This window comes from Geotrypetes seraphini, chromosome 3, assembly GCF_902459505.1.
Source record: "Geotrypetes seraphini chromosome 3, aGeoSer1.1, whole genome shotgun sequence".
Classification (NCBI taxonomy): Eukaryota; Metazoa; Chordata; class Amphibia; order Gymnophiona; family Dermophiidae; genus Geotrypetes; species Geotrypetes seraphini.
The window spans coordinates 62,466,672-62,538,760 of NC_047086.1; positions in this window are offsets into that span (position 1 = coordinate 62,466,672).

Below are 72,089 nucleotides of genomic sequence, written 5' to 3' on the forward strand. Positions count from 1 at the left end.
TCTCACTTCTCTCTTGCGCATAAAAGTTCTTCACCCCCTAAACAGTACCATTCCCTCCGATTTGTACAGCCTGAATGCATAACCTTGCATTTCTTTGCATTAAATCTTCGCTACCAAATTTTAGCTTTGCCAGGTCCTTCTCTCGTATTAGCCATACCTTCAGGAGTAAGAGGCAAATCTTACCTGACAGCCCTTCAGCAATATCACAAAGATGATTTTAAAAAATAGGACCAAGAACCAAACCTTGAGGCATACCACTGTAAGATGTCACTCCTTGTCCAATGCAGTTTCCTTTTGTTATTTCCTCTATAACACTTCTGAGTAGTTAAACTTCTGAGTAGTTAAACTGCAAAATACCTTTTCTGTTTCCAGCTTGCACATCTCCCCTCCCAAGTCAAATCATAAAGTTCTCCAATAATTCAAACTGCCAACATAGTTATAAATGATTTTTTAAATGGGAACAATGAGTGAGTTGATCAAATTTGCAGATGGCACCATATTATTAAATCAAATGCAGATTGTGAAAAATTGCAGGATTCAATGGAAGATCAGGTTTCCAAAAGGCAGATGAAATTTAATGTGGATGCATGCTACATGATATACATAAGAATTAGCCAAATGTAAAACCTACTTGTTTAGATGAGTATTGGGCAGGCTACTTTTAAGTAAATGTTTAACATTTGTGATTGGGTCAGGATGAGAACCAGTATTGAACTGGGAATCCAATTGGCATAGTACATAAGAACATAAGAGTGTCATACTGGGACAAACTGAAGGTTCGTTAATCGCAGTATCCTTTTTCCAAAAATCCAGGTCACAAGTAACTACCAAGATCCCTAAAAAATAAAACCAATTTTATGCTACATATCCTAGAAATAAGCAATGGATTTTCTCAGGTCCATCTTAGTAAAGGCTTATGGACTTTTAGGAAAATATCCAAACCTTTTTTAAACTCTACTAAGCTAACTGCTTTTACCACATTCTCTGACAAAAAAAAAATCCTAGAGTTCAATTACACGTTGAATGAAGAATATCGCCTCACCACCTAGTCATCGCATATAGTTGAATTGTATTTGAATGAATATGAAAATATTTTTTTATGGCTGCAAAACACAGTCTAGCATATTCAGGTGCTACTAGAACCCGTGATTCAAGATAAGTTTTCTTTGAATCTCTAGTAGCACCAGAATAAGCCAGACTGTGTTTTGCAGCCAAAGAAAAATATTTTCATATTCATTCAAATACAATTCAACTACAGTATATGCTATGACTGGGTGGTGAGGTGATATTCTTGGGGTTTGCCCCTTGTTTTTACCTCCGCATCTCTGAGCATATGTTTCATCTCAAGCTATCATCTTTGCAAAATAAGTTTGTTTAATGCACTAGAGGAGTGATTTTATATTATCTTTGCCTTAACAGATCAAGGGAGAGGGAGCAGATCCAGGACCAAAAAAAGGCAAGGGAGGGGATGCTGGATGGTCCCAGGATACACAAAGGGGTAAGGATAGGGTTACCATATGACTCCAGAAAAAAAGGGGATGGACTAAGACATCTGGGTTTTTACTTCCATTGCTTTCAATAGAAGTAAAGCCCAGATGTCTCTATCTGTCCTCCTTACTTCCAGTGCTTTCAGTAGAAGTAAAACCCGGATGTCTCAATCCGTCCTCCTTTTTTTGGAGCCATATGGTAACCCTAGGTAAGGAGGAAGCACAGGTTAGACCAGGGATAATGCTGCTGGAAGAGGGTAGGAAACACAGAAGGGGATGACAGATAAAAGTGGGAAGAAGGAGTGCAGGAGGAGCCCAGGATGCATGAACTGATAAAGAGACATAGGGAGGGGTCACAAGACAAACCAAGGAGGAGGGATGAAGCCCAGAGTGGAGGGGGGGGGAGAGTTAGTTCAGAATGGGCCCAAGACAGAAAGGAGGAAAAAATGAAACATGTATGAAGTGCTCAGGACAGATAATGGAGGTAAGGAAGGAAGTGCAGAAAAGGACCTGGACACAGAAAGAGGTAGGGAGAGACATAGGGAGGGATCACAAGAAGACTAAGGTGGAGGGAAGAAGGGGGCATAGGGTGGGGTCAAAGGATCTACATCCACTGCTTCCTTTGTGGTCAGTGGCTGTAGCATCTGCTGTCTAGTAGCCAGGTCCTGTAATATAGCAATGAGGCAAATATTAGGAGGGAGATAGAGAAGGTACTTATCCAAGGCCAGGGATGGAGCAGTATAAGTAGAGTGGTAGCTTACATGAACACAGGAGGGCCCAGCAGGCTCATTGCATCCCTAGCATCAGGCATCTACCTTGTGGAAATAGAATAGAGAGCCATATAGTTCATGTTCCTGGTCTTCAGGTAGCAATGTTATAGATATCCTAGAAAACAAAATGAAAATGATGTTTCCTAGGATGGCTACAGGGCAGGATATCTCATAGATGTCCTAGCAAATGTTCAAATATGACGACAAAGGGGTGGGATATTCCTTAGATGTCTCTCTGATTTGACCTTAATCAAAACTATGGACGTCCATCTCCAGGATGTTCAATGAGGCATACCCAAGACATATAGAGACTGTTAAATTAATGCCCAGAACACCGTTTTAAATCTATTTCTGTTCTCAGTGGACACCACTCCCCCCAAAAATAGAAACAGAACCATCCACTCAGCTGCAAGGCCAATTTCACACAGGCTAAGATAGAGATGCTGGTGAGAGAGGTGCAGGTACAGCATCAATGCTTGTTTTTCTCCCCCAAGGGAGAATGTCTTGGTGTCTACTCCAAGGGCAAGGAGTGGGATGCCATTTTTTACTCACATAAATGCAGTTAATCACCACAACAGAGACCCACAGAGGCCCAGAAAAATGCAGCAACTATAGAGATTCCACCCAAGTTTTATGAGCCCATTTGTGGTCCTAACCTACAGTTCGGGAAGCTCAGATCTAGAAAGCCAGTTAAGAAGGAACAATCTAATGCTGGCTTTTACAAAGCATAGGTAGAAGTTTCTACTGTGGGCTGGTGAGGTAAATGTTCCAACATTTATAGAATTCCTATGAGCATTGGAGCATTTACCTTGCTGGCCTGTGGTAGAAACTGCTACCATGGCTTTGTAAAAGGAGCCCATTTTAATTTTCCAAAGTCCTGTCTAATTCCACCAATGGAGATGGTACATAAATATCTTCAAAAGGTGTTGTAGGTCCATCAGAGGCTCTGCCCACTATAACTCAGGGTCATTATTTGGTATTAATTTAGATGGCTTGACAGTTCTACGCCAGAAAGCCTTGAAAGAGCGTCTTCCAATAGATTGAATGTGACTCATTCTTGGAAAGTTTTCTTAATGTAATTACTGAAAGAACAACTTTCCTAATTATTGTGTCTTGGAGCCAGATCATGAAGCTCTGGAATGTGTTATCATAGCTGGGTTTAAAACAGTTTGAACACATTCCTGAAGGACAAGCCCATAAATTGTTATTAAAATAGACTTAGGAAAAGCTATTACTTATTTCTAGAGGAGAGCAGCATAGAATATTGCTAATTTTTTAGAATCCAGTCAGGTACTTATAATCTAGCTTAGCTATTGTTGGAGAAAAGGACACTGAGTTTGATGGAATTTTGCTCTGATCCATTCTTATCCTCCCAATATTCACCTGGCAATGGTCAGTGGTTTGTTTGTTTTTTTGGGGGGGGGGATTTAAATGCTGACTGTCACTAGCTAGATTAGCCTTGGATAATCAGTGCCAGGCTAAGTTCAGGCACCAGCACAAAATATCCAGGACTAATTTGAGTAAACCTGGCCTCCAGAGTCCAGACCCTATGCAGGTCCCAGCCAATATTCAGACAAGACCTGCATAAGAAAGCTATAAATATATATATTTTTAATTTAAAACCCTTCTGACCTCCAAAATAGCCTCCCTCCCTCCTACCCCTTCCATCCCAGGCTGTGATACTCCAAGCCCCTCCCATCCACCCAAACAAGCCTTTACCCCTGATATCTAGGTAGCCTTGGCCTACCTGTCTCCCTAGTGGTCCAGTGGAAGATTCTTGGGGGCAGGACTGCAGCCCTGTCACTCATACCCCTTGAGGATCAACTTCAAAATGGTAGCCATGACCTCTTACAACAGCTCATGGTCTGACCGCATAAATAGCAATCCTATATTTAACTGCTAACAACTTAAGCAGCCTGTACTGATAATCGGCTTAATCAGCCAATATCTGGTTGTCAGTTGTGGACAGCAAAAGCACTGCCCACAGCCAGTGGCATAGTCTTGGGCCCTCCTCTCCACTCCCTACTTATTCTGTGCCTCCCCGCTCCTTTCTCCCCCCCCCCCCCCCCCCCACAACATCACACTCACGCCCTCCCTCCTCCTCCTCCATACCTCTTTAAATCTTCACCGGCACGCGCAGCTTCTCTGGCCTGCTTCTTGCGCCAGCATTGGCTTTCCTGCTGATGTCACTTCCTGGCCCCTTGTCCCAGAAGCGATTTCAGAGGGGAGTCAGACTGGTGCGAGCAGCAGGTCGGAGAATTTGCTTGCGCTGGCAAAGATTTAAATAAGGACAGGGAGGCGGGGGGAAGGGAGGGTGTAAGCATGACACAGGGGTGGAGGGTAAGGCAGAGAGGTGCTGGTGTCCTCATCAAGACAGCACCTGGGGCAGTCTGCCCCGCCTTACTACACCACTATTTGCAGCCAGCTGAATATCAGGCCCCTAGAATTTTAACCTTCCAAACAAGTCCAGTTCTCTGAGCACTTGCATTTCTGCTATGACTTTCACTTCTAGCCTACCACACAAAAAAGCCAATAAAATTCATTCATTACTAATTATATATATAGATCATAGGTCATCTTTATTTGATATACTGCAAATTAAGAGTACCTCTAAGTGTTGTACAAATTCAATAAGACATAAATCAGGGGCAATAGGGATAGAAACAAAAGGCAGCCTACTGTAGGTTACAAAGTAGCATCTATTAAAATATGATCATAAAATAAATAATAAATATGTATAAAACAAACATTACCATATACTAAGACACAGCAAGGGAGGAGATAGAAGCGGTCAAAGTTAACAACCGAGTTTAGAGCAAGTAAATATGGGGAGAACTGCTGACCAGCAACTGTACAAGGACCAAGGAATGGAGGCATCTCTATTTCCAAGATGAATACATTGGGGGGAAAGGGGGGGGGGGGAAGAGTTTTCAGTGCCTTTTGAAGGCCCCCTTTTATCAAGCTACGTTAGGGTTTATTTGTTTTTATCACCAGTCACTGTGATAAAAGCTCTGACACTCAGAGGAATTCCATGAGCATCGGAGCTTTTGCCAGCAATTAAAAAAAATCCTTACGCAGATTGATAAAAGGAGATCTAAATTTGGAGATATTAAGATGTAGGCTATTCGGGTGTGGTTGCAACAAAACTGAAAGAGGAGCTGTGGGTATGATCCAACCAAACAGCAAAGTGGGAAGTAATAACTGGAAGACTTAGGGCTCCTTTTACTAAGCTGCGATAGTGGTTTTAGTGCGCGCTTAGCGTGCGCAAAATTGCCACGTGCACTAGATGCTAATGCCAGCATTGAGCTGGCGTTAGTTCTAGCCACGTAGCGTGGGTTTAAAGCACGCTAAAATTATGTGTGTGCTAAAAATGCTATCGCAGCTTAGTAAAAGGAGCCCTTAGTTGTAAAGAATACAAAGTGCAGATAGTCATATATATAATCAGCAATTTAAAATGAAATAATGGAATTCATGTTTATTAAGCCTAAAGTGCAAATATCAGTATTTAAAATGGAATTCTGAAGGACAAAGACATCCAATATTCCTTGATAAGGGAAGCAACATGATCAAATGTGTGTTTCCCAATTTGGGGGGGGGGGCCTAAAAGAAAGAGGGAGGCCAGATTCCAAGGCGGGAAGAGGAGGGGCAAGATGCTGGGCCGGGGAGGATGGAAAAATGCAAAATACATATGGGGAAGAAAGATGGAATGACAGAGAGGGAAGGGAAGTCAAAGAGACAAAACTAGGGTGAAGAAAAGGAGAGAGTGTTGGACCTGAGGGAGGAAACAGAGAGAGAGAGACAGAAAGACCCAGGCCAAACAAGCAGCACAGCTCACAAGACTTGTCTAGTGAACTGTGCTGCTTGTTTGCAACCTCTTAACTACTTGGATTTTTTTATGAGACTTTTATGTTTTTGTATTTAAGACAGCCAAAGACCCCTGAGAAAGGTATTTTTTATTTTGCTGAAACACGGCCCGTGATAGGTCATTTTTATTGTATACATTTTTTGGTTTCTATCCTGTGGGTCACTTGTGACTGTATATACTTTGTGGATTGCTTTTATGATTATTGTTTTTAAGTAGATCTTCTGTTCCACAATGTTTTTGTTGCTTTGCTCCTTCTTATCCCAATGCCACACATGTGCCTTCCCTTCCCCTTCCCCGTAGGGTGCCCCCTTGCTCTACTGGAATGTCTGTATGGCCAGTCTGCTATAAATACTGACCCCTCCTATCCCAATGGTTATTTTTTTTGTGCATTTTTCATTTGGATTTTTTTTATGGTTCTAAAAGATAGACACAGTGAGGGCAAACATCTAGAACAGGGGTGCCCACACTTTATTAACTCGCAAGCTACTTTTAAAATGACCAAGTCAAAATGATCTACCAACAATAAAATTTTTAAAAAACACAACGCACACTGTACGCATAGAATTGTTAATTATCATTCCTATTCCGAGGTTTTTTTCAAAGAGGTCAAAGCAGATGACTCTATGCACTGTCACCTCAGTAACAACCATACAAAAATAGACAAATACCCACCCCCCTCCCTTTTTACTAAATCACAATAGCAGTTTTTAGCGCAGGGAGCTGCACTGAATGCCCAGTGCTGCTCTTGACGCTCATAGGCTCCCTGCGCTAAAAACCACTATTGCAGTTTAGTAAAAGGGGACCATATTGTAAAATATAGACAGTAGATATAAATTTAGACACATTTATATCACTAAATTTAAAATAAAATCATTTTTCCTACCTTGTCTGGTGATTTCATGAGTCTCTGGTTGCACTTTCTTCTTCTGACTGTGCATCCAATCTTTCAGCCCTTCTTTCAGCCTGTATGCTTCCTCTCCTCCACACTTCATTCCCTCCCCCAACTTTTTCTTCCTCTCTCCCTGACTTTTCTTTCTTTCTTTCTCTCTTCATGCCCCCTTTCTTTTTTTCTGTTTCTCTTCTTTCCTTCTGTCTCCCTGCCTGCCCCCTTTCTTTCTTTCTCCCTGCCCTTCCCCAAGCCACTGCCACTGCCGCTGCCATCGGGGAACAGGACCCAAACCGCTACCAATGGATAACAGGCCCCAAAGCCGACGCTGACGCCGCCCCATGCTCTCCCTGCTTCGGGCCGACCAGCATTCCTCTCCCCGACGTCAATTCTGCCGTCGGAGAGGAAGTTCCGCCCAGCCAGGCAACGATTGGCTGGCCCAAACTTCCTCTCCGACGGCAGAATTGACGTCGGGGAGAGGAAGACTGATCGGCCCGATAGATCGCCAAGGCAAAGTGAGTCCTGGGTGATCGACTCACTTTGCCTTGGCGAGCTACCGGTCGATTGCAATCGACCTATTGGGCACCCCTGATCTAGAAGGAAAAAAAACCCTAGAATTTTCTTCTAGTTTGAAAATGGTTATTTTCTTTACTGGATTTTTGGATGTTTTTCCCCAAACATCCAAAATGCCACTCTATATCAAGTAGTCAAGATTGAAATGAATGCATTTACAGGATTTAAAGAACTTGACGGCCCCAATGGAGGACTTTGGGGGCTGCATGTGGCCCTGGGGCCATGCACTGGAGACCACTGATCTAGGATTTGGGTCCTGTTGCAAAAGTTTGAAAGATAATCTTACTACATGTTCAATTGTGAAGAAAAAATATCTTGAGAAAGATGCACTTATTTAGGACTTTTGACATCAGCCACTCATTTTTTCTTCATCAAAGGCCTAAAACTTCTTTAAAGTCTTTTTGTCTATTTCTATTAATATGATTTTACCCTACAATGAAAATGTATATTTGTCAAAGTTGACAGCGAAATGTGAAACAGGTCCTTATTCGACCCAGCAATCTCAAAGTTCTTTTCTTCTGCCAAATAATGCATCCAGATGGCACTCCTACCAATTGGACTGGCCAGTATTTTGTTGCATTCTGTTTCAGAGATTTTCATCATCTGTCAACAGCTTCCTGGTTCATTTGTTGTGTGGCTACGCTTACTTCATCAACAACATAGCACAAGATGAGTAAATTTGGCCTGTTTATCTCACTTTAGTTGCAGCTTCACACTGTTTTGCTTCTACACTGAGGTGTTTTCTCTCTCTCCTCCCCCCCCCAGTACAAAAAAAAAGACTATGGGACACTCAATGAAATTACAGGGAAATACTTTGAAAACCAATAGGAGGAATTTTTTTTTCACTCAGAAAATAGTGAAGCTATAGAACGCAATGCCAGAGGTTGTGGTAAGAGCGGATAGCGTAGCTGGTTTTAAGAAAGGTTTGGACAAGTTCCGGAGGAAAAGTCCATAGTCTGTTATTGAGAAAGACATGGGGGAAGCCACTGCTTGCCCTGTATCGGTAGCATGGTATATTGCTACACCTTGGGTTTTGGCCAGGTACTAGTGACCTGGATTGGCCACCGTGAGAACGGGTTCCTGGGCTTGATCGACCATTGGTCTGACCCAATAAGGCTATTCTTATGTTCTTAAAAAAGAAAAAAAAAGGCATTTTCCTTTTCTAGATTTAGCATCTTAAGTTACTCATTATCCGAGTACTATTTGTTGTGTTCTGCTCCATTTTTTTTCTTTGATCTGTTCATGCCTCTCTAGCTACAGCTGTCTGACGTGATCAGTTGTTTTAACATAACATAGTAACATAGTAACATAGTAGATGACGGCAGATAAAGACCCGAATGGTCCATCCAGTCTGCCCAACCTGATTCAATTTAAATTTTTTTTTTTTTTTTTTTCTTCTTAGCTATTTCTGGGCGAGAATCCAAAGCTTTACCCGGTACTGTGCTTGGGTTCCAACTGCCAAAATCTCTGTTAAGACTTACTCCAGCCCATCTACACCCTCCCAGCCATTGAAGCCCTCCCCTGCCCATCCTCCTCCAAACGGACATACATAGACGCAGACCGTACAAGTCTGCCCAGTAACTGGCCTAGTTCAATCTTTAATATTATTTTCTGATTCTAAATCTTCTGTGTTCATCCCATGCTTCTTTGAACTCAGTCACAGTTTTACTCTCCACCACTTCTCTCGGGAGCGCATTCCAGGCATCCACCACCCTCTTCGTAAAGTAGAATTTCCTAACATTGCCCCTGAATCTACCACCCCTCAACCTCAAATTATGTCCTCTGGTTTTACCATTTTCCTTTCTCTGGAAAAGATTTTGTTCTACGTTAATACCCTTTAAGTATTTGAACGTCTGAATCATATCTCCCCTGTCTCTCCTTTCCTCTAGGGTATACATATTCAGGGCTTCCAGTCTCTCCTCATACGTCTTCTGGCGCAAGCCTCCTATCATTTTCATCGCCCTCCTCTGGACCGCCTCAAGTCTTCTTACGTCTTTCGCCAGATACGGTCTCCAAAACTGAACACAATACTCCAAGTGGGGCCTCACCAATGACCTGTACAGGGGCATCAACACCTTCTTCCTTCTACTGACTACGCCTCTCTTTATACAGCCCAGAATCCTTCTGGCAGCAGCCACTGCCTTGTCACACTGTTTTTTTGCCTTTAGATCTTCGGACACTATCACCCCAAGGTCCCTCTCCCCGTCCGTGCATATCAGCTTCTCTCCTCCCAGCATATACGGTTCCTTCCTATTATTAATCCCCAAATGCATTACTCTGCATTTCTTTGCATTGAATTTTAGTTGCCAGGCATTAGACCATTCCTCTAACTTTTGCAGATCCTTTTTCATATTTTCCACTCCCTCTTCGGTGTCTACTCTGTTACAAATCTTGGTATCATCTGCAAAAAGGCACACTTTTCCTTCTAACCCTTCAGCAATGTCACTTACATACATATTGAACAGGATTGGCCCCAGCACCGAACCCTGAGGGACTCCACTAGTCACCTTTCCTTCCTTTGAGCGACTTCCATTAACCACCACCCTCTGGTGTCTGTCCGACAGCCAGTTTCTGACCCAGTTCACCACTTTGGGTCCTAACTTCAGCCCTTCAAGTTTGTTCAACAGCCTCCTATGAGGAACTGTATCAAAGGCTTTGCTGAAATCCAAGTAAATTACATCTAGCATATGTCCTCGATCCAGCTCTCTGGTCACCCAATCAAAAAATTCAATCAGGTTCGTTTGGCACGATTTACCTTTTGTAAAGCCATGTTGCCTCGGATCCTGTAACCCATTAGATTCAAGGAAATACACTATCCTTTCTTTCAGCAACACTTCCATTATTTTTCCAACAACTGAAGTGAGGCTGCTTCATCCCTGTGACCACTTTTATGAATAGGGACCACATCCGCTCTCCTCCAATCCCCAGGAATCACTCCCGTCTCCAGAGATTTGTTGAACAAGTCTTTAATAGGACTCGCCAGAACCTCTCTGAGCTCCCTTAGTGTCCTGGGATGGATCCCGTCTGGTCCCATCGCTTTGTCCACCTTCAGTTTTTCAAGTTGCTCATAAACACCCTCCTCCGTGAACGGCGCAGAATCTACTCCATTTTCTCGTGTAACTTTGCCAGACAATCTCGGTCCTTCTCCATGATTTTCTTCTGTGAACACAGAACAGAAGTATTTGTTTAGCACATTTGCTTTCTCCTCATCACTCTCCACATATTTGTTCCCAGCATCTTTTAGCCTAGCAATTCCATTTTTTATCTTCCTCCTTTCACTAATATATCTGAAAAAATTTTTATCTCCCTTTTTTACATTTTTAGCCATTTGTTCTTCCGCCTGTGCCTTCGCCAAACGTATCTCTCTCTTGGCTTCTTTCAGTTTCACCCTGTAGTCCTTTCTGCTCTCCTCTTCTTGGGTTTTTTTATATTTCATGAACGCCAACTCTTTCGCCTTTATTTTCTCAGCCACTATGTTGTCTTGCTTCTACTAGGTGTTTTGTTATGGAAGGCATGCTGTTGGACTGTCAGTGAAGATCTTACTCTATAATGTTGTCTCTGAGGCAATGAGTGATATGCCCAAAATTACAAGTAACAGCATTGAAATTTGAACCTAGATTCCCTGGTTCTCAACCTGCTGCTCGAACCATTGGACTCTTTCTCCATTTACTGATGGAATTTAGAATGTTGATATCCCTACTATACTTCTCCCTCCGTATTCACGGTTTCAGCAATCGTGGTTTCGATTATTCACGGTTTATAGCTTGCTGGCTCCTCCCCCCCAAATTACATCAGCTTGCATAGAGAAATCGCTGAATCCAAGCGTTTAAAGAGAAAATTGCTGATTCCTAGCACTTTCTTCACCGTGTTATGCCTCTCCTTCAGGAACAGGCCAAGTCTCCCACATGTTATTCGTGGTTTCACCATATTCACGATGGTTTTTAATAAAAAACAGTGAATAACATATGAAAAAGTTATGGAAATTAAGAACCATTAAAAAGTTTTTTGATAGCGAATCTTTTCGGTTACTAGTTCAATCTATTGTATTATCAACTTTAGATTATTGTAATATAATTTATTTGGGGTTACCTAAAAAGATTATATTAAGACTTCAGTTGGTGCAAAATGCTGCAGTTCGCCTGATTTTTAATCTTAAAAAGTATGATGATGTTAGCCCTTTTTATACCAAGTTGCATTGGTTGCCTTTTGGGCCAAGAGTGCTTTTTAAGTTTGGATGCATTTGTTATAAGGTGCTTTTGGATTATCTCCCTCATATTTGTCCCCCTATCTGAAACTTTCTTATTCAACAAAAGGAACTGGAAATTCTGGAAAGTTCATCTTCCCTACTCCAAAGGCCTGTCATTTTAAGACCTTTTTAGACAGGACTTTGGAGTATCAAGCTGGGAAAATGAACTCCTGGCTAAGTCCGATGACTGTTCAATCTAATTCTTTCTTCACATTTAGGAAATCATTAAAGACCTATTTATTTGACAAATAAGAATATTAATTTTGATATATTTAAATGAGGTCTTTTATTTCTATTCTTATTGTCATAGTATGTTTTAATTTTTTAATAATTTTTAACATTGTACTTGAATGTTTTTAACAATTGTATTACTTTTATTATACAATTTTAGATTGTATGTAGATAGTGTGTTCTATGAAACTGTACCATGTGCTGAAATGTTTCAGTATTCTCCTGTTCTGAACCGCCCAGAACTATTGGTTGGGCGGTATAAAAGAAAATAAATTATTATTATTATTTGCGGTTTTTCTGTATTTGCAGTTCTGTTAATCCCCTATCACAGTGAATATGGAGGGAGAAGTGTAAATCCCAATAGCTAAATCAGGGATGCAGTGCCACAAATAGGTGAAGTTTTCATAGGGTGTCCATACAGCTCCAGTAAAAGGAGGATGGATTGAGACACTTCCATTGGAAGTAAAACCTGGATATCTCCATCCATCCTCCTTTTTCTGGACATTGTCAAAAGATATTTTATGGGGTAAAATTTAATTTTTCCCTATTTAATGTGATGGCTTGATGCAATATACTACATATCATCTTGTATGCAACTTTTACTTGTACTACCAAAACTGATGCCAACATTTTTTAAATATATACTGTATACAACAGGGTTGTTTCAGGAAATTTCAAGATATTTGGGAGCCATTAACAAAGTATTGTAATGATTAGAAAAATCTTGTTTCCCTTAAATTTACAAGTTCAATTATGGGGTGGTAGGGAGGATATTTTTATTGTTACATGTTGTATAAGTATTGATTATATGATAGATAAGGGTGGGGAGGGGGGAGATAAGATAATATTATATTTATCATTGTTGATTATTAAGTGATATATTTATGGTTATTTGTATGGATATGTTATCACACTTATTATAAGTTTAAAAATGAATAAAGATTTTTTTAAAAAAAAAATATATATATACTGTATATATATATATATATATATATATATATATATATATATTCATAATGGTACTGTATATATGCGCAGAGATCCTGAGACCACATGAAGATAAGATCCCCATAATAAGTCTCACCTCCCAGTCATTGCATGTATTTTACTTTTAGAAAAATTGCTAGAGGAAGACTTCAAAAACTCACATACACTCAAAACAGATGTTAAACAAAACTTAGCTTAATTTGAGAGTACCGACATGGACCATGTTTTGTTTCTGCCTCTGGGAATCCGATTGAGAAGAGCAGTGCTTGCACCAGATATGAGTCTTTAAAAATCAAAAAAACTCAAATGTATATATACGAGTATACTAATAACATTATTAGTACACTTAAAAGCATGAATTTACAAGAAACTTAAGGCTAAACTGAGGGGAACCTGTTAGTCTTTCAGCATTCTTTCTCTTTGTGTAATTCCAGTCAGTAACCACTAAAAATGCTCTGGTATTCAGATGTTAAGCAGACACGTCAGCACGTGAAAAATGTGATGACATTAAACAGCAATAGCCAATGAGAAAAATCAAAGAAAAAATCCATTCACTAAAACAGATGAATAGATAATTAAACTAAGAATGCCCTCTATTCAAGCTCAATATTAAGGCTGCAGGGTGAATCATGCCTAACTTATATATCCATTGTTCCTTCTTCCACAGTAATTCTACCAGAAAGGGATGTTTAAGAGGTTCTATGGAATAATATTAAATGAGTTATATATTTATGTATTGATGACTAGCTGAAAAATTTAGGAATTAAGTGCTTTCTCTGTTTAATTTATAGGAAATAGTAGCCTTGAAAAAACTCTTTAAAGTTTTACGGGTGAAACATGTTGGTGACTCTACCCCTGCATGAAGCATGATTATACAGCTAAGTACTTTTAGTACATATTTATTTAAATTATTATAAGCTTAAACAAAACATAAAATATAAAATGAATTGATCCGATGACGATAAAGTCATGCACTATGAAAAGTAATTGAGTGCATGGTGGCCCCACTGAGGATCGGGAAGATTGATATATATGATATTGATGTTAATGAGGTGCAGTACGAATGCGGGATTATATCTAGAATTCTCAGATTTAGCATTGTATAATATATATCACTAGTATTTTAGCCCGTTACATTAATGGGTGCTAGAATATATGTCTGTCTGTCTTTCTTTATTTCTGTCTCTCTCTCCCTCCCGCTGTCTTTCTTTCTGTTTGTCTCTCTCCCTGCCCCTCTTTGTCTGTCTGTCTTTCTGTCTCTCCCTGCCCCTGTGTCTTTCTTCTTTTCTTTCTGTCTCCCTTCCTCCCGCTCTCTGTTTTTCTTTCTATCTGTCTGTCTCTCTCCCTGCCTCCTATGCAGAAGCATTTCTCTCCCCCCCCACTTCCCTGTGCAGCAGCCACAGCAGCATTCCCTCCCCCTCCATTTCCCTCCCCCCATACCACTTCCCTGTGCAGCAGCAACGTTTCCCCTACTCCCCTCTTTCCCTTCTAGCGGTCTAGACAGCTTCTTTAATCCGTTGCCGCCGCCGCCCCCCTTCACTTCCCGCGGTCCCGACAAACCTGCTGACTCCAGCAATGTCTGCAGCACTGTACGCACGCTGCTTCAGGGACTTCTACTGCCCTGATTTGCTCTGCTGCGTCTCTGATGATGTCATCAGGGACGTGCCAGAGTAAATCAGGGCAGTAGAAGGCCCTGAAGCAGCGTGTGCAGAGTGCTGCAGGCTGCTGGAGTCGGCAGGTTTGGAGTCGGGACCGTGGGAAGGGGGGGAGCAACAAGACGTCGGGAGAACTGACTTACCGATCCTGTGGAGAGCAGGGAGTCCAGTGCTGGCGGCCAGTCCTGCGAGTGTAGGTAGGGGCTGGGGACTCACGCATGCGCACTCCTGCGGCCATGGACCTACAGAACATGGAACAGGGAACACGCAAGTAGGAGTGTGCATGCGCGGCTAGGGTTTTATTATATAGGATGGTCAGACAAAACAGAAAGATCTCCAAAATCCAAGAAGAAGCAAACAAACCACAGTGGAGATATGAAGTAATGTTGGTGTGCAATTTATTAAACAGTCTGCGCGATGGCTCGACACGCATGTGTTTTGGCCAATGTGGCCTGCCTCAGGAACCTTATTCAAAGTGTTCAGTTACTTGAGTGGTGTAGCCTTCAATGAAGGAAACACTTCATCCAAGTGTTATGATTGCTAACTAATGAAGATACCGTACTGGTCTCTACACACACATAATAATAATAAATAATAATAACTTTATTCTTGTATACCACACACACATATTCACATGAATCACATATACATAATTTCATAAAAACATAAATACCAATAAAAATATTTATAACAAATGATGCTTAGAGAAGGCATGAGAAGTAAAAAATTGATAAACTCATAACATTAATGGACATCGTTACCAGAGGTGAACAAAGTGATGGTGAAATACTTAAGTGGTGAGTTATGGAGGATTAGAGCTTAATGCAACAAGTGTTGATAAATGATGTGAAAAATAAAATATATGGTATGACACTCAAATGTCAGTGAGAAATAAAGTGAATGTGAGAGATGATCCAAATCAATTGTCGGAACCTTACCGGTCAATGAGCAAAATACAATTACCAAACTTCAGGGATTAGAATCAGTCCTAAAGCTGCCAGCCAAAAAGATGTATTTTCACCATATTTGGCTCAAGCTAAAAATGCATGGTTACTAAAGAAAGCAGCCTCATCAAACAGAAACAATCCTTAAGCTGCCCAGTAAGTCACAATCACACCTTGAAGCACTGTGTTTCAAAGAAGTGTGAAACCCAATTGGAAGGTACTTCTCAAATATGTTCACGTTATAAAGCAGAGATTCAAAACAGTTTACCTAGCAGGGTGGCGGGGGTTACACTACTTAAATAAGGGGTCTCAAAATCCCTCCTTGAGGGCCACAATCCAGTTAGGTTTTCAGGATGTCCTCAATGAATATGCATGAGATCTATGAGCATGCACTGCTTTCAATGCATATTCATTGGGGAAATCCTGAAAACCCGACTGGATTGCGGCCCTCAAGGAGGGACTTTGAGATCCCTGATTTAAACCATGATAGTAATTAGGACATAAAATGGTCTTCAAAATTCAACGAAAGAGTAATCTTGTAGGGTAAAGAGGGCTAACCCAGGAACACAGAAAGCAATCTCAAAGTCCTGTGTAGAGAACGACACAGTGACAGAATTCATCACCATTCCTGTCCCCGTAGATAACCATGGGAAACCATCCTGTGTCATTTTTTAGTGTCTATCTCAAACTCGGTCCTTCTACACCAGCATTCTTCAATGCAGGGTTTGAGGATCAGTGGCAGTGCCCATTCATGCTCTGATTCTTCCCTCTCTCCTTAAAGAATGACATGGGGATGGTTTCCTGCGGGACGGGAATGGTGACGAATTCTGACACTGTGTCATTCTCTAGTTCTGTTATTTTAGCAGGAAAGTGAAAGTTAAAAGCTGGGAATCTGTGCTCGTGGATATTTAAAACTCAAAAAAGTGGATGCAATAAAAAGATGTTTCACAAGGACAATGACTGAAAGCCAGCAACAGGGATTTGATTACTGTATAATACAATTCAAACTAAAAATTACCATCAAAAAAGATATATAGTTCCTGCAAAACAAGATAGTCGAAAACAATCAGAAACAATCCGTAAGCGGCCCAGTGAATCAAAGTCACAGCTTGAAGCAACATATAAACAATTGAATGTTGTTTCAAGAAGGTGTAAAAACCTTGTTGAGAGCTTTAACTCCAACTTGTCCACATTGCAAAGCAGGGCAAGCAAACTAACCTTATTGGTGCTTATATTAAAGCACTATAGAATTAATCCTCCCCCCCAACTCACACACACACACACACTCATTAGTGTTCCATAAAAAAGACTATTAATCAACAAAGGCTTGAATCAACAAGTCATGTTTTGGTTGTAGGGCCTGATTCAGGAATTTAGGAATTCTTACTGTTAGAGCTCTAGAAAATAGATGCACCTGGAACAAGCAGAAGCATTAGGGGGAGGGGGAGGAGCAGGCACCAAACAAAACCCAGGGAGCCATTTGCTGGGTACCCAATCTTTTGCACTGAGTGTCACATGTTTGATTATCTCCCAGTTGGTGAAAGGTCATATATGCTCGAAAGAGCTTACAATCTAACTTGGACAGACAAGACAAGTCATAGAGTGTAGGGGATGCAGAACCCAAGGTGAGAGGAGTAAGTTAGGGGTGAAAAGCACTTTCAAATAATGTGTGTTTAGACAGACTGTGTAAAACAAAAGAGTTGAGATCAGTAAAAATGGGTGGTTAGACAGAAGAATTGTAATATACATTCTAATAAGTTATGTGCAGTTGCCTTAGCCATTAACCCCTGAATTCGATATGTTGCACCAAAAGTTGTGAGCTGAAATTTTGGGCATGTGCCAAGATGTGCACACAATTGATTAACAAGCTTTTAACTAGCAATAATTCAGTGCTAACAATTACTGCAGTTATTTGTCTTTGATTTGCAGTTGCATGGTGCGTTTTCTTGTGTGTTATTCTATAAAGATCTACATGCAACTTTTATAGCATGTATCTGATTAGGGGTCATGACCAGGGGCCTGTCGTAGGCGGCAGCTATGTTGATCCGTGTCTTGTTAGGTGTGGTATAAGTCCCACACCCAACAGCACAAATCCATGTCTAAGTGTAATTCTATAAAATGTGCATGCCCTTTATAGAATCATGAGTAGTGCCAGTTTTGGGGGGGGTGAAATTTTGAGCACCATTTACTAAATTCCATCCAAAAGAGCCGGGGGTTCAGTTACTTCTTAAAGTAGTTAAAGTAAGTCAATGTGTGCTGGACACAGTGGTGTGGTGAGTGATAGAGAATGGATGTTGAAATTGTTTTTTAAATATAAAGATGTTCCATTTTTGACTAATATTATCAGAATGTTTCCTGATGTATCTCGTTTAACCCAGAAAAGATGAAAACAGTTCCTTATTTTGAGACCACAGGTCACTCAGTTAGGGGCTACTTTTGTTCTACGTTTCCCCTGTAAATGTGTAATGGTCTATAAAGAGGACAGGTATGTCTTCTATGATCCACAGCAATTATCTAAATTTCTCTCCTCTAAGAATTATTCTTGAGAATATGAGTTTGTCTGATTCTTATTCAGCTCAGAAAGAATAGTTTAAGAGCCATCAGACTACATCTTTATTTTTCGCTTATCTTATTTATTTGCTAAAGATTTCAGTTTATTATCAGCTCCTTCTCCAGTTAATAGTGGACTAACTATATTCTGCAATTTTTTTTTTCTAAGGTTTTTAATATGTTACTTCTAAGCTTGCTTGTACTTACATTGTATTTTTCCTTGATTTGGAATCTGAAATTGTCAAATATTAAAATCAATAAAATATACAAATTGAAAAAGATTAAGAACTGGTTGAAAGATAGAAAGCAGAGTATAAGGTTAAATGGTTATAGTAACATAACATAGTAACATAGTAGATGACGGCAGATAAAGACCCGAATGGTCCATCCAGTCTGCCCAACCTGATTCAATTTAAATTTTTTAATTTTTTCTTCTTAGCTATTTCTGAACATGAATCCAAAGCTTTACCCTGTACTGTGCTTGGGTTCCAACTGCCGAAATCTCTGGTCAATATTCTCAAAGGAGAGGTGTAAATAGTGGTGTTCCCCAGGGGTTTGTACCATTGCTTTTTAACATATTTAACAGTGATCTAGAGATGGGAATAACTAGTGACATAATTAAATTTGCTGATGACACAAAGTTGTTCGCAAAAGGATTGTGAAAAATTGCAAGAGGATCTTGTGAGACTGGGAGACCGGGCATAAAAATGGCAGATGACATTTAATGTGAACAAGTGCAATGTGATGCATGTTGGAAAGAGGAACCTGAACTATAGCTACATGACACAGGGTTCCACATTAGGAGAAATAGCCCAGGAAAAGATCTAGATGTCTTCATTGAGGATGCGTTGAAGCCCTCTGCTCAGTGTGCAGCAGAGGCAAAGAAAGCAAACAGAATGTTAGGAATTATCAGGAAAGGAATGGAAAACAAAGTTGTAATGTTATAATTAATTTGTGTCACTCTATAAAATTGTAGATATGAAATGGAGGGTCATAGATCAGGTTTCTAGTGGGTGGGAGGGTGGAAATATTAAAGACAAATTAAATTTTAAAGAACAGAAATGGATCTATAGATTAAATACAGTTATACCCTTAGGACTTAACGCTGAAATTGAGTGGTTTTCTTTAATCTGAATGAGGTTGTGCTATTGTAATAAAATATAGTGGGGAAATCGGATGGGAGGTGTGTCTGACGCTAGAGATACGTCATTACGCTAGAGTATAGCTATTTATAGCTTTAAACGCCGCGGCCATGTTTTCCTGATATAAAACTCTACAGCGGGAAGCATGAGTCGCTGTATTTAAGGTACTGTGGAATGCTTTTTCTATTATTATATTGCTTTAAAATCATTATAAAGCTAAATCACTTTATCAAAATGTTATTACTGCAGGGGGATTCCTTGATACAGCCCGTATGGGCGAAACATAGTCTATGTCGGAGTGCCTACCCCCACCCGCGTAGATGAAAACAAAGCAAAAGATGAGTACTGTTTTGATACTTTAAATATTTATATAAACTATTGAATAAATAAAAATAACTAAGAATATAGTGACCTATGACGACTATGGGTGCCGCTTTTGGTCCGTATGTTCTTTGAAGATTTATGAACATACCCCTAGGCATTTCTGAGGTCAGTGGGTTAAGAGACTTTAGAGCCTCTCTAACCATTACTTTATTACTTGAACTCTTGGAGGGGTGCCAAATATAAGAGCCTGATATAACTGACTCTATAGTGCAGCCACATTTCAAATACTGTGTGTAGTTCTGGTGGCTGCAACTCACAAAAGATATAGCTAAATTAGAAAATGTACAGAAGAAGGGCGACAAAAATGATAAAATGGATGGGATGACTTCCCTATGAGTAAAGACTAAAGCAGCTATGTCTCTTAACCTACCCTGTTTTCTATCCATTAATCAATTTCTAATTCACAACAGAACATTGCCTATTCCATGGCTTTTTAATTTTCTCAGGAGTCTCCTATGAGGGACTTTGTTAAAACTTTCCAAAAATCTAGATACACTACATCAACTGGCTCACATTTATCCACATGTTTATTCATTCCTTCGAAGAAATGAAGCAAAACTTACTTTGGCTGAATCTGTGCTAACTCTGGCCCATTTAACCATGTTTGTCTATACAATGGTCTCAAACTCGCAGTCCAGGGGTCACATGCAGCCCGCCAAGTACTGTTTTGAGGCCCTCGCTATGTTTATCATAATCACAAAAGTAAAATAAAACAGTTTCTTGATCATATGTCTCTTTAGCTATAAATTACAATATTATTATTAAAACTTAGCCAAACTATAAAGAGTTTTACCTCATCAAAATTGTCATTTTTTAAATAAGACATTAACTATTTTTTTCCGAGGCCCTCCAAGTACCTACAAATCCAAAATGTGGCCCTACAAAGGGTTTGAGTTTGAGACCACTGATCTATATATTCAGTAATATTACTCTTTATAATAGTTTCCACTATTTTGCCCTGCATTTAAGTCAGGCTTACTGGTCTGTATTATCCCAGATCAGCAAGCATCGTTATATTGGCCACCTTCCTATGTTCACATATTTCAATAATTTTCAACTGTCATCAGTAAGGGGTGGAGTCCTGTCAGCTGCTTCTGGGACCCAAGAGATGCTGGAGAACCATTTTTCTGTCCTCCTAAATCATCACACAGGATGGTCTTAGGATAAAATCTCTGAGCATTAGTGGATAGTTCTCCCAGCCCCTTTAGCAGGCAATAAAGATGTTTTTTATACATTTTGGTTTGTACCTCCCCTTGAGTAGAATTTTTGTTCCACAATTGATAGCATGAACAAATAATTAAGGTCCCCTTTTATCAAGCTGCGATAGAGCATTTTAGTGCTGGCCTGCGAAGTAAATGCTCTATCGCTCAGTCAATTCCTATGACTGTCAGAGCATGTACCTCGCCAGCCCATGCTAAAACGCTCTACCGCAGCTTGATAAAAGGGGGCCTAAAAAATTAAATAAGCCTAACATATACTATTTTCTTTTCCTCTATAAATCTCTATTTGTAGATATGAAAAAAACTTGCAAGCATCTGCTCAGTTTGTTCTCTAATTGTTATGGCGGTAGAAGGTTGTCAAAGATCTGGTATTCTCGGGGGAACATAGCCAAAGAAGTGGATTTTAAGACAGCCTTTTCTATACCAGTACAAGAAAATAAACATAGGAGCTGCTCAGGCTCCTGGCCTCAGAAAAAGGAATACGACGTTCTGACTTGTTGCTACCTAGAGATTTTAACTATAACTGAATTCCCAATTTCACTTTTAGGGCTCCTTTTACAAAACTGTGTTAGGCTTTTTTATCACCGGCCGCAGCGGTATCAACTGCGATGCTCATAGAATTTGGATAAAAAAGCTCATAGTTCATAACGTCGGATAAAAAAGCTTAATGCGGCTTCGTAAAAGGGGGGATTAGTGCAGCTGTCTGAAATTATAGTCTCTGCCGTCTGTGGACTACAATCTAAAGCCATTGCCAAAGCGGTATAGACTTTCTAAGGTGGCTGAGCTTTAAAGTTATCCACGGTGATAATAATTTGAGTAGAGTCCCCAAGCTCCTTATTTTAGAAGCTCTATTTCTGCTCTGGTTCATAGAGCATGAACATCCAAATCCTGATTTAATAAAGTTACATAAGAACATAAGAAGTTGCCTCCACTGGGTCAGACCAGAGGTCCATCCTGCCCAGCGGTCCGCTCCCGCGGCGGCCCATCAGGTCCGCGACCTGTGAAGTGGTTACTGACCATTTCTATAACCTACCTCAAGTTCTATCTGTACCCCTCAATCCCCTTATCCTCCAGGAACCTATCCAAACCTTTCTTGAACCCCTGTACAGTGTTCTGGCCTATCACATTCTCCGGAAGCGCGTTCCATGTGTCCACCACCCTCTGGGTAAAAAAGAACTTCCTAGCATTTGTTCTAAACCTGTCCCCTTTCAATTTCTCCGAGTGACCCCTAGTGCTTGTGGCTCCCCACAGTTTGAAGAATCTGTTCTTATTCACTTTCTCTATGCCCTTTAGGATTTTGAAGGTTTTTATCATGTTCTTAAAGGTTTTGCCTGAGATTTGGTTTGATTAATCAGGTAATTGGCACTGAACATATATGATACAGAATAGGTGTTGCACAAACACTAATGCCAACTACTTTAAATAAAACCTCATCAATTTTTGATTGCATCAAATGATTTGGTGATGTCATAGTTTTTTTTCTTTCATCCACATGTCTATAGTTTATATCTGTAATGACAGTTCTTACCTACTAAAAGGTGATTAAATCCTAACATATGTCCAAGACATTTATTTGTCTAATGTGAGTCATAATCAGAGTTTCCGGCTCTGAATTTTAATCAGCAGGCTAGTTCAAAAGATGAAAAAGACTCTGTATTCATGAATCCTAGTTCATAGATCTTGAAAGACAGTTCAACCCATCTCCAGGGTTTGTTATTGGCCTCTATAGAATCCTAAGAAGTTTTCTCAAAGAGCTGAGTGATAAAGCATGTACTAAACTAAGAAAAAAAAAAAACCCTACAGTATTATGAAAGTGTTTCCAGCAATAAAGGTTAAATGAATCATGTCCGCAGCAAATGTTCTCTCCTTCATTCTCACAGTTCTGCAGCTGTGCCTGTAGAAATGAAAGAAAATTGAATAAATCTGCCTTGAAGTGAGAATGTGAAGGCCTTCAGCAGTAATATTTCACTGTTTTATTTCCATACGTTACTAACTCCCTTGGGTTACTAATCCATTTCCGGGTTGTTTTTTTTCTTTTGTCCATGAGGGACCTGATAAACAAACCACTTGTTAAACTTATGTAGAAAAGAAAGTTGAACATGAATTCACAGCTCTACTTTAAAAAGTAACTCCCGGGAATGTGGAAATTGGAGGGGAATGTGGAAGAATGTAATGAAAACAAGAGGCTTAAGGAGTAAACAAAATGCTTTGACTTGACATGAAGGGTAGATTGAATGTGAACAGAATTTCAGAATTCGGTTTACAAAGCTTTTCACACAGGCAAACAGCACTTTATTTGCAAAATAAACCTGGGCTCCTTTTACAAAGCCGCGGTAGTGATTCCCGGCGGAGCACATGCGATAAAGTCCATAAGGATTGAATTGCTTCATCGCATTTGCCACATAGAAATGGCTACTGCGGCTCTGTAAAAAGAGGCCCTAGTTGAAAATCGATCAACTGGAAAGGCTGTGTTCTCAACACATTTGTAGTTTCATTCCCTTCTAGGGTTACCAGACGTCCGGATTTAGCTGGACATGTCCTCTTTTAAGAAGACATATACGGGCGTCCGGACGGCTTTTCAAAACTCGGCACTTGTCCGGGTTTGAAAAGCAGGTCGCATCTGGAGGGGCAACCGCGTATGCGCGGATAAAATGCATTGACGTCATGTGCACGTGCGCATGCCCTCCCGACCAAGACAAGCAGGCTGCGGGGAGGGGGGTGGAGGCTAGGGCAAGGCTGGGGCGTGGGCGTAACAGGGCGGGGATGGGATGGGTGGAACTGGGTGGGCCTGGGGGGCGGGTCTATGGGTCAAGATTTTACATATGTAAAATCTGGTAACCCTATTTCCTTCCCACACACCCCAAAAAAAGAAAAGGTGTAGAAATGGGATGAAAAGAGAAAGGTTGTTGTAGCAAATTTCATGAAGGCCTTTGTCAATCACGAATCAGGCTGATTATAGAATTTCACTTTTTTTTTTACACCGACGCCTTAAATGTAGCCCAACATTTTAGAAGCCTACATTTATGGCACCAGTGTCATGCTTACGGAAATGCCTAGGGGTGCCTAAGGACGCCTGGCCACATCCGGTGGAAGCCATGCCCATGCCAGCTTTAGGCGTCCTTACATGCCCCTAAGCACTTCTGTAAGCGTGACACTCATTTTCTTTTTTAGAAAACATGTTTCTAGATTGGTTGGTTAGCCGGTCATAGGACACCCTACCACTGCCTAACTTTTGGCGCATCTTTGAGAATTTCCCCTTTTATGTTTAATGCCCCTTACATACTATTCATGGGTTCATTTGCACCTGCTCCAAAGCAAGTTCAAACATGCAGGGATAAATTGTGAGGATTTGTCCATTAATAATCATTGGTTTCCAATTAACCACAATTTATCCATAGGAAAATTTTTCTCCTAAATACAGGGCTATCAAAGTTCATATGCTACCTTCAAAGTAGTTGGCAGTTAACACAATAGTTTCATAGTTAAATGGCAATTCTATAAACTAGGTGCCTCTATGTAAACATCCCTTGCACACATTAAAATGCAGAATACAAGCAGTTTTGTGTGTGTGTGTGCCTTTCTTTGTGAAAGGGCTAGCAGGATGCCTAAACACTATTCTGTATTAGCACACATGGCACAGTGAATAAGTGTAAGGGTGGATGTGCATAGCAGAATATGAGTAGAAATAGCAGGGCCTAAAGTTACACAAACAGTTTAAGAATATTATATTACACACACCCATTGTGATAAAGCCATAGTCATCAGATCTTCTGAACTTAGACTGGAGTATTTCCCTATGCTGGCTTTTAGGACAAGCACTATTAACCAACTCTTCAGGCTAAGATATTAAAAACTTGTCTCTAGTAAATAATAATTTTTTAAAAAGAGCAAAGAAAAGCCACTCATAGGGCCTCTTCTATGAAACTGCACTAGCAATTTCTAGTGCGGGGAGCCACGCTGAATGTCCTGTGCTGCTCCCGACGCTCAAAGGAACTCATAGGAACTCTATGAACGTTGGGAGCAGCGCAAGCCATTAAACGCAGCTCTCTGAACTAAAAAACGCTAGTGCGGTTTCATAAAAGAGGGGGATAGTTCAGAAACATTACTCTATGTTGTCAGTCACTAACACACTCAGGGTTAGTTCCCAAAATCCACTTAAATTTTAGTTTCATCAGCTTGAAGACCACTTCTTGTAAGCAACAATAAAGCACTTAATACTTAAAACCTTTTGGCTCTTATGCTTTCAGAAGAGGAACGAGAAGACAAACACATGGTTAGAATTTTCAGGATATGCAAATCAGTTTCCAGTCTCTTACAGACTCCAGCCTTTCCCTTCTAGCAAGGTCTGGAAGGGATGTCTTCTCAGTATTCCTTTTAAAATAATTGAAAAAGATTAGCTCATTCATAGTAAGAACTAGGGGCTCTAGTTTAACAGCTAAATATATAAGCAAATGTGCTAAACAAACACTTCTCTTTGGCATTCATGGAAGAAAATCCTGGAAGACCACAATGAGCTGCCTAGGATATATCTAGGAATTTAGTGAATATTGAATTGTTCACAGAAGAAAAGGTTTATAAACAACTTGAAAATCTGAAAGTGGACAAAGCTATGGGGCTGGATGGGATACATTCCAGGAAACTCAGAAAGATCCTGGCTGGACTTCTTAAGAATTTATTTAATAGATATTTAGAGATGGAAGAAGTTCAATGGAAATGGACATGAGTGGATATGGTTCCTGTTTACAAAAGCAGGGCGAGGGAAAAAACCTCATGTAAGTGATAAGAAAAATAATGGTGTCACTGAAGGAAAAGATAGTTAACTTTCTAGAATCTAAAGAGATTGCAATATGAGTGGCACATTGACTGCAGTATGAATCATCATGGAAGCACAAACACATATGTAAGGAAGGGCTGATTTCCAGGGCAGGATTAACCAATAGGCCAAGTAGGCATGTGCCTAGGGCCCGAAATAGTCAGGGTGCCCAATGAAGGAGGGCATCAACATTGTTTTTTCCAAACAGTGAGGGGCCCCTCCAGCATCGATCGGCAATGCGGGCCCCCCCCGATCGGCAACGCGGGCCCCACCCCAATCAGCAATGCAGCCCCCCACCATCGACGGAAAGTAAGACAAGCAAGCAACGCGGGTAAGAAAGGTAACGGGAACTGTAATTGTGCAAGCGGTGCTGCTTGCCCAAAGCTTCCCTCTGACACAGCTTCCTGTTTCCGCCTGGGTGCATGGTGGGGTGGGGCGGGGCGAGGCAGGGGCCCTCGACGAATTAATTCTGCCCTGCTGATTTCCCCTCAGTCCAGAAGAGGTGCTATGAGAGGACTTCCAGAGAGGAAGAGATCTTCACTGGTACGACTTTGCTGGGATATTGATTTTAAACTTGGGGGAAAAGTAGACAGTTAAATATGCAAGTTCATGAACCTTATTTTAAATACTCTCCTCACTTAACAAAGAAGTTTAAGGGATAGCTTTTCTTACCATATAAAGTCTCTGTTAGGCTAGCATTTAAGGGGACTATTTTAAAGTTATTATAATCAATAATAATAAAACCCTTAGCCGCGCATGTGTGATTGAAACTCTGTGCCTGTATGCCTCCATGCCTCCACATGTGCAGTACACCACCGAGCAGGGAAGCATCTCAGTGTAGTGGCAGCAGTCCTGACCCGCCAACTCCCCATTCCTTACCCAAAGCAGCAGTGGCAGCGCTGTAAAGAGGATGCTCACAGTAAACCCTGGCAGGGCTTTTCCTCTGCCGCATCACTTCGGATGCGGTAGAGGAAAGGCCCTGCAGGGCTGGCCACGAAAACCCTGTTTACAGCGCTGCCACTGCTGGAGCTGGAGGGAATGGTCTGAGGATACCATTGGGGGGGTGGGATTTGAATTTGTACAGGTTCTGGTGTTGGGGTGCAGTTGGGGTTAAAGTGGCAGATTTTGGAATGGGGCGGTGACAGTCGCAGTAGGGCAGGGGAGAGACGACAGAGACGACAGGTCCTGGGGTGGGGTACAAGAGAAAGAGTAGAAAACGAAGAGAAGCTGGGTTGGGGTGGAATATAGGGACAGGAAGAATGGTCTTGGAGGCAATGGAAGGAAAGATACATAGGAATGGAACTGGGACTGAAAGAGTAATAAATGCAGTGGAGGATCGATGAGGGCCAAAAGGATAAAGAGGACTAAGGAGAAGCTTGGGAGAAGTACATAGGATCTATAAAGGAGAGGAAGGGGATTAGTAGATGGCATGGATGAGCATACTGGATAGGCCATATAATATTTATGTACCTACATTTTTCTCTGTTTCTGTATTTCTACATGCATACACAGTATGGTGAATATGCAGCTTCTGTTTGCAATGAAAATATATTTAATAAGGGAAAACACTTCATTTTGATTTTGACTCTAAAACAATGTTGATTTTCAGCTGCTAGGCTGGAGCTGAGAATAGAACTTTCTAGCATACCAATCACTCTTTTTCCCAGCAAATGTAAGAAAACACCTCAGGACACTTAGATTTCCTTTTCACATTTAGTTCATTTCCAAGAATAGCTTTGATTTGCCAAAGGCTTTCACATTTTGTTAAATTTTTCATAAATCAGGTCTGTTGACTGCTAGCTTTCAGTACAAAACTAGTCTGATTCCCCTTCCAATGAGTATACTTTTAATCAGTTCAGAACAACTCATGTAACTTGCCAGTTTATTCACAGAAAACATGAAACTGAATTAATCCTTAGGGTTCCACATAGCACATCACTTCATTTCAATTACTAACCATGGCACTCCATAGCTATAGAGCACTGTTTTCATTAACCAGTCACAATTCATTCTTTTTTCTTTCTTATTTTTTTTAGTTATTTTATAAGAAAGAATTTGAGTTTGTCATGCCAGGATCTCAACCCGTGAGACTCAGTTTTAAATTATATATATATTTTTTTATTTTTTTTTCAAGGGGTATATATATATATATATATATATATATATTAAATGGAACTTACCTAGATAAAGATTATATTACATGACATTTATTGACTTCTATTCCACCTTAACCTTTCAGTTCTAGGCGAATTACAATAAAAGGTATTTGGACATTGGCAGGGAATTACATTTCAAAGCTTATCATTAGCCATACATTGGATTAGCATTGTAAGACATATTCCAAAATACAGTATCAATATTTTTATTTCTTTCTGGAATATTCTATAATCTGATATGGCACCTAAGATTCTGACAACATCTTTATCTAGTTTTGCTGCTTGGAATGGCAGTAGGTCTTCTAACTTTTTTAGCCTTTTGGGGTTTTTTTGGTTGAGGTGTAAGAAAAGGGATTCATATTTCTCCGAGGCCTTTTTGCTTCTTTCAGTGCAAGTCTAACGTTCAGATAAATTGGGACATAGCCCTGTAGTACTTTAAACAACAGGCAATAGAATTTGAATAAGATTTGGCCTTTCATTAGGAGCCAGTATGTTTTTGGGTAGGCTGATGTTATGTGATCATATTTGTTCATGGAAAAGATTAATCTTAATGCTGTATTTTGTATAGTTTGCAACTGTTTTATCATTGATGCAGGACATGGTAGGCACAAGATCTTATTGTATTAACAAATGTGCTGAGAACAACAACAATATCTTCACAAAAACACACATAAAATGTTGTTTAATCATGGCCCATGAGGAGCACCCAACTTCAAACCCAGCATGCACCCAACATACGAGGAAGAAAAAAGCCTCAGACTAAAGTAGCAGGTGCATTTACCAGTAGGCACAATTTTAACTGTTATGATTGCTATCACAGGCAAAAAAAAAACCCCTCCCTCACATACAGCTTAGGTTTAAAAATGGGAACTTAGAAGCACCCTCAAGGACTTAACTGAATAGGGATGACTTTAGCTCCAACGCTGCTACGTCTCCTCAGACCTCCCAACAAGTGACCTTGTTTTGCCAACCCAGCCCCCTTGCATTTCAATCACTAGGACATTGTTCTTCACATAGAGAGTTACTCCTGCTGCTTGTGGTCAACTCTCTTTTGTCAGTTTCTTTTTCAGAGCCTTTGCTTCTAGAAATTGTAGTATGATTGTTTGGTCACTTTTCATTTTTGGGGATGCAGATGAGAGCTCAACAATCCCATTGGGGGTCCACATTAAGCTCTGTCTCATGTTGGAGTGCAAAATCCTCTGGTTTTGTATTCAGAGACATGCTTTGGGAGCAGTTCACACCTTCTCTACTACAAGCAGATCAGTTTTCTGTGCCAGCACTCCTTCTAGTTAAATTAGATAGAAAAAGACAACTGCAACATGAAGGGGATTGAATATACAGTGGTGCCTCGCATAACGAACGCCTCGCACAGCGAACGCTGCGCACAACGAACTTCATGTCTTGCTTCCTACAACGAACTTCGTTTCACACAACGAAGTCGCCCGAGCTGCATCCTTCCGCACAGGCACTGCGCTTAACTGCCCTCTCTCCGCCTGGCTCCCTGTGCAGTGGCGGACCGTCGGCTCGCAGGGGCCCGGCGCCTACTGCTGATGCGTTGGGGGGGGCGGAGCTACTCTCGCCGCTTCCCCGATGCTAGAAAAAAAAAATGAACAGTTAAGTCCCAGTTTTTGCCGCTGAGACTCTGCCCTCTCTCACTGTAAAATTAGACTCTACTTAGTCTGTCTTTAAATTTAAAAAATGTGTGTTGTTTTAAAAAACAATTATGTTTTTAGATGTATCTAAATAAAAATAATAACAAAAAATTTATCTTTTTTTATGTCATCTTAGCATCTTTTATGCTACAGAACGAATTATTTTTTTTAACATGTATTGTTATGGGAAAACGCGTTTCACATAACGAACTTTTCGCCTAACAAACTTGCTCCTGGAACCAATTAAGTTCGTTGTGTGAGGCACCACTGTATTCCTAAAATGAAGAAAGCTCTGTTGATTACTCATTGCTATTTCCCTTATACACTTTTGACTTGGTCACATATTATTCCCAGATTAGCTTGGAGAGATGCAAAGGTTGGGGGTGGGGATTTGAGAAGCTACATTGTAACTGCAAGTGGTTTAGTTTCAGGGACCATTCCCCATTGGACGGTATCATTAAGGGTTTGTTTGGGGTTTTTTGCAAGGGAAGATTTCATTGGGAAATTAAGGGGGGGGGGAGAGTAAGAGAAGAGGAGTGGCCTAGTGGTTAGAGCTGCAGCCCCAGCACCCCAAGGTTGCAAGCTCAATCCCAGCCTACTGCTCATGACTTTGGGCAAAGCACCCAACCCTCCACTGCCCCAGGTACCAAGGAATTGTATACCACCTTGGGTAAATCACTTCATGAAAAGGCAGTTAATAAATCCTGATCAATAAACAATAGGGGTGGTTTATAGGGTTTTCCTGAATTCATGATGGTATCTTGAATCCGGGAAAACACAAGCTTTGGCATTACCATGGACTATGATTAGTAGGCTTTGCTCAAGTGTTTCAGTTGTTTGCAGTTAGTTTGATACAGGCTGACAATTATTGCCTATTTTAACCCTTTATTTGGCATTGTTGCTCAGAAGAAACATGTGTTTTCTATGGTTCTTAGGGGAGATCTGCATCTCCAAATTCCTGTTTCTTGGTACTGTTACTCTCGTTTAACATCGAGTTACATAAAGCAGCCATTTTCACCATCTGCCAATTAAAGGGTGAATGTTAAAGTATGCAAGGGTGAATTTTGCTATTGTTCGAATTGTGAGGAATGGTTATGAGGTTTTGAAGTTGATAGTCAAATTAATAAAGCTGTGGCCAGTTATTAGCACATGCAAGTTGTTTGTGCATTTTATTTTACCCAGCACTGAAGACGAAGAGGAAGGGGAATGTGAATACCTATTTTAGGGAAATGCACCTTCAAAAAGATTTAAACAGGATAGGATAGGGTTAGTCCAAGTGGAGAGGGACAGATTCTTCAAACTTTCAGAAACTACAAGAACGAGAGGGTATACGGAAAAATTAAGAGGGGATAGATTCAGAACCAATGCTAGGAAGTTCTTTTTCACCCAAAGGATGGTGGATGCCTGGAATGTGCTTCCAGAGGGTGTGATAGGACAGGGTACGGTATCGGGGTTCGATGAATTCCTGAAGAAAAAAAGGATAGAAGGGTATAGATAGAGGATCACTATACAGGTCCTGGACCTGATGGGCTACCGCGTGAGCGGACTGTTGGGAAAGATGGACCTCTGGTCTGACCCAGCAGAGGCACTGCTTATGTTCTTATGTACTAAAATGGCCTGTTTTCTTCATCATAAAGCACATGGGAACAGACTTAAGAGATCTGAGGGGGCCCATTTAATCAGCTGTGTTAGACAATGGACTTAGCATGTCCTAACAAGAGACTTTTTCCATGTGCTAAGCCCAATTTTGGACGTCCCATGCTAATTTTTCATTTAGCTTGCACTACTTGCAAACATATTAACGCATGAGCAGTTTGTGATAGTACACCTGCGTTAACCGCGTGTTAATCAATTAGCACATGGCAATGTGAATAGGCTAGCTAGTGTGTGCTTCCATGTTCACTTTCTGCTCTTGACATGCCCCTCTCAAATTTATTGAAAAAATAGTTTACGTGTGATTATCACAAGCAAATAGGGAAATTGACATAGGACACTAGCTTCAATACTGTATGGTTTATTCTATTCTGTTTTCTTGCAAGTTTTGTATTAGGTTATATAGTTGTATGGTAGATTAGAAATAATACAAAAAAAGCATCAGTTATCTAAATTATCCTACTTTAATTCAGCCTTGAAACATGTGATATTCATAAGGGGGCCATTAGCATCCGCTATAATAATTCCCTTAGCGCGCATGCACACTTCAATTTTCATGGTCGTGCGTCTGTAACTCCGTGGCCAGCAGAATGTTAAAGGATGCGGCGCATACGCACATTCGGGGCTGACATCGGGGAGAGAAGGAGGCGGCGGCGACCGAGCTACGGAGCTAGGGGAGGGAAGGCCACAACCACTGCCGCTCCCTGGTCACATGGCCTTCTCCTCTGCCTCCACTCTCCCCTCTGGGTCAGAGCACCGTTGCAGCTCACAGGAGCTGCGCTCTCTGCCCGCCCGGCGGCGAACCAACACCTCTTACTTCTGAATTTGTTCGTTGGGTGGGTCAAGGATGAGCATTTGTTTATTTGCGCTGGAGGCTGGTGGCACTGCCGCGGGGGGGGGGGGGGGGGAGAGGGAGGGAAAGAGGCAGAAAGACAGACAGACCCAGATAGAGGCCAAGGAGAGAGAGAAAGAGACAGAAAGACAGACACACACATAGACAGCGACCAAGGAAATAGAGAGACAGAAAGAAAGAGACAGAAAGACACACAGACAGCGGCTAAGGGGAGAGATAGAAAGACAGACAGACAGCAGCTGAGAGAGAGAGAATAAGACAGAAAGACACACAAACAGCGGCCAAGGAGAGAAATAGACAGAAAGACAGACAGGCAGCGGCCAATGAGAGAGAGAGAGACAGACAGAAAGACAGAAAGACAACAGACAGCGGCCAAGGAGAGAAAGAGACAGAAAGATAGACAGATACACAGAAAGCAGCCAAGGACAGAGAGAGAGAGAGAAAGAAAGACAGACAGACAGCAACCAATGAGAGAGAAAGAGACAGAAAGACACACAGCAGCCAAGGAGAGAGAGAGAGACAGACAGAAAGACATACAGACAGCGGCCAAGGAGTGAGAGAGAGAAATAGACAGAAAGACACACAGACAGCAGCCAAGGAGAGAGAGAGAGAAAGAGACAGAAAGACACACAGAGAGCGGCCAAGGGGAGAGAGAGAGAGACAGAAAGACAGACAGACAGCTTCCAACGAGAGAGAGAAAAAGAGACAGAAAGACACAGACAACAGCCAAGGAGAGAGAGACACAGAAAGAAAGACAGACAGACACATCTATACTAGCACCCGTTAATGTAATGGGCTTAAAGACTAGTTGTACCATAAAATGTTCAGTGATGCTGAAAACTGTTCTGTTTTATAAATAATTACTAAACTACTGTTGAAGGACTATGATGATTAGAATATACTGTATAAAGCTTTCAGGAAAACTTGATCTCTAGCTACTGAATGAATGTCTGGATCACATTGCATGGTAAATTGACTTGGGTGCTCTTTATTCATTTATGCAAGTATGATCAACTTTTTGATGCATTGATGCTAATTTACCAAGCTTCTTGTCAAAATGTTTCTGTTACTTGTGGATCGACATTCACTCAGGAAGGTAATAAAGAAAAATAACAAAAAACTGAAAGTATTGCAATCCTTGGCATGTTAATTATGGTTTATATATATTTTTTAAATTAAATTCTTAATTTTATTTAGTATTTATAGATCACTTATAGCCTACGGGGCTCATAATCAAAACTTTAAAATGTCCAGAAACCAGCCTAAGTCGACACTTGGATGTCCTAATAGAAGGGACGTCCAAGTGCCGATAATCAAAACCAGCTTTCTGGATGTGCAGCAGCACTTCTAAGCTGCTGTGTGTCCAGAGAGCAAAGGAGTGTGTTGGGAGATGTATTTTGGGTGGGAATCAGGTGGGCTTCAACTTGGACATACCCGAGCCATAATCAAAGGTTTCCTAGAGGGAACTTAGATGTCAGCAGTTAGACTTGTTTGAGTTGTGTCTAAGTTCCACAGAGGTGTCGAAACTGACAAGAAGACCACTGGAGAATTTAAGGCATGATTCCCCCCTTACTCCCCCATTGGTAATGACCCCCTCCCACCACCCAAAGAGCGAAAAAAAAAAACCCCATAGGCTTCCCATCAGCTGATCGCGGCAGAGGAATCCCTATAACTTGAGCTGGTTTCGGGAATTCCTGGTGGCTCAACTGATGGAGATTCCCCCTACCAGGATCAGCTGAGCTGTGGAGCCCTGCACCCCTCCCCCTGACATCCCCCACATCCCCCTCTATCCCCACCATCCTACTGACGTCCCGTACCTCCTACGACATCCCCTGATATCTCTGTCCCCCCCCCCCCAACATCCTCTCCAACATTCCTGGGCCCCCCTCCCACATCCCCAGTCTCACCCCCTCCATACCTTTGGAAGAATAAATGGCAGGAGGGAAGCTCACTACCTCCTGCCTACAAGGCTGCATGCTGAAAATGATAGGGCTTCCCCCTCTCAATGCAGCTTGGAATGCAGTGGAAGGAGCCAAAGGCCCTGATTGGTTCAAAATCGCCATTTTTTCTGCTGGGTTTAGGGACGTCTTGCACAAAACGTCCAACCTCAGACTTAGGCACACTTTTGATTATGCCCCTCCACGTGGTTCTACATTCAGGTACTCAAGTATTTCTCCCTGTCCCCAGTGGGTTTAAAATCTAACATACCTGGGGTAATGGAGTATTAAGTGACTTGTCCAGAGTCACAAGGAGCAGGTAGGAGCCTATCTCTTTAAGATTACTAGTTCAGATATAGGCCAGATCAGCGTCACCGCTAGACCACCAGGTAAGGTCCATGCTCCGATCGCCCCCATACCACCTCCGATCACTCCCTCTGCCTCTGATTGCCCCCCCCCCTCCTGCCGCCTCTGATCACCTCCCTCCGCCTCTGATTGTAACATAGTAACATAGTAGATGACGGCAGATAAAGACCCGAATGGTCCATCCAGTCGGCCCCCCCGCCACCTCTGATTGCCTCCCTCCAAGTCCCGGGTCATTTTTTTCTCGGGGGGGGGGGGGGGCTGATGAAAAAAACACAGATAATCGAAACCGCGAATAGGGAGGGGAAAGTGTACTACTACTATTTATTATTTCTATAGCGCTGAAAGGCATATGCATCGCTGTACATTTTAACATACATTAGACAGTCCCTGCTTGGAAGAGCTTACAATCTAATTTAGACAGGACATTTCAGGGTTGGGGAGGTAATAGTGGGTATAGATATCTGACAGCAGCAGGGTTGGGGAGATTATAGTGGGTATAAGTATCTGACAGCTGTGATAATGTGATATTATCATTTAACAGTGTTTTGTTCTTCATGTTAAATGAGTTGATGATCTAAGTCCAGTATGCAGCAGACAAGTGTTCTTAGCAGAAGAAATCTCATTATATTTGCTATGAGGGCGTGCTGAAAAGTTCTCAGCCCAATCAACTTCCTAAATTCTAAGCAATATTTTGCCACTGTAGCCGAAAAGAATGTTAATTTAATTTGTTAAGTGCCAATTTGGAGAAATGAAATTCTATGTTTTTTTGACATTGTTTCAGATCATTGATTGAACCATATCCACATCATTGGTTGGGCTGAGAACTTTACAGCACCCCCCTCTTACAAACTGGTTTAGCTGTTGAAATGAATAGCAGAAAATAGAATTTATGAAACCAGTAAAATTATCTTCCCTCCAGCCATAGAGGGGCATTTTCAACAAAACGTCCAAAACTGGACTTCCAGAGCAGTCCTTTTTTTAATCATCTAGGTGGACGTCTTGACCACCAGGACATCTAACTAGATGTCCAACCTCAGAACATCTAACTTTATTCCCCATTTTTGACCACAATGGCATCCAAGTTGAAAATGTTCAAATGAAGCCAATTTGGATGTGGAAGGGGCCAACTTTTTAATGGACTGGCCACACAGACATGCAAAAAAAGAGCATTGGAGCACACTAGAAGACACTGCTGTGACCTTCACATAAACAGTGCCAGAAGTACAGCTTACCATAACCCCCTTATAATGTATGATGAGCCCTCTGAAACCTACTATGCCTCCTCGAAAACCAACTATACTCACTTGTCCACCACCCCAATAGCCCTTATGACTGCAGATGGCACCTATACAGCAGTATAATAGAGTTTTGGTGGGCTCAAGCTTTCCACCATAAATGTAATGGTTAGAATGGCTTATGGGCCTGGCTCCTCCTCTCTATGGTTCACTAGTCCACCCACCTGACTACTTAAGACACTTGTGTTATGGTCTACTAGATTTTCCTATACCAAGTGGTGCTGTTCTAGAGCCAGGTATGTACTGTTTCATTCAGATTTGTAGGTGGGGGTGGGAGGGAGTCAATGACCACTGGGAGAATGTGTGGGGCTCATTACTTAATCTCTCCAGTGGTCATCTGGTCAGTTTGGGTACCCTTTTGGCACTTAGATACTTCTCAAACAGGTCTAGTTGAAAACTTGTTCAAAGTTGAAAGGTTTGATTATAGCTGCAGAATGTCCAAGTCTAAGCCCACCCATTCCCTGCCCATGGAATGCTTACCACCATACCCATTTCTACTCTGAACACACAGCGGGTAAGAAGTCCCACAAGATATCCAGAAAGTCAGTTTTGAAAATGCCCACTTGGACATTGTGACTAGTAAGATGTCCACATGCTAGTTTATGCTGTCTTTTGGAGGTCTATCCTTTTAGAAAATTAGCCCCATAGTCTCTGAAGAGCATACTAAACGTCATTAATGCACAAGCTGTGTAAAAGTGTGCAGCATCACAGAAAATCATGCTCCTTTGGGTTGACAAATAATTCATTATCTAGCCCATAAGCACTAAGATTACTGAAAAATTAAAGAAAAGATGCTGTATATATACCAGTGCCTCTTCATCAGAGAAAACAGGTATGCTTCTGGGAATCCACCCATATGTTTGCAGTAAGGGTACAAGAAAGATAAATTACTTGCATTAATATGACATACAAGAAAAACAAATAAAGGCAAATCATCTGTCCAAACCAACAAACAAAAACTTTGTTTAATGTGATTATATCCCAACAAGGATGGTAGTTTCGGCATATAAAGATGTCTTCTTCAGGGGACACTGGATCTTGACGGGTGATCATATATAGTCGGATGGTAAAACAAATATGGCATGGATCAAACTCAGACACAAGAAATAGCTGAATTGTAGACACTGGGTTGAGCCTCTTGTTGGTGTGTTTGTAAAGAAACAATTCCTATTCTAACAAAGTAAATTGCAAAATCCATATACTCTAACTCTCCCATCTTATTTTTCAGGCATCTGGCATTTGTTTACTGACACTTCAAATTGTGTTTTTCCCCTGACATCTACAGGCTGCTTAGAAGTCAATAGGGATAATTTGCATCCTTTACTCTGCTCTCCTCTTAAACACTCCTGACTTTATTCCACTATTATTGAAATCTATCTATTGGGATATCATAAATGTCCTGTTTCAATAGTATCCTTCAAGAATACCCCACACCGAACCTTCTTTTCCTGGGCAACTGTTGGCTTCCTCCTTTCCCATCTTAGTTTAAAAATTGCTCTATCTCCAAATGTAAGCACTAGCAGCCTGGCTCCTAGGCATATGTGCTAGTCTATAAACCATGCTTAATGTTAGGTGTCATTTATAGATAGTGCTAATGTATTATTTTTTTATTAGTACCCATAATTTAGGCATTATATATGGAATTCAATCCTTTGTTGCAGCATCAAATCCTTCTATACCTTTAAAGGAATAAGGCTGTTGTGTATTATAATGACAATAAGTGTATACTACAGAGTGAGGTGTCAATCAAAATATCAGTTTTTGAATATAGGATAAAAATAATGCTGCACATAATTAGATGGATAACATTTACCAGAATGTTTTTTTAAATATCTGAGTATAAGTTACATGAGCAATTCTGGATTTTCCAAATTGAATATGGTCAAACCAAACGGATTGAATGATTCTATGGAGTGGAATACTATAATTTGAACATTAGGATTTTACCATCTGTGACTAGTTTTTTGTTCCTTCTGATTTTTGTTTCCTTTGATCGTGTATCTATGTGCTTTTTTCCCCCGTTGTCAGCTTTTATTGACTGTTAGTGATGTCATGCATGTTTGTGCATACCCCCCAGGTGATTCCTTTAAGATCCAACTTCAGCACCGAATCCCTATTAGCCTCACTAATCTCTAAGGTACAACAACTTCATTCTTGCAACAAATTCGCTGTACTTCTACAATTCGACCTCTCCGCAGCTTTCGACGTCGTCCATCATGATATCTTAATCTTCCAACTCTCTGAAATAGGCATAAGTTCCACAGTCCTAGACTGGTTCTCGAAATTCCTACGCTTACACTCCTACGTTAACATAAACGGTACCTCATCCCCTCCCTGGAAGCCGATATGTGGAGTCCCGCAAGGCTCACCCCTCTCTCCTATCCTTTTCAATATTTACATGTCCTCTCTGAAACTTCTTCACCTATCCCCCCTGGAAACTCTCTACACCTATGCTGACAATATCCTCATCCTCCTCGAGACCAACTAGAACCTCACTAATCTCGCTGAGAACATATCCGCATGATGAACCTCCATTCCTGGGCACATTCTGTACAAATGAAATTGAATGAGTCCAAAACAAAATTACTTTGGCTCTGCCCAATATTAGATCATTTACCCACCTCCATCCCATTATATTCCGGCTCCACTCTTCAGCTTGAGTTTTCAAGCAAAGTCCTTGGCATCATCAGAGACTCCTCTCTCTCCTTCAATGACCACCTCAACTTCTTGGTAAAAAAATGCTGAGGAAAGTGAGATCGTATTTTCATCATTCTCACTTCATCGTCCTTGTTCAATCCACCATCCTCTCTAGACTGGATTATTGCAACTCCATCTATTTAAGCCTAACTAAAAAAAACTCCATAGACTTCAGCTAATCCAGAACGCCGCGGCCAAGCTTATTTTCGCAAAAGGCAAGTTCGACCACATCTCCCCACTCCTGTCCAAACTTCTCTGGCTCCCAGTGCACTCCAGAGTCCTCTTTAAATGTGCCTGTTTAGCCTTCAAGATCCTACATGGCATCCTTCCTCCCGTTATCCCACTCTTCTGGAATTCTTCTAACCCTAATTCCACTAGATCCTCCCAAAAACTTAAACTATCATTCCTCTCTACAAAAGGTATATCCCGTGTAGGAAAACTAGGAACATCCCTCCCCTTTAGAACCACAGAACTCTGGAATAACCTCACATCCCCGCTCAGAGTTTCAAGTTCCCTCCAATCCTTCCACAAACACCTGAAAACTTGGCTCTTTTCAAAAATCTAACACTTCCCGCTTTTTGGTTCCCTGTCCCTCTTTATCTTCCTAGCTCCTTTCCTATAACCCTTCATTGTAGCTCCTTTTCAACCTAACCCTGTAAACCGTGCTGAGCTCTACACCTGTGGAGATGGCGCGTTATACAAACCTAAGGTTTAGTTTAGTTTAGTTTAAGAGCCAGAAGTTTTCAGTACAACAATATGGCTGGGGTCTGCCTGTTGGTGTTTTTTTCATTGAGATTTTGATTTGGGCATTCCTGAAGAAGAGGGCTTTGCTCTCAAAACGGAGCTCTGTAGAACAAAAAAGTGAACAGAACGAATAAATAAGCAAGTACAGAGTGAGTGCTGTGGATTCAAATTTTCTGCAGATAAAGAACATGTTTCATCAACGCTACTACTACACTTCTTCCTCCCTATTCGCGGGGGTTAGGGGCAGAGCCGGCCCGCGATTAGGGAAAAATTGCGAAAAACTTTTGGCCGACTCTGACCCATCCCCGGACCTTACCTGGTGGTCTAACGGTGACGTGGGGCAGGAGCGATCTTCCTTCACTCCTGCCCCGTGCAGAGCCGTACTGCTGAGTTCCTGTGGTCTCATGGGGCAGGAGTGTAGGAAGATCGCTCCTGCTCCGCGTCACCGCTAGACCACCAGGTAAGATCCATGCTCCGATCGCCCCCCGCCACCTCTGATCGCCCCCATGCCACCTCTGATGCCCCCCCTCAGCCACCTTTGATCGCCTCCCTCTGCCTCTGATTGCCAATCCCCCCCTCCCCCGCTACCTCTGATCACCTCCCTCTGAGTCCCGGGCCGTTATTTCTCGGGGAGGGGGGAGGCCTGGGGAAAAAACCACGAATAATCAAAACTGCGAATATCGAAACCGCGAATAGGGAGGGGGAAGTGTACTACTAATATTTATTATTTCTATAGCGCTGAAAGGCATATGCATTGCTGTACATTTTAACATACATTAGACAGTCCCTGCTTGGAAGAGCTTACAATCTAATTTAGACAGGACATTTCAGGGTTGGGGAGGTTATAGTGGGTATATGTATCTGACAGCAGAGAGGGGGAGTTAAGAGTTGAAAGCAGTTTCAAAAAAGTGGGCCTTTAGCTTGGATTTGAACACTGCCAGGGACGGAGCACGACGTATTGATTCAGACAACCTGTTCCACGCATACGGCGCCGCAAGAAAGAAGGAATGGGATCTGGAGTTGGCAGTGGAAGAGAAGGGTGCAGATAAGAGGGGCTTGCCCGATGAGTGGAGATCACGGGGGGGAGCATAGGGGGAGATGAGTGAGGAGAAAAATTGGGGGGCTTCAGAGCGAATGCACTTGTAGGTCAGCAAGAGGAGTTTAAACTGTATTCGGAAATGGACGGGGAGCCAATGAAGTGACTTGAGGAGAGGGGTAATGTGAGAATAGTGGCTCTCACAAAATATGAGTCACACAGCAGCATTTTGAACAGATTGAAGAGGAGAGAGACAGGTGTGCGGGAGATCCGAGAGAAATACGTTTCTGTAGACTAAGCGCGAGGTGATGAGAGCGTGGGCAAGGGTTTTGGTCATGTGTGCAGAGAGAAGAGGACGGATTTTGGTAATGTTATAGAGAAGGAAGCGACAGGATTTGGCGGTCTGTTGGATCTGAGCAGAGAAGGAGAGAGAGGCGTCAAAGATCACTCCAAGGTTGCGAGCCGACAAGACAGGGAGAAGGATAGTGTTATCCACAGAGATAGAGAATGGCGAGAGGGGGAGGTGGGTTTGGGGGGGGGGGGAAGATAAGGAATTCAGTTTTAGCCATATTCATTTTGAGATGTATAGCTAAGTTTTTTCTTTCTGAACTCTCTTGGCCTTTCACAATATTTAGTGTAATATTCACAGGCAGAAACATACTTTATAATATCACAGTTTGATTGGTATAAAAGAAAAATAATACACTTATTTACAGCACACAAAGGAGTTCCTATGATGGTGTGTGGCCTATAGTGTTTTATAATTTTTTCCCACTATTGAAGGATGGACAAACGTGGGAGCAGTTGAGCTTTGGCTTCCTTGGGAGTAAGGCTCTGTTCAGCTACACCGTCACACTGACGATATCCCATAAAAATAATAATAATCATTGTGCACTGCTACTACTTCTCTTTGTTTATATTTACACTTTTGTCTGATATTTCTTTGAAATGGTGCGGGTGAGTTTTGGCCCTGGGTTATTAGGATTTGGAGAAGAGCCTTGCAATTCTTTTGCAAGGAAAATGTAATTGATTTAAGAATTGTTGCTCATGATATTATTATTAAAAGTGGTACATGTTAACATTTGTTTTCTGTCATTCAGATTGCATGTTCTACACTATTACGACTTTAAATAAAAATCAGAAGAGGCTTTTTAGACTCTGATTTACTACAATTCATCTCACTAAAGATGAATGACTATGCTGCAAACACCATATTTAGAGCTGAGCTTCATCAATCATTTCCAGTCTTTCTCGGAAAAGAATGTGTTAGACAGGCAAAGCAAAGCTAGTGGAATGTTGAGTCAGTTTATTATACAGTAGCTGGATAGAAGGATTGTAATGTTCTAAATGAAATAACTAACCCCCTCTTCTTTTAAACTGCGCTAGCAGTTTTTAGCACAGAAAGCTGTGCTGAATGGCCCGCACTGTTCCCGACGCTCATAGGAACTCTATGAGCGTCGGGAGCGGCACGGGCCATTCAGCGCAGCTCTCTGCACTAAAAACTGCTAGCGCAATTTAATAGAAGAGGCCCTAAGATTTTGTTGAAAAAGGATTCTAGTTTTAACAAATATTTTGAAATATATGTCTCAACATCTTCCAGTCAGACTAGAAATTGCTACAAATTTTTTTTTTTAAAGTGGAAAAACCATGACAGAATAAGTTACACTTTTTGGTGGGTGAATGTATGCACTACATACAGATATGAAAGAATTAATGCAAAATGTAGGGGATTTAGTGGTGTATTTAATAAAGTTTGGAGCCCATTGACTAAATTTGTGGAATCATAATAACGTATATTTATTTTATCTTTCTTTCTGTTGTGACAGGGAAGCCCCTGTCCCAGCCAAAAGAACTACAAGACCCATCATGCACCCTGTCCTGGTCCCGGGAAAACCTGGCACGGAGCCGGGCCAGCCGACACAGCCAGGAAGGGAAGAGAAAAGACATGAGATAGCACGGCCCAAGAGTCAGAGGGGGAGGGCATTATCACCTAAGTATTCCCCCTATTACTCCTTTCCTCCAACTGTGAAACCAAAGCCCAACCCAGGAGGGAGTGGGGCTGGCCTTCAGGGAGTGCAGGCTAAAAAGCCTCTACTACAGACTAGCAGGAGGCAACTGGGAGGCACAGCTGGGGCTAATCCCAATCAGCTCTCAGCCAGAAAAGATTGCAGCTACCACAGAGTATCAGTGCCTCAGCCTAAGACCCTATCCTGGAAACAACCCAGCAGGAGGGGGATTGAGAGCCCGGGGAGGTATCTCACTTTGACGGACAAACCCTGGGAGGGTGATCCCCGAGATTGGCAAGAAGGAGACCCGGTTAGTAAAGAGCTAACCCACAGGCAAGGAGGTAATTGGGAGAGAGTGCCTGAAGTTACTGGGTGGAGAAATAGTCTGGGCCAAGAGACTAATGCAGTGATTCCCAACCCTGTCCTGGAGGAACACCAGGCCAATCAGGTTTTCAGGCTAGCCCTAATGAATATGCATGAGAGAGATTTGCATATGATGGAAGTGATAGGCATGCAAATTTGCTTCATGCATATTCATTAGGGCTAGCCTGAAAACCCAATTGGCCTGGTGTTCCTCCAGGACAGGGTTGGGAACCACTGGACTAATGATTGGGAAATGAACAATCTTGCTGAAGAGTGTGAACCTGGAGAGGCCATGGAGATAGGGGGAGAGTGAGATATAGTATTCATACTAAACTTCCCCCAGAAAGCCGTTCCAGGATTGGAAACCCTGAATCCAAGCAGGGCTTGGACAGGGCAAAAGCAGTCCTCTCCAAGGGAAAAGAAATCCTTATAGGAAGATCTAAGTCAGTGGTTCCCAACCCTGTCCTGGAGGAACACCAGGCCAATTGGGTTTTCAGGCTAGCCCTAATGAATATGCATGAAGCAAATTTGCATGCCTATCACTTCCATCATATGCAAATTTATCTCATGCATATTCATTAGGGCTAGCCTGAAAATCCGATTGGCCTGATGTTCCTCCTGGACAGGGTTGGGAATCACTGATCTAAGTTACCATTCCTTCAGAGGATTAGTAAAAAGGGTAATTAATTTGTTTTTGTTTTTCTGGGAATGGCTTACCAGACCTGAAGCATTTGGCAGCCCGAATCTTTGTGTTTTCCTTTTTCTTCAGTTTTTGTTTGAACTGGCATTGTATATTGGACCTGAAAGCTCCAGGCAGAGCCCAAGGACTTGAGCAATATTTGGGGCTTTTGAGAATGTGCAAAACTGATTACCTGTTCCCAGATATTTTTTCCTTTACAAACTTTAATAAACTTGAATCCAGTTCTTAGAAGATCCGTTTTCCGGGTTTTCATTTTACCAGCCATATAAAAGGCGCTACATTAAATCTACCTGTGGTCTGGGCCTGGCTTCCCACCAACCTAGGAACCGGCCCGGTCACACTGTTCATGTATTTTTACACATCCATGGGGAAAGGGGGGTTGGAGGGAGGGAAATAAATTTTGATGGTGACATTTAGGTAACTTTATTTTTCATTTATATTATATATTAGGTTATTATTAAATGTAGGAAATCTGAAAATCTGGAATGATATATATGTTACCTGTACAGATAATAGTGCAATGTATATAATATCTACTGTTCTTTTATTTGTTTGGCACTGTTTTTAGATTAAAAATCAATAAAGATTTTTTTTAAAAAGTGGAAAGCCAAATGTTTGCATGGTTAGTGTACTGGACAGTGGCCCAGAAAGAAAAAAAAAGATATGCCACCTCTTCTACAAAGCCGTGCCCCTTTAAATCTCTATAGGCTTCGGGGCTGTTACCATGTGGCAGCCGCAAGCGCGGCTCTGTAGAAGAGGTGGGGGGGGGGGGGGATAGTCTGTTATTCAGATTTAAAAAATCTTCAAAAGTTCTGATGGCTCCGCTGATTGACCTTTTCAATGCTTCTCTAGAGTCGGGAGTGGTACCAGAGGACTGGAGAAGGGTGGATGTGGTCCCTCTACACTAGGGATCTCAAAGTCCCTCCTTGAGGGCCGCAATCCAGTCGGGTTTTCAGGATTTCCCCAATGAATAGGCATTGAAAGCAGTGCATGCACACAGATCTCATGCATATTCATTGGGGAAATCCTGAAAACCCAACTGGATTGCGGCCCTCAAGGAGGGACTTTGAGACCCCTGCTCTACACAAAAGTGGAAGTAAGGAAGAAGTAGAGAATTATGGGCTGGTAAGTTTGACTTTTGTGGTAAGCAAATTAATGGAAACACTTTCAAACAGAGAATGGTAAAGTTTCTGGAATCTGGTGGATTACAGAACCAGAGGCAACATGGATTCACTCGAGGTAGGTTTTGTCAGACAAATCTGATCAATTTCTCTGACTGGGTGACCAGAGAATTGGATTGAGGGAGGGTACTATACTGTATGTGTTATATTCAGATTTCAGCAAAGTATTTCACAGGATGTATTGGGTAAGATACAAAAGGAAAGATTAAGGGCTCCTTTCACAAAGCCGCGCTAGCGGTTTAACGCATGTAATAGCGCGCGCTAAACCGCCAGCCAAGCTAGCCGCTACCACCTCCTCTTGAGCAGGCGGTAGTTTTTCGGCCAGCGCGGGGGTTAGAGCGTGATGAAAAGTCGCACGCGCTAAGCGGCTTTGTAAAAGGAGCCCTAAATGCACAAGATATATGTAATGACAACTTGAGGGTGTAGTTAATTAAACATGTTTTTTGTCACTAATGTGCATGCTGCATTGGTCTTCAGCGTTGAATTAGCCGCTGGGATATCTTTTCTGATTTCCATAAACTCTATTTCATTTGTGCTAAAACTCATCATTTTGGTGTGATCACATAACACACATTACAATAATAGCGTATTATTTTAATACGGTACATTTAACTCAACTTCTTCATTTTACCTAGATAACTTTCAAAGTGCAAGTTTAAATTTAATTTGATATGATTGTGCTTATAAGCAATTACCAACCATAAAGCTTTTATTTTTCTAATAGTTCACAATGTTAAATGTGTATTCAGTTAATGTATTACTTGACAACTTTTCCATTTTGTGGAAACAGAACAAAATCTATTATGAATCTTGACAAGGGAAGGCATTTATCAGAATAGAATGTCTAGTAATTGAATCACGTAATCCCCACAGTAGGGGTATTTGAATTTAGATCATGCCTTTTTCAGAAGCAGCTCAAAGCAAGTTACATTCAGGTAGCATAGGGAGGGGGGAGGGGAGGCTGAAATTTTCTCAGCCCAACCAACCAGCTTCCTAAATTCTGAGCGTTATTTTGCCATTGTAGCTGAAAAAAAGTTGCCATTTCTTATTTTATTAAGTGCCCATTTGCAGAAACATAGGGCTCCTTTTACAAAGATGCGCTAGCGGTTTTAGCGTGCGCTAAAATGCCGCACGCGCTGGCCGCTACCGCCTCCTTTTAAGTAGGCAGTAGTATCTTGCCTAGCGCGCGCTAATCTTGTGCACGCGCTAAAAATGCTAAAAACGCTAAAACGCTAAAAATTCTATGTTTTGACATTGTTTCAGATCCTTGAACCATAACCACGTCATTGAGAACTTTTCAGCACCCCCTCATATTTCCCCATCTTCTGAAAACTTACAATCAAAGGGGTCCTTTTACTAAGGCTGTACTAATGGATTTAGCATGAACTACTGTGCCATTTAGCCTATCACAGCTTTACAATGGGCTGTATGGCATTTAGCGAACACTATTTATTAGCCTTCATTAAGCCCCAATTCTGTATATGTTGCCTCGAATATCAGCACAGTACTAGTGTGATTCTATAAAAATTTAGGCACACAGTAGAGAATTACCGTATTTTCGCGGATATAACGCGCACCTGTGTAAAACACGCACAGGGGTATAGCGCGCAGAAATCACGATGATATGTACCAAAACTTTTCTATACCGCGCTCAGGCATATAACGCGCATGATGCCCGACGCTCCTTTCGCCCGCCCTGACTTTCCGTGCGCTGTCCCGACTCTCCGTTCACCCCCCCTGACTTCCGTGCACTGTCCCCCCTTGAAGTCCTGTCCCCCCTTGAAGGTCTGTCCCCATCCTGAAAGCCTGGTGCCCCCCCCCCGACGTCCGATACATCCCCCCCCCCCGGCAGGACCACTCGCACACTCACCCCGAAGGACCGCCGACTCCCCAACAATATCGGGCCAGGAGGGAGCCCAAACCCTCCTGGCCACGGCGACCCCCTAACCCCACCCCGCACTACATTACGGGCAGGAGGGATCCCAGGCCCTCCTGCCCTCGACGCAAACCCCCCCCCCCCCCCCAACGACCGCCCCCCCCAAGAACCTCCGCCCGTCCCCCAGCCGACCCGCGACCCCCCTGGCCGACCCCCACGACCCCCCCACCCCCCTTCCCCGTACCTTTGGAAGTTGGCCGGAAAGACGGGAGCCAAACCCGCCTGTCCGGCAGGCAGCCAACGAAGGAATGAGGCCGGATTGGCCCATCCGTCCTAAAGCTCCGCCTACTGGTGGGGCCTAAGGCGCGTGGGCCAATCAGAATAGGCCCTGGAGCCTTAGGTCCCACCTGGGGGCGCGGCCTGAGGCACATGGGCCAAACCCGACCATGTGTCTCAGGCCGCGCCCCCAGGTGGGACCTAAGGCTCCAGGGCCTATTCTGATTGGCCCACGCGCCTTAGGCCCCACCAGTAGGCGGAGCTTTAGGACGGATGGGCCAATCCGGCCTCATTCCTTCGTTGGCTGCCTGCCGGACAGGCGGGTTTGGCTCCCGTCTGTCCGGCCAACTTCCAAAGGTACGGGGAAGGGGGGTGGGGGGGGTCGTGGGGGTCGGCCAGGGGGGTCGCGGGTCGGCTGGGGGGGCGGTCGGAGGTTCTTGGGGGGGGGGGGGTCGTTGGAGGGAGGGGGGTTTGCGTCGAGGGCAGGAGGGCCTGGGATCCCTCCTGCCCGTAATGTAGTGCGGGGTGGGGGGAGGGGGGCGCCGGGGCCCGGAGGGTTTGGGCTCCCTCCTGGCCCGATATTGTCGGGAAGTCGGCGGTCCTTCGGGGGGGGGGGGGATGTATCGGACGTCGGGGAGAAGGCCGGGCAAGAGGGCTTGGGCTCCCTCTTGCTCCGATCGTGGATGCGGGTGCGGGTGGGAGCGCGTGCGAGCGGTCGTTCGGGGTGGGGGTGCGAGCGGTCCTGCTGGGGGGGTGAATCGGGCGTCGGGCGGGGTGGGAACTATGTTTAAAAACTTTTCTATACCGCGCTCAGGCATATAACGCGCGAGGGGTATGCGCGGTAGGTAAAATCGCGTATAACGCGCGCGTTATATCCGCGAAAATACGGTACACTTTGCGCTGCCTAAGGGCTTTCGGCATTGCTAGGCATCCTAATTTTCAGGTGTACTGTATTTAGGCTAGGCTTTTCCTGGCCTAAATGCCTACACGTAAGTTGTGCACACAACAGCATCTAACTCAAAAACATGTCCAAGATCCTCCCCCTTACCCATATCAACTTTTAACTATGCGCTTTGGACTAGGCACCCACTTTTTATAGAATCAAGCTTTACGAGATGCATGCCTAACTTTCAATTAAGTCAAATTAATGTCACATGCCAATTATCGGGGATGATTAAGCCTTACATAAATTAAGTTAGGCACAGCTATGCGTGCTGCTCTACATGCCTAACTTCAGGCAGATTTTATCAAATTTGGAGGTAAATCCATTAGCACACCTTAGTTAAAGGACTCCTAAATTTGCAACTGAGGCAATGGAGAATTAAGGGGTCCTTTTATTAAGGCATGCTAATGATTAGCGTGTGCTACATCTTGCACAGTTTATTGTAGTCCTATGGACTGCATTGTATAGCCCAGTGGTAGGCAATTCCGGTCCTCGAGAGCCGGAGCCAGGTCAGGTTTTCAGGATTTCCATAATAAATATGCATGAGATAGATTTGCATCTCAAGGGGGCAGTGAATGCAAATCCATCTCATACATATTCATTGTGGATATCCTGAAAACCTGACCTGGCTCCAGCTCTCGAGGACTGGAATTGCCTACTGCTGGTATAGCCTATCGTATTCCATGCAACCCATAGGAATACAGTAGACTGTGCGGCATGTAGTGACTTGCCGAAGGTCATCAGTGGGATTTTTCCGGTTCTTAACTCAGTGCTCTAAACATTAGACTACTTCCCCACTTCTAAATATAATATGCTCTGCAATATCAGTGAAAAGGTATGAAACAGTGTGGCACCTTCAGTTTGTAATGATTTCTTTAAAATTTCAATAAAATATTTGGGAATAAACAAAAAGGAAAAAAAAATAATACCTTTTTTATTGGACTAAATTAGGCCTCCTTTTATCAAGCCACATTAGGGTTTTTTTTTATCGCCGGCTGCTGCGGTAAAAGCGCCGACACTCATAGAATTCCTATGAGCATCAGAACTTTTACCGCAGTGGCCGGTGATTAAAAAACCTTAACGCGGTTTGATTAAAAGGGGAACTTAATGTAGCTTATGATTAGCTTTCAAATGCAAACCCTTCAAAAGCTAATCATGAACTAAATTAACCCCCCTCTCTTAGAAAGCCGTACTAGCGTTTTTAGTGCTGGCCGCAGCAGTAACAGCTCGGACGCTCATAGGAAATCTATGAGCGTCAGAGCTGTTACCGCAGTGGCTAGCACGGCTTTGTAAAAGAGGGGGTAAATTACGTAGTCCAATAAAAAAGGGGTTTTTTTTCCTTTTCCTTTTTGTTATTTCTACATATTACCAGTGAAAAAGTATGATATAAACATAAATCAATACATTCATACATACATACAGATGCACACAAATACTATTGAGAAAGCTCCTTGTGGGATTTTTTTTTTTTTTTTTTTAAAGAAGCTCCTGAGAGTTAAATAGCCTGAACTTTTAGATCTTTTAAACTTCCAGTGCATGGTGTAAAAAAAAAAAAAAAAAAACCCCTGCATGTTTCTACTGCAAATGAAAAGTAAACAGGAACAGAGTTGGCCAATGAATAATGCCAGGCCAATGAATAACGAGTTGGCAGCTCATTAATGCCAGGAACCTACACATTATTTTCCATGCTGAATAACCATGTCGTGCTCTTCCTTTTCTTCCTCATCTTGTGTTTCAAGCCATTATTGGACTGTTTTATTTCCTAATCAAGAGAGTGACATATGCTAGTCAAAAATTGTTTCCCTATCGCTTTTCTTCAAAGATGCATGCAAATATACACTCGTATTCCTAACTGCCTACCCTGCTGTTTAAGGACAGAAAAATCAAAGGAACTGACAGCTGCTCTCGATAAGGTGGCAGCTGTTTTCTGAAGGAGAAACATTTCAGACCTTTACTCTTTCCAAGTCAAGCTGCAAAGAGTGACAGATATTAGCGGACTGGAAGTATCAAAAATATAGAAGTGCTTAAATGCTGCATAATAACATTTAGAGATGGGCATAATTGCGGAAGAGAATCCAATTCCATTTGGATTTATACATTTGAGACCTGGAAATAATACCAAAGTACTATCGCTAAACAGTCCAGAAATTTCAAACATAACTCCAACTGTTTTTCTTTTGGTTTATACCAGGGGTCTCAAAGTCCCTCCTTGAGGGCCGCAATCCAGTCGGGTTTTCAGGATTTCCCCAATGAATATGCATTGAAAGCAGTGCATGCACATAGATCTCATGCATATTCATTGGGGAAATCCCGAAAACCCGACTGGATTGCAGCCCTCAAGGAGCGACTTTGAGACCCCTGGTTTATACTAAGATTTATTTATTTATATTCCACATATCCTACAATTCTATGCAGATTACGAATTATAAAGGTACTCAAGCATTTTTCCCTATCTGTCCCGGCAGACTCATATTCTATCTAATGTACCTGGGGCACTGGGGGATTAAGGGCTCCTTTTACTAAGGTGTGCTATTGTTTTTAGCTTAAAAGGAGGCGGTAGCGGCTAGCACAAGCAGCATTTTAACGTGTGCTAAAACCGCTAGCTCTCCTTTGTAAAAGGAGCCCTAAGTGACTTGCCTAGGGTCACAAGGAGCAGTGCGGGATTTGAACCCACAACCCCAGGGTGCTGGGGCTGTAGTTCAAATCAGTGCACCACACACTTGATTATTTTTGTTTTAAATGATAAAACACTGATAAATCACTATCAGTAATAGAGGTACTGGGGAGGGGAGAGACATCTTGTACAGCTGCAGCAGAGCTGAGGGATTCCTTCCTTGCTGTGATTAAAATTGCCCCAATCCCTTTCCTCAGCATAGGTACTGAACCATCCCAAGGATTTTAATTTGCTGAGTTCTACCTAGTCCCGATCTATATTCCCAAAAGCCCCACCCACCTTAGCTTCCCCAACCAACTGAATCACCAACCACTTATGCTCAGCCATCACCTGAAACCCTGACAACCTGCATCTTTCCCTCCTAAAAATATTATCTGACCTACCTCTGAACTCTTCTGAGCCTCCCAGCACCAGAATTAGGCAGTGTATAACCCTCAACTGCCAACCCCACCAAAAAGGCAGCAGACGAAGAAAGACTAAACAAATTGCAGCTCTACACTCTAGAGGAACGCAGGGAAAGGGGGGACATGATTGAGACATTTAAATACATCACAGGACGTGTCGAGGTGGAAGACGACATTTTCTTTCCCAAAGGCCCCTCGGTCACTAGGGGGCATCCGCTCAAACTCAGAGGAGGGAAATTTAATGGTGACACCAGGAAGTATTTCTTCACAGAAAGGGTGGTAGATCACTGGAACAAGCTTCCAATGCAGGTGATCAAGGCCACCAGCGTGCTTGACTTTAAGAATAAATGGGACATACACATGGGATCCCTACGAGGGTAGAGTTAAGGAACTAGGTCATTAGTACTCAGACTTAATGGGGTGGGTCAGAAGAGTGGGCAGACTTGATGGGCTATAGCCCTTTTCTGCCGTCAAATTTCTATGTTTCTATGACCCCCTCTTCCCAGCACTTTTTAGTGATAACATCAGAGGTGCAGTGTTGGAGCAGAAGCAGTTTCCATTTATACCCAGCCTTGTCACCATCCGGCTCCAAAATAGGATTCTGCCCCCTAGCCATAGTTTTAAGGTTCAGCCACCAGGGACCAAGATGCTGAATTGGGAGCACATTTGGTATTTCTGATATCCGAGTCTTTGGAGTCGGTCTGAAGATCAGAGAAGCTCAGCTACTCTTTTGCTTACGCTGCCATTACAACTTGGAATAATCTACCTGTTTATATTAGGACCGATATAAATTACTTAAGGTTTCGTAAAAAATTGAAAACTTTTTTATGACTTATTGTAATATTCATGCTATGATGATATTTTTATTGATTGTTTTTGTATTTTCCTGTAGATTTTACAGCCTCTTTGAATGTAAATTACCTTGAACCTTTTTGGTAGCTCCATGTTTCTCCCAAACATGCTCAGCGTATTGGCCTGTGACCTGACTCCTGTTGTCCGAAATGTGGGCAGCAGGAGACTTCCTTGGGGCATATGTTTTACTCTTGTCGCTTGATACAATCCTTTTGGGGGAGGATCTTGGTGCATATTTCTCTTCTGTGGTGAGCCCGGTATTCTTTGTCTCCCCAAATATTGTTTTCTATCTGCTGGTGGTAGCTCCAGTACTGAAGGGTATGAGAGGATTTTTGAAACGAGAGTTCCTTTTGGGTAAGAAATAGAGAATGACACGGTGGCGGGTTACCCGCGGCTAGCCGCGTTTAGCTGCGGGTAGCCCGCCGAAACAGGGAAGAAAAAATAGTGGCCTTTGCGGGATGGGGACAAGGCCATTCACCGTCCCGTGGAGCGGTGAATGGACTTGTCCCCACAGTGAGGCAATCAAGGATCGCGCGGTCCCAGCCATCTCCCTCCCTCCTCCTTAGTGCAGGTTGAATTTCTGCCGGTCCGCACGAAAAAAAAAAAAAAAAGCCTCCTTCCTTTTCCCCTGCTCTTACCGCCATGCTCATGCTGCAGCTACTAAAGCACAGGAAGTCTTTCCGACGTCAATTCTGACGTCGGAGAGGACGTTCTGGGCCAGCCAATCGCTGCCTGGCTGGCCCAGAACGTCCTCTCCGACATCAGAATTGAGTCAGAAAGACTTCCTGTTGGCTTTAGTAGCTGCAGCATAAGCATGGCGGTAAGAACAGGGGAAAAGGAAAGAGGCTTTTTTTTTTTTATGAGCGGCAGGGAGGCAGCAGGCTGGCATTGGCTAGGGAGGTAGAAAGGTAGGCAGGCAGGATTCGGGGGTGGGGGTGGGACAAAGTGTAGAAGGCAGTGAGAGGGACATAGGAAGGAGGCACTGGGGCACTAAAGACATGGGGAGGAGGCACTGGGGGCACTAAAGACAGGAAGGGGCACTAAGGACATGGGAAGGAGGCACTAGGGGCAATAAAGACAGGAAGGGGCACTAAGGACATGGGAAGGAAGCACTGGGGCACTAAAGACAGGAAGGGGCACTAAGGACATGGGAAGGAGGCACTGGGGGCACTAAAGACATGGGAAAGAGGCACCAGGGGCACTAAGGACATAGGAAGGAAAGAGGGAGGGAATAGAAAGGGACAATTCTTGGGCCTGAGTGCAGAAAGAAAGAAATGAAAGAAAGGATACACAGACAGAAGGAAATGCAACCAGAGACTCATGAAATCAATCACCAGACAGCAAAGGTAGGAAAAATGATTTTATTTTCAATTTAGTGATCAAAATATGTCAGTTTTGAGAAGTTATATCTGCTGTCTATATTTTGCACTATATTTGTCTATTTTTCTATAGTTACTGAGGTGACCGAGCTTGCGGAGATGGGGCGGAAACAGGGTTTTAAAATTTTAGTCCTAGTAGTTTGCCGGTCCACAAAATAATTCTTTTATTTCTGCCGGTTCACGGGTGTAAAAAGGTTGAAAAACACTGATGTAGAGTATGCCGGCTTTCTTTTTCACCCAGCCGCATGCGTTCAAAAAGCCGCGCTTGCGCGGCTGCTCGAGTTGATCAATCTTCAACGAATTGGCGAATAGGCGAATGTCACACCTATCTTCAAGAAGGGATCGAGGGGTGACCCCGGGAACTACAGGCCGGTGAGCCTGACTTCAATTATAGGGAAGATGGTGGAAGCTATGATCAAGGATAGTATTTGCGAGCACATCGAGGGAAATGGCCTACTGAGAACAAGCCAGCATGGATTCTGTAAGGGAAGGTCATGCTTAACGAACCTTCTGTACTTCTTTGAGGGAATAAGCAGTCGGGTGGACAATGGGGAACCTATAGACATCATTTACCTCGATTTTCAAAAGGCTTTCGACAAGGTGCCACATGAAAGGCTGCTTAGGAAGCTGTGGAACCACGGGGTGGGAGGGGATGTGCACAGATGGATCGAGCACTGGTTGTCGGGTAGACTGCAGAGGGTCGGAGTAAAGGGACAATATTCTGACTGGCGGGGAGTCACGAGCGGTGTGCCACAGGGATCGGTGCTGGGGCCGTTACTCTTCAACATATTTATCAATGACCTGGAAAAGGAGGCAAAGTGCGAGGTTATAAAATTTGCAGACGATACTAAACTGTGCGGCAGAGTTAGGTCCAGGGAGGAGTGTGAGGACCTACAAAGGGACCTGGACAAACTGGAAGACTGGGCAAACAAATGGCAAATGCGCTTTAACGTGGAAAAATGCAAGGTCATGCATATAGGGAAAAAGAACCCATTGTTCAACTATAAATTGGGGGGGGCATTGTTGGGAGACAGCAGTCTTGAGAGAGACTTGGGTGTGATGGTGGATGAATCACTGAAGCCATCTGCACAGTGCGCAGCAGCCTCGAAAAAAGCCAACAGGATGCTGGGCATCATAAAGAGGGGCATAACAACCAGGACACGGGAAGTCATCATGCCATTGTATCGAGCGATGGTGCGTCCGCATCTGGAATACTGCGTTCAATATTGGTCGCCGTACCTCAAGAAGGACATGGCGGTACTTGAGAGAGTCCAAAGGAGAGCAACGAAACTGGTAAGAGGGCTGGAACACTGCCCATACGCTGAGAGGTTGGATAGGCTGGGACTCTTCTCTCTGGAAAAAAGGAGGCTCAGGGGAGATATGATAGAGACCTTCAAGATCATGAGGGGCATAGAGAGGGTGGATAGGGACAGATTCTTCAGGCTGAAGGGGACAACAGGTACGAGGGGGCATTCGGAGAAACTGAAGGGAGATAGGTTCAAAACAAATGCAAGGAAGTTTTTTTTCACGCAAAGGGTTGTGGACACTTGGAATGCGCTACCGGAGGAAATGATCAGGCAGAGTACGGTACATGGATTCAAACAGGGATTGGACGAATTCCTGAGGGATAAAGGGATCGTGGGATACTGAGGGAGGAGCTGGGATGTAACACAAGTATAGAAAGCTAATAAGTATAGAAACCCAACCAGGTCGTGCATGCGCAAGACCAGAGGGTTAGGACTTCGATGGGAAGATAGGACTTCAATGAGAAACCAAGGTGGCAAGGGAGCCCCTTCTGGTGATTCAGACAGGTCGTGACCTGTTTGGGCCGCCGCGGGAGCGGACTGCCGGGCAGGATGGACCTATGGTCTGACCCGGCGGAGGCACTGCTTATGTTCTTATGTTCTCCTCTCTTACAACTTCCTATTTCCGGTTGCATCAGAGGAGAATATTGAACAAATGAGCACCCGCATGTGCGGCTGGGTGAAAAAGAAAGCCGGCATACTCTACATCTAAGGTGAGATGGAGGGAGGGAGATGGCGGAACACTGCAATCGGTCGGGTGTCTGCTGTTTTTGTATCACTGCCTGCCTGCGCTCACGTTCCAGATCCACCTGCATTTTTAGTGTGCACAATTGACCTGATTCGAGCTATAGGTGAACATGGGGGACACGTCATTGCAAGGGAGGACAAGTCAATTGATTTATTTTATGTTCTGTTTTTACTATAGGGCAGAGGCACTGAAACAGATTCTCAGTGCAGTAGTAGTAGTAGTAGTGGCAGGATTCTCTTCTGTCTTCATGGTGTTTCACAGTACTGAGGCTTATATGGATGCTGCGGGGACGGTGACGGAGCGGTGAATGGGATGGCAGTGGCAGTGATGGGGCGGTGAAAGGGATGGCGGTGACGGGGCGGTGAAGGGAACGGCGGTGACGGGGCAGTACAGAGGATGGTGGGCTGGGGACGGTGCAGTGGCGGTGACAGAATTTTTCCCCGTGTCATTCTCTAGTAAGAAAGTTATCCTTCTCAAATGGTTGGAGGCAGCTCCTCCCTCTGTGAGCCATTGGAGGGTGGCCATGATCCAACTTCTTCAAATGGAGAAACAGATGGTATCTAATATGGACTTTCGAGAGAGTAAAGCACTTCAAGCCACCTGGGAGCCTTTTTGGAACTCCTTATCTCCTGCTGCTCAAAGCCATCTTTTAAATTTATGAAGTACGGTTGCTCGTTCCTTACAGATATTCAGGAATTGTGGAAGGGGGGGGGGTTGGGGGGAGGGGGAGGGAGAAAATGAAAAGTTTGGCATTGTACTGGTTTGCATCTGTTGGTGCCTTTTGTACTATTTTTCTTGGATGCTTGTTTTGTTTTCTTTTGTCTTTTATAAATAAACATTACGAAAAAAAAAGAAGTGGATTAGATTAGATTAGATTAGAAGTTGAAGGAATGTAGGATCCTTTGAGGCTAGATTTGGAATCATGGAAACTGGAATCACTAGAGTCGGAATTCTGGCACAGAAGCAGAAACAACAAAGAAAGATTGAGTCTCTCAAGCCCAACTCTCTGGTACAGAACTAGAAAGAGCCAGGGCTGAAGTCTTTAGAAATGAAATCAGCAGTATGACAGCTCCTGAAAGCCATGACTAGAATACCAGGAGCTAGAGCAGGGGTAGGGAACTCCGGTCCTCGAGAGCCGTATTCCAGTCAGATTTTCAGGATTTCCCCAATGAATATGCATTGAAAGCAGTGCATGCAAACAGATCTCATGCATATTCATTGGATAAATCCTGAAAACCCGACTGGAATACAGCTCTTGAGGACCAGAGTTCCCTACCCCTGAGCTAGAGTCTTGGAGGAGGCTCTAAATCAGTGGTTCCCAAACCTGTCCTGGGGGACCCCCAGCCAGTCAGATTTTCAAGATATCCCTAATGAATATGCATGAGAGAGATTTGCATACCTGTCACTTCCATTATATGCAAATCTCTCTCATGCATATTCATTAGGGATATCTTGAAAACCTGACTGGCTGGGGCAGGTTTGGGAACCACTGCTCTAAATCAAAAGAAGCTCTAGCCCCTGGACTGGAATATCTGACCTGGAGTTTCTAACCTCTTTCTTACTTTTGATTTTGTGGAGAGGGACCACATCTGCCCTTCTCTAGTCTTCTGTGAAAACTCTCAGCTCTAGAGAACATAAGAAGTTGCCTCCGCCGAGGCAGACCAGAGGTCCATCTTGCCCAGCGGTCCGCTCCCGCGGCGGCCCATCAGGCCTAATTGCCTGAACAGTGTCCCTGACTAATTTTGTACTGCCCCTAAACCTATCCCTATAACCTACCTCTACTCCTATCTGTACCCCTCAATCCCTTGGTCTTCCAGGTACCTAGCCAAACCTTCTTTGAAGCCCTGTAGCGTGCTCCTGCTTATCACATCCTCCGGGTGAAAAAGAACTTCCTAGCGTTTGTTCTAAACCTTCCCCCTTTCAATTTCTCTGAGTGCCCCCTTGTACTTGTGGTTCCCCGTAATTTGAAAAATCTGTCCCTATCTACTCTTTCTATGCCCTTCATGATCTTGAAGGTTTCTATCATGTCTCCTCTAAGTCTCCGCTTTTCCAGGGAGAAGCATCAGAAAGGTCAGCCAGTGGAGCCACCAGAAGTTCCCTAAATACCCTCAGATTTGTACACCTTTAGTTTAGCTAGATCCTCACCGAAAGAGTCTTCTGAAAACTATTCAGGGACTACCATAACTCTGTTCCTAATTGTGTTTGTCTTCTGTGGTCCTTCTCCTGGCCCATAAGCTGTGAACACAGAACAGAAGCATTTGTTAAACAATTCAGCCTTATTTTTATCAGCTTATACATATTCTTCCCCTTCACCTTTGAGTCTCACAATGCCAGTTTTGCACTTCCTCTAAAAATATATATTTCCCCCACTACTTTACCATTTTGACTATTTTTCTTCCATTTATACTTTGCTTTCCTGACTATTCTATTACTTTCTCTTAACTTTTCCAAATATTGTCACCTGGCTTCCTCTTTCTGCAATCTCTTATAGGGCTCCTTTTACTAAGGTGTGCTAGCATTTTTAGCGCATGCACAAAATTACCGCGCGCTACACCGCGTGGTATGCTTCTAGAATAACGCCAGCTCAATGCTGGCATTAAGGTCTAGCGCGCGCTCTATTCCACACATTAAGGCCCTAACGCACCTTAGTAAAAGGAGCCCATAGTGTTTGAAGGCTAATTTTTTTTTCCTTTCTAAAACAGCCTTCTTTCCTTCTTTTGTTGACTTTCCTTACAAAAGGTTTTTGCCTTTGCAATAGCCTCTTTCAGTTTTCCCCACCACTAGCTACACCTTATTCCAGAAGAAGCTGAAAACTCTTCGACAATTAAATCTTTATGCCCCTTTATCCCCCTCTTCCCTCATGCCTTTCCTTCAGTCCTCCCGTGCCCTTTCCCCTCTCTCTGTAAGTCACCTAGAGCCTGCACAGGTTTGTGCGACACACAAATGGAAGGTTAGATTAGATCTTGTTTGCTTTTTTGACTGCTGCCGCACAATGGGCAGAGGTTTCATCATATTGTCTACAATGACACCCAGATCTTTTCTTGGGCACCAACCCCCAAAGTGGACCTTAGCATCTGGTAACTATGATTTGGGTTATTCTTCCCAATGTACATCACTTTGCATTTGTCCACATAAATTTCATCTACCATTTGGGCCCCCAGTCTTCTAATTTCCTAAGGTATGCCTGCAATTTTTCACAATCTGCATGTGTTTTAACAACTTTGAATAGTTTAGTGTCACTCGTCATTCCAATTTCCAGATCATTTATAAATAAGTCAAATAGCACCGGACCCAGTACAGATCCCTGCAGCACTCCACTATTTACCCTCCTTTATTGAGAAAAATGGTCATTTAGCCTTACCCTCTGTTTTTTTTATCCAATAATCAATTCCTAATCCACAACTGAATATTGCCTGCTAGCTCATGACTTTTTAATTTTCTCAGGAGCCTTTCATGAGGAACGTTGTCAAAAGCTTTCTAAAAATCTTCAAACTGTGGGGAACCACAAGCACTAGGGGTCACTCGGAGAAATTGAAAGGGGACAGGTTTAGAACAAATGCCAGGAAGTTCTTTTTTACCCAGAGGGTGGTGGACACATGGAACGCGCTTCCGGAGAATGTGATAGGCCAGAACTCTGTACAGGGGTTCAAGGAGGGTTTGGATAGGTTCCTGGAGGATAAGGGGATAGAGGGGTACAGATAGAACTTGAGGTAGGTTATAGAAGTGGTCAGAAACCACTTCACAGGTCACGGACCTGATGGGCCGCCGCGGGAGCGGACCGCTGGGCAAGATGGACCTCTGGTCTGACCCAGTGGAGGCAACTTCTTATCTTCTTATCTTATCTTATCTTACAGCAACCGGCTCACCTTTATCCACATGTTTATTCAAATTGGTGAGACAAGATCTCTCTCAACTAAACCCATGCTGACTCTATCCTATTAAATCATGTTTGTCTGTGTGTTGGACCACCGCAAAAATCGCCTGCCCCTAGGCTAGATCATTGCCAAGTAGAGTGACCAAGTATGGCTGAGGATGGTGAAGGGATACAAATTGAATTGTGGTGATGCTGAAGCTGAAAAAAAAATCTTGAGAAGCTGAGGAATAGATGGGAGATGTAAATGTTGAGAATTGATCAGAGATTGTGTTAATGTTACAGAGATGTTAATAAATCTGTGTCCAGTCTTGCTTTTTGAATGATGTGGGAAAAGGTAGGAATGCAAAATACCCATGTTATGTATCTAAACTTACATTTCTGTACTCACCCTTCACCTCCAAATCTCTCTATCTGTTATATGTTTCATTTGAAATTGTTACTTTAGCCCTTTTTTTCCATCTGGGATTGAACAAGTGATAACAAAGGAGAGAGCAAAAGAACTCCATTAGTATGCAGTTCCCTGTGAAAGTCTCTGTTGAAACTCAAACAAACCTCAATGTTTTGAAGATTAAAGTCTCTCATGCTGCTGCTTGATTCATCGTGTTCAATTATATTTCTGGTAAAATTAAACAGAAATAGCATATAAATGGTTTCTCTTCCCCCTCCCTGTTGAAATCCTGTAGCTGCTACAATAACAGGTTCTTGCTAAAGTTAACAGCGCAAAGTGCAATGGATTTCCACCCCCCCCCCCCACCACCACCACACCCACACCCACACCCCCTTTGAAATCCTATAGCTGCCAAAGTAACAGGTTCTTGCTAAAGTTAAGAGTCCAAAGAACAGGAGGGAATAATTATCCAAACTCAATTTGAGTGTGAAACTTTTCATTAAAGATTACCGTATTTTCTCGCATATAACGCGCGCGTTATACGTGGTTTTTACATACCGCGCATACCCTTGCGCGTTGTACAAAATTTTTTTAACATAGTTCCCCCCCCCCACAGGACACGTTCGGGGCAAGAGGGAGCTCAAGCCCTCTTGCCACAGCCAACCACGGCACCCCCGACATGATCGGGGCAAGAGGGAGCTCAAGCCCTCTTGCCCCAGCCAACCGCGGCACCCCCGACACGATCGGGGCAAGAGGGAGCTCAAGCCCTCTTGCCCCCCCCCCGACTCCCCGACACGATCGGGGCAAAAGGGAGCCCAAGCCCTCTTGCCCCGCCGACTCCCCAACTCCCCGACAATATCGGGCCAGGAGGGAGCCCAAGTCCTCCTGGCCCTGGCGACCCCCCCCCTCCGCTAGTTGTTCGGGCCAGGAGGGAGCCCAAGTCCTCCTGGCCCTGGCGAACCCCCCCCCCCTGGGGAAGGGGGGTGGGGGTGTCGTGGGGGGTCGGCCAGGGGGGTCGCGGGTCGGCTAGGGGGGCGATTGGAGGTTCTTGGGGGGGGTGGTCGTTGGGGGGAGGGGGGTTTGCGTTGAGGGCAGGAGGGCCTGGGATCCCTCCTGCCCGTAATGTAGTGTGGGGTGGGGATAGGGGGTCGCTGTGGCCAGAAGAGTTTGGGCTCCCTCCTGGCCCGAACAACTAGCGGGGGGGGGGTCGCCAGGGCCAGGAGGACTTGGGCTCCCTCCTGGCCCGAACAACTAGTGGGGGGGGTCGCCAGGGCCAGGAGGACTTGGGCTCCCTCCTGGCTCGATATTGTCGGGGAGTTGGGGAGTCGGCGGGGCAAGAGGGCTTGGGCTTCCTTTTGCCCCGATCGTGTCGGGGAGTCGGGGGGGGGGCAAGAGGGCTTGAGCTCCCTCTTGCCCCGATCATGTCGGGGGTGCCGCGGTTGGCTGGGACAAGAGGGCTTGAGCTCCCTCTTGCCCCAATCGTGTCCTGCGGGGGGGGGGGTTAATCGGACGTCGGGGGGGGGCATCAGGCTTTCATGGTGGGGACAGGACTTCAAGGGGGAGAGGAGAGTCGGGGCGGGTGAAAGGAGAGTCGGGGTGGCCAGAGGAGAGTCGGGGCGGGCGAAAGGAGAATCGGGCGGCGACGGGAGAGTCGGGCAGCATGCGCCGTATACAAATTTTTTTTTTTTTACATATATGTCTGTTTTCCGCGCGCTATACCCTTGTGCGCGTTATACCCGTGTGCGCGTTATCTACGTGAAAATACGGTACTAGTGTCTGACTTTCCAGCATCCTACAGTTACTGTATTTTTTGCTCCATAAGACGCACCGGACCATAAGGTGCACCCTAGATTTAGAGTAGGAAAACGAGAAAGAAAACATTCTGAACCAAATTGTGCACCCTGCCTCCCTCATTCCCTGCCAGGCTCTGCACCCAACCCCACACTCCTTGCCAGGCTCTTTACCTTGTTTCCCCTTCCCTGCCAGGCTCTGCACCCTGTCCTCCCTCCCTGCCAGGTTCTGCACCCAGTTCCTCCTTCTCTGCCAGGTTCTGCACCCTATACCCCCTTCCCTGCCAGGTTCTGCACCCTATCTTCCCATTCCTGACCTGTAACCTGCCACCCCTTCACCTCTGGTGGTCTAGTGGTAGGCTGGGACAGGAGAGATCCATCCCAGCCAACCAACAATCCTCCTCCCTCCCCCAATCCTCCCAGTACCCTTTAATAACACAGCCGCCCGCCAGCCCTTCCTTTTAAAACACCCCCTGCCCCGCAGTAACTTTTAAAACGCCCCTGAAGCCTTGTGGTCCAGTGGTATATGGGCCGGCAAGAGCGTATTGTCTGCGCAGCTGCCTGGGCCCGCCCCACTTTCTGAATGGCTGCAGTCAGTTCTCACGAGTCCCGCGAGAACTGACGCAGCCATTAGGAGAGCGGGGCGGGCACAGGCAGCAGCGCAGACAGTGTGCTCCTGCCGGCCCATACACTGCTGGACCACCAGGCTTCAGGGGGCGTTTAAAAAGGTACTGCCAGAGATGTTTTAAAAGGAAAGGCCGGCGGGCGTGGGTGTTTTAAAAGGAAGGGCTGGCGGGTGGGCCGTGTTCTTAAAGGGTACATAAGAACATAAGAAGCGCCATCCCCGGAACAGACCCTAGGTCCATCAAGTCCGGCGATCCGCACACGCGGAGGCCCCGCTAGGTGTATCCTGGCATAGTTTTGGTCCCCATATCGCTTTAAGCTTCTCGTAAAGAGAAGTGCATCTAGCTTACCCTTACCCATGTCACTTCATGCCACTCATAAGGAGATGTACATCTAACTTACCCTTAAATCCTAGAACGGTGGATTCCGCAATTACCTCCTCTGGGAGAGCATTCCATGTGTCCACCACTCGTTGCGTGAAGCAGAACTTCCTGATATTTGTCTTGAACTTGTCCCCCCTTAGCTTCAGCCCATGTCCTCTTGTCCGTGCCACATTGGACATTGTAAATAACGTTTTTTCCTGCTCTATTTTGTCAATTCCTTTCAGTATTTTGAATGTCTCGATCATATCCCCTCGTAGTCTCCTTCCAGGAGGAAGGGGGGTCATCTTCACTCCATAAGATGCACCCATTTCCCCCCCCCCCACCACCATTTTTGGCGGTGGAAAAAGTACATCTTATGGACCGAAAAATACGGTACATAAGAACTGTTTGCTGAGCAGAGGGTTTAGTGACACTTCTGCTGTAAACATCTCTGTCAAATTCTAGAAAGCTGTGCTGCAAATCCTTCTTATACTGGGTAAGTGGATCTTTAATTTGCTAGGTAAATCTGACAAAAGTAGAGGGTGGCAGTTTTACAGTTTCTCTGTACTTTTATTTTTGCTGGTTCAAAAGAACCATTTCAAATGCCATGATTTACTTTACAAAAGACCAGGAAACGATGAAATTATGAGCTTTACAGAATCTCATTATTTCTCTTGATTAGGCCTGGAAAATATGTCCTTTCATTCAAAGAAAAATGACAAAAGGGGCATTTTTGATATGATATCCAAATCCGAGTTTGGACGTCTTGCTGAACATGCAGAAAAATCCAGTACCGAACATGAACATTTTCAAAACAGAAAAACGTCTTATATTTTTTATTTGAAAATGGCCGTTTCTTAGATGTGCTTCTCCTATTTATATATATTAAAAAAAAGAAAAACGGCTAAAAGAAAAATATACAGAACAAACTATTGGGATGTAGAAGGGGACAAACATATTTAGTAGACTGATCACAAAGACATCCCAGCATAGCAGTGGGGCACCTTAGGAGGCACTGCAGTAAAATTCACATAAAATGGCCCAGGTACACATCTCACCATAACCCCCTTATTGTATATGGTGAGCCCTGCAAAACCCACCTCAAACCTACAAAACCCAGCTGTACAATGAACCAATAGCCCTTATGCCTGCAGGTGCCACTTATATGTAGATACAGTGGGATTTGGGATGACTCATATATTCCACTATAAATGTAGTAGATAGAGTGGGGTCCTGGCCATAACATCTGAAGCTGTCATACATTACATTGATGTCTTCTACCCCGTCAATACCTATCAGTTCTAGGTGGTTTACAACAAGAAATTAGCCTGGGCGTTCCCAGGGAGATTACAAGATTGATAGCTATAGTATACGTCGGGATCTGGGAATGGTCGATACGGTTTGGTTAGATAATTTGACAAATTTCTTGAATAGTATGGTTTTCAGTACTTTCCTGAATGTTTTGTAGTTGGGCGTCGTGGGCAGCAGATTTGAGAGGCGGTGGTCTATTTTTGCTGTTCTGGTGGCTAGTAGACTGTCATATATTTTTTTTTGCTTTGCATGTCTTTGATTGGGGGGTGGGTAAAGTGTGCTTGAGTTCTCCTTGGTCTGGATGTGTTTTTCCAGATTAGGCGGTTGTTCAGATAGCTTGGTCCATTTCCATTAAGAGCTTTGAATGGCGTGCAGTAGAATTTGTGTTGTATGTGTGCTTGTACTGGGAGCCAGTGTGAGTCTTGGAAAGCTGAGGTAATGTGGTCATATGTACTGTTTCATTCACATCTTTGGGGGATGGGAGAAGGTCAGCGCATTGTTTGCAATTGATAGGTCAAGGACACTGAGAGAATGCGGGGGGCAGGGTCATGCTTTCATCCCTCCAGCGATCATCTGGTCAGTTTGGGCACCTTTTTGCATTTATTTGTTGTTATGACTAGCCCAAAAACGTTCAAATTGTGCCCTAGACATTTTCTATCCAGATCATAAGCCTACCCTAGTCCCACCCAAACCATGCCTCTACCATGCCCCCTTGAGATTTAGGGCTCCTTTTTCGAAGCCGCATTAGCGGCTTTATTGCATGTACATTTTTAGCGCGCGCTAACCCCCGCGCTAGCCGAAAAACTGCCACCTGCTCAAGAGGAGGTGGTAGCGGCTAGCGCAGCCGGCAAATTGGTGTGCGCTATTACGCGCGTTAAACCGCTAACACGGCTTCATAAAAGGAGCCCTTAGACACAATGCAGACAAACCCCGCAGAAATCCATCTAGGAAATGTTTTGAAAATAGCAAATTGGAATATTTGGGTGAGAAAAGCACCCATCTGCCCCTTTATGCTACATTTTGGATGTTTTTCTTTTTTTTTGAAAATGAGCCCCAAAGAGAGTCAAAGTACACTAAATAGAATGAAAGCAAAAAAGCAACAAGAGCAATCAAGTATGGGACAATCAGAAATGTATATTGTTGAGTTCTACATGGGCTGTGTTTGGGTGTGGTATGCCTGCATCAGGAGTTGTCAAATTTGAAAAATTCATTCAAGTAAATGACCTCATCCATGTACATCTATGCTGTTAGTTTCTTGTGTTAATATGTGGTAGTGTGGGGTAGCTTTTAGTGCTACCATTATATGTATATTGATCTTTGTAAACAAATCTGTTATTTGCTATTGTGATCTGTTTATTCATGATCTGTTCATATTTGAAAATTTTAATAAAAATTATTGAACTAAAAAAAAAAAAAAGTAAATGACCTCAAAGGCTGATATTCTATCATCAGCTTTGAAACCAACAATCGGGATACAGGAAATGGCTAGCGGCACTGACTCCTGGCAGCTGGTGACCTCCTCCACGGGCAAACATAGGAGACCCCCCCCCCCCCTTTTTTTCAATCTCTTCATCTTCTCCTTCTTCTTACAAACAGGGCAGCTATACATCAACCCCTCAACTCACCCTGCGGAACAGATTCCAGATTCTTCAGGAAGGAACTGCCGATGAGGAACAGGAACAGGAGCAGGCCCAACACACAGCTCCATCTCCAGGGACAACTGATCGGCTCCCCCCAAAGAAGCGCAGAGTAATAGTCATCGGGGATTCCATGCTGAGGGGCACCGAGGGACCAATTTGCAGACCGGATATGCAATCTAGGGAGGTCTGCTGTCTGCCTGGAGCCAGGATACGAGATGTCACCGCCAGTCTGGATAGACTACTCACGCCCCGAGACCACTTTCCTATGCTTCTTGTCCACATAGGAACCAACGACACTGCCAGGAACACACTGGAGACCATCACCAGAGACTTTGGAGCATTGGGTGAGAGGCTGAAGCGGACAGGAGCACAGGTGGTTTTCTCATCGATCCTCCCAGTTAGAGGCAAGGGAAGAGCCAGAGATGAACGTATCCAGAGGCTAGAGAGACAAGAGAAGATAGAGAAGACAGCAATCATCGTGGGAGACTTCATCTTCTGAGAAGTCGACAGCCACATAACAGGAGGAAAACAGGATCAACTGGTAACCTGCCTACCAGGAGCAAAGGTGGAGGATATAGTGAGCTGCATCGACAGGATCATCAACAGTGCAGAAGGAGGAGATACGGCGGTGGTGATCCACGTTAGGACAAATGACGTGAGCAACAGGAACTACAGCAGGAAAACACTGAAAGACCAGTTCCGGATACTAGGAAGGAAGCTGAACATCAGAATGCCAATGGTAGTGTTCTCGGAGATCTTGCCTGTACCCAGGGCCGACGGGAAGAACTGCAAGCAGTCAATTCATGGATAAGACACTGGTGTGAGGAAGAAGGATTCCACTTCGTGTGCAACTGGATGGCGTTCTGGGGGAAGAGTAAGCTATACAGGAAGGATGGATTCCACCTCAGCAGAGACAGAACGAGGTTACTAGCAAGCAACATAAAGCAAGAAATTGAGAAGTTTTTAAACTAAGAAGAAGGGGAAAGCCAACAGTCAACCAAGAGTTGATGGTTCAGGAAATGGTATACCCAGAGGATACCATGCAAGAAAATTGCAGGGAAGACTCACTGGATCATAGGCAAGATAGAAATCCCGACGGATCGAAAGGGACAGAAGTGAGGGAGACAGAAGGAGAAAAAGTGCAAGAAAGTAACAGGCCACAAACTTAAGTGTATGTACATAAACGCAAGGAGCCTACAGAATAAAATGGAAGAATTGTAAGCTATAGCACATAAAGATAACCTAGATATCATCGGCATCACAGAAACATGGTGGAATGAGGACAACGTCTGGGACACTGTACTACCGGGATACAAGCTATACCGCAGAGACAGAGTAGGACAAAAAGGTGGGGGTATTGCCCTATTCATAAAAGAGGGAATTGAGTCTACCAGAAAGAGCACGCCGGACACAAACAATAATGTAGATTCTCTATGGGCCAAAATACCAGGAACAAATGGAACGGATATGAAGATCGTCATCTACTACTGATCCCCAGGGCAGTATGAAGAGACTGATAAAGAAATGACGGACGAGATTAAACACGAATGCAAGAGAGGCAATGCAGTTATCATGGGCGACTTCAATTATCCAGAGATAGATTGGAACCTAGGCAACTCCAGCTGCAGTAGGGAGACCGAGTTCCCGGATGCTGTAGGTGATTGTTTCCTGGAACAACTTGTCATGGAAAATACGAGAGGAAAAGCAATTCTAGACTTAATTATAAATGGACTATGAGAACCTGCACAAGATTTAGAAGTAGAAATGACCCTGGGAAACAGTGATCACAACATGATCCACTTCAGCCTAGACACAGGAACAAAAAATCGATCCAGAATGATGGCCACGGAACTGGATTTCCGAAAAGGGAATTACAAAGGGATGAGAATCATGGTGAGGAAAAAGATTAGGAAGAGGATAAGTACTGTAAATACGCTAGATTAAGCATGGTCCCTTTAAGGATAGTCACAGAGGCACAAAATTTATATATACTGCATATCAACAAGGACTCCAAGAGGAAGAAGAACAAGGAACTGACGTGGCTCACTGTAGCAGTGAAGGAAGTGATCAGAGACAAGAAGACTTTGTTTAAGGAATGGAAAAGGACAAAAATGGAAGAAAACTGGAAAAAGCACAAACATCAAAACAAGGCGGTAAGAAAAGAGACTACGAATAAAAAATAGCCAAGGAGGCCAAAAACTTTAAGCCATTTTTTCGATATATTAAGGGGAACCGACCCGCGAAGGAAGCGGTGGGGCCATTAGATGACCAGGGAATAAAGGGAGTACTAAAGGAGGACAAAGCCATCGCTGACAAACTAAACACATTTTTTATGTCTGTATTTACCGAAGAGGATATATCCAATATACTAGGGACTGGACAGCATTCACCCGAGGGTAATCAAGGAACTAAAAGGGGTTATAGCTGAACTGCTCCAACTAATAGCTAATCTGTCAATCAAATCAGGAAAGATTCCGGAAGACTGGAAAGTGGCGAATGTTATGCCGATCTTCAAGAAAGGTTCGAAGGGAGATCCGGGAAACTACAGACCAGTGAGTCTGACTTCGGTACTGGGAAAAATGGTAGAGCCCCTGATAAAGGACCGCATCATCTATCACCTTGACGGACACAAACTGATGAGGACCAGCCAGCACGGCTTCAGCAAAGGAAGATCTTGCTTGACAAACTTACTGCACTTCTTCGAAGGAGTAAATGGGCAGATAGACAAAGGCGACCTGGTCGACATTGTATATCTAGATTTTCAGAAGGTGTTCGACAAGGTTCCGCATGAACACCTACTTTGAAAAATTGCGAGCAATGGAATTGAGGGTGATATATTCACGTGGATTAAAAACTGGTTGGAGGATAGGAAACAGAGAGTGGGAGTGAATGGACAATACTCAGACTGGAAAAATGTCATGAGTGGAGTGCTGCAGGGTTTGGAGCTCGGGCCTGTGCTCTTCAACATATTTATAAATGACCTAGAAATTGGCACGATGAGTGGGGTGATTAAATTTGCGGATAATACAAAGTTATTCAGAGTAGTGAAGACATCCCAGGATTATGAAGACCCACAAAGAGACATAAATATGTTTGAGGAATGGGCCGCAAAATGGCAAATGAGGTTCAACATGGATAAGTACAAGGTGATGTATGTCAATAACAAAACTCATAAGCACGAATACAGGATGTCCGGTGCTAGACTCAGAGAGAGCCCCCAGGAAAGAGACTTGGGAGTACTTGTAGACAAGTCAATGAAACCGTCCGCGCAATGTGTGGCGGCGGCAAAGAGGGCAAACAGAATGCTAGGAATGATTAAGAAGGGGATCACAAACAGATCTGAAAAGGTTATCATGTCATTATACCGGGCCATGGTACGCCCCCACCTGGAACACTATGTCCAACACTGGTCACCATACATGAAAAAGGACATAGTACTACTCGAAAGGGTCCAGAGAAGAGTGGAAAAAAATGGTTAACAGACTAGGGAAGTTGCCGTATAATGAGAGGCTAGAGAAAATAGGCCTCTTCTCCCTTGAAAAGAGAAGACTGAGAGGGGAAATGATCGAAACATTCAAGATATTGAAGGGAATTGACTTAGTAGAGAAAGAGAGATTGTTCACCCTCTCCAAGGTAAAGAGAACAAGAGGGCACTCACTAAAGTTAGAAGGGAAAAGATTCCGTACAAACGGAAGGAAGTTCTTCTTCACCCAGAGAGTGGTAGAAATCTGGTACGCTCTTCCAGAGGCTGTTATAGGGGAAAGCACCCTTCAGGGATTCAAGACAAGGTTGGATAAGTTCCTACTGGAACAGAACATATGCAACTAAGGCTAGACTCAAATAGGGTACTGGTCTTTGACCTAAGGGCTGTCATGTGAGCGGACTGCTGAGCACGATGGACCACTGGTATGACCCAGAAGCAGCAAATCTTATGTTCTTATGTTCAGTTTCACCTGGTAGCCCTTTCTGTACACCTCTTCTTGGGTATTTTTATATTTCACGAACGCCAGCTCTTTTGCCTTCATTATCTCCACAGCAAGTTTAGAGAACCATTTTGGTTTCCTTTATCTCTTGTGTTTATTTATTTTCCTCACATAAAGGTCAGTAGCCATTTTTATTGCTTCTTTCAGCTTAGGCCACTGTTTTTCCACTTCCCGTATGTCGTCCCATCCTAACAGTTCTTTCTTCAGGTACGCTCCCATTTTACTATGTGTCCTTTATAGAATTATACCTACAGGTGCCAAGGCATGCTTAGGCATTTCTAGGCATCCTAAAGGTATGAGGGGATACTGAAAAGTTCTCAGCCCAACCAACCAACTTCCTAAGGCCCCATTTTATCAATCCACATTAGGGTTTTTTTAAAAATCACTAGCCACTGCATAAAAGCTCCGATGTTCATAGAAATTCTGCGAGCGTTGGAGCTTTTACCACAGTGGCTGGCAATAAAAAACCCTATTGCAACTTGATAAAGGGGGCCTAAATTCTGAACGTTGTTTTGCTGCTGTAGCTAAAACGAGTGTTATCTTATTTTGTTAATTGCCAATTTGCAGAAACAAAATTTTGTGTTTTGACATTGTTTCAGATCATTGATTGAACCATATCCATACCATTCTCTCCTTGATTGGACCGAGAACTATGCAGCACCCCCTCATAGGTGCTGGTATACCCGGCCTAATTTACCAGTGTCTAACTTGTATGCCTAATGATGCCAAAGTCAACCCTACCTACTGTTCAGGTAGGTGTCATTAGGTGTCAGAGGGCACCTTGACTTAGGCATCGCTAGGTGCCACAAGGATATCTGCATGTAACCTTAATTGATATTTTAATTGCCATTTAATGGGTTTTTGATGGCCTGGTCAATTACCACACCATTTAACCCATTAACAAAACAGTTGCATTCAGATTCAAATTAGGCATAGCTAGGCATCTGTGATAATAATAATAATAATAACAGTTTACATACCACAGTGTCGTGAAGTTCTATGCAGTTTACAATGATTAAAAGGTATTACAGATCAAATAGAATAAACAAAGTTCAGAGTTGGTGAATAACAGTTCTAAAGATCATTTGTTGAGGACTAAGATTGTATAGGTCAGTTACCTAAGAACTTCAGGAACAGATGTGTTTTTAGGCGTTTTTTGAATTCCCTATAAGTAGTAGGCACGAGCAGTTGTTCTAGGTCTTTACCCCATAGTGCTGCTAGATGTGAGAAAAGATGTTGGTAATAACTTTTAAATTTACAACCTCTAACCGGTGGAGTAACAAAGTTTGGATGTGAAGTTCTCCTGAATCTGCTGGTTGTGAAGGAGAAAAGGTCTGTTATATATTTAGGGGCTAAGCCGTAAAGTGCCTTGAAGCAAAAACAGCCAAACTTGAATTTCACATGTGCCTCCATCGGCAGCCAGTGCAGAAGTTGATAGGAAGGTGTCACGTGATCAAACTTCTTCAGTTCACAAAGTAATCTAACCGATGCATTTTGTACCAGTTGCAATCGCCGCATGTTCTTCTGGGAGAGTGCCAGGTAGGCGATGTTACAATAATCGAGTTGACTCAGTATGAGAGATTGTACCAGAATTCTAAATGATGGGACATCGAAGTAAGCTCTGATGGACCGGAGCTTCCAGAGGGTGAGAAAGATCTTTCTAATCAGGGAATCTACCTAGTCTTTCATGGTCAGGCTCTGGTCCAGTGTTACTCCCAATATCTTCAAAGTGGGTTGAATGGGATAACTAAGGTTATTGATGCACAATGATGCTTTAGTGTCAAGTGGGCGTGGAATGCTATAAAAAATTTTGTTTTCTCTGAATTTAGCTTTAGTCTGAATTCAGTCATCCATTGCTCCATCCGATTTAGTGCTGCTGTTGCTTTGGGGGTGACTTCTGAGACAGAGGTAGTAAATGGGATAATTATCGTGAAGTCATCAGCGTAGCTGAACAGTTTTATCCCCGGTTGGGACAATTGTGCACCCAATGAGGCCATGTAAACATTGAAGAGCAGTGGGGATAATGGTGATCCCTATGGCACGCCAGATGGATTGCTCCATGTATCAGAGAGATCGTAATTAAAACGGACTTGGTAGGTGCGTAATATAAGGAAGCCTCGAAACCAGTTTAATACCTCTCCTCTGATTCCAATTGTGTCTAAGCATTGTAATAGTTTCCCATGGTCCACGAAGTCAAACTACCACAATTAGCTGACTCACCATACAATAAATAAATCTTTCCCCACTTTAAACTCCACACTCAATCAAATACTGTTGAATGGACTAATGCTTTATCAATGGACATTCAGAATCCACCTTTTCAAAATAGAATTGGTGATATTATGTGGTACTCCTCATCATTCCATCTTTATATTATAATTATTAATCTTTTTTTATAAAACTTTTTGTTATAAATTAGAATAACTTATCTTTTTATCTTTTATCATCGGTTCCCCTTCCCGACGCATTTCACATTTCTTTTTCAAGGTCAGGGGAACTGCAAGACAAAATATACCCACATTCAAAACTGCCATACTGTATTACAATATCCTTCTGTATTATATATTAAGAACAGCTTCACTCACCAAAGGTTAAGAGTAAACTTTTTCCATTTCACTACTGCTGCTTGCTATCAAAAAGATGGCCGCGGCGTTCTTCCTGAGTATTAAATACCGCCCCTCCATGACGTCAATCTCCCTAGCAACCATTCTTACAACCTCGCGTCCCAGCTGATTTAAAGATACCCCTTTACGAGTCCACTTGGGCCATCCAATCTGAAGCTTCATTCAGACCAGTAGGAGCCATAGTATTTAACTGAAACATCCATCGGAGCTCCCTTAAGTTTAGCGTGCGCTCGATGTTTCCTCCCTCCCACCCTACTATAATCCTATCCAGAACTCTCCATCTTAAATCTAAAGAGACCATGCTTACATAGCCTCCAATGCCTAACCAAAGGGGAAACTTCACTACTTGTATTTACCCATGATTTATGTTCCGTTAGGTGCACCTTAATAGCCCTAGCGGTTCTACCAACATATAGTTTAGGGCAGGGACACTGGATAAGATATATAACATGATCAGAGTTGATCTGTATTGTGTTTAGCCATATATTTCATGCCCGTAATAGGATGGATCCAACTCTCTCCAGCCATCACAAAGGGACACCATTGGCACTGCCCACAAGGGGTATGACTCCCCTGAACTATATTTGTGACTTCCCTCTGAATATGATGTCCCAAACTTTCACCTAAATTTTTCCCCCGTCGGTA